This window comes from Myotis nattereri (genome assembly GCF_964212035.1).
Source record: "Myotis nattereri genome assembly, chromosome: 5".
Lineage (NCBI taxonomy): Eukaryota > Metazoa > Chordata > Mammalia > Chiroptera > Vespertilionidae > Myotis > Myotis nattereri.
Genome location: NC_138080.1, coordinates 27,717,443 through 27,780,502, shown reverse-complemented (window position 1 = coordinate 27,780,502; position 63,060 = coordinate 27,717,443). Strand labels below are relative to the sequence as shown.

Below are 63,060 nucleotides of genomic sequence, written 5' to 3'. Positions count from 1 at the left end.
GAGCCCAGCTGCCTGGACAACCTAAGTGGCCATGAGAGGATGAACTTTTACTAGCAAAATACCTGTTATTTACCTGAAACGTAAATTTAGGTGGGTGCCCTATAGTTTGCCTGACAATACTAGCTGGGATACAAGGAGAGAAGAGGAAAAAAGTGGGGAGGCCTGGGACCCCCCTCCTTGCCTGGGAGCAGTGATCTTGCTGCAGCCCACCCTTTCCCCACAGGAACTGCCAGGCCTGGAAATAGCAAGAAGCCCCTTCACTCCTGGCCCCCCATTCCCCAGAAGGGCCCTTTCTACACTGCTTTCTGAGAGTTAGTTCCGCTTTTCAACCCACACCCAGGCCTCCCCCTGTCAAACCTGCCCTCTTCTCTTTCCACACACCCTATTCATTACTCATTAACTCATAGGTAACCTTGACCTGATTGAATTAAACTGTCTGCCTTATAGCTCCCTCCCCCCATGCTTTCATGCACACTCAGCAGAGGCCTGGGCACCAGGGACCGGCACCCTGGGAGGACATGGTGGGCAGATTTTGGTTCTAGCTTTGACTTCTCTCAGTCTGCTCCTGATCTATACACTGGACATTCACAGTCATGTACCTCCCTCCAGGGCATCAGGCAAGCAGAATGCTCAGCGTGGCACCCCGCACGTAGTGACCGCTGGATGTGCTTGAAACACATATTTAATTTTGGTAATACCTCCTCCTCCTCCCTCTTGCCTGATGTCTTTGATGGTCCAACAGGCTTCCCAGCCAGAGTCCTCCCTTCCTCCTTCTTCGCCCTCTGTGTCCAGCCCTCACTGACCCCTCGGATATCTCTCTGAGCCCGTCTCCTCACTTCACCCTGTGCTCCCTGGCTTCCCTGCTGTAGACTCACCTCTTGCAGTTTATCTGCATCACATTCACTGGGGCTTTCTCCCTAGAACACACCCTTGTATTCCCTCCACAAAGTTATGATGTATAATGCATGAAGACGTGCAACTGACAGCAAATGGCTCCATGAGGTTCAGCTGGCAGCATCTTGCCTATTTCATGCATCTGGTTTATTTCACATGCCATGGGTGCTATTTCTAGCCCCACGTTAGAATGAAGAAACTGAGGGCTTTGGCACTTGCCCGAGATCCTCTATGTGGTAAGAGCTGGTATTTGAACCCAAGCAGCTGGACGCCAGAGCCTGTGTCCTAAACTCTGTGAATTTCTGACTGCTGCTGTAACAAATGACCACAGTTGAGGTGGCTTAAAACAGCATCTATTTATTACCTCCGTAGTGGCCCAGTGTGGGAAATCGCACTTAGTATGCTGCCTGTCACCTGCAGCGGGAGCCGGCAGGAGCCCCACCACCCGAGGGAGCCAGGGGGAGGAACCAGGAGTTGCCCCATGCATCTCCTGGTGACCAGTAGCGCACACAGCCCTGCCCACCCACGTGCACCTGCCACATGCTGCAGCCTCCTCCTGATTGGTCTTTACTGTGTGATGTCCATTTGCATATTAGCTCTTTATTATATAGGCTAGTTCAGGAGGCAAAAGACTGACATTGAAAGGGAGGCAGTGCTAGTTCCATCAAGAGGCTGTAGGGGAGAATCAGTTCCCTGCTCTTTCCAACTTCTGGAAGCTTCCTGCGTTCCTTGGCTAATGGCTCCTTCCTCCATGTACAAAGCACATATTCCAGGTTGTTTTCATCATCACATCTCATTCTCTGACCATCATCCTGCTGCCTCCATTTCAAGACCCTTGTGATGACATTGGGCCCACCTGAAACATCCAGAATAGGCCCCCAATCTAAGACCCTTAACTTAATCATCTGCAAAGTGTCTTCTGTCATGAAATGTAACATATTCACAGGTTCTGGGATTACGATGTGGACATCTTTGGGGAGCCATGACTGCCTACCCCAGAGTGCATGAGGATAAACATCAACCCTGTATGGCATGTCCCTTCCTGATTAATGCTCTTCCCTGACACCTATGGGTCCCAGCACAAAGTCCCAGTGTGTCTGCCTGTCGTTAGGATTCTGCCAGCGGCTCTTGACCCACTGGTGCCTGCCAAACTTTCAGCAGGACTTGCAGGCTATTCTGGGCTTCTCCACCTTGCTCACCCAACTTCCTCACTCTGCAATGCCTTCCCACTGCCTTCTTTGTCTGCCTGGGCTATTTACTCAGCTGGGCCCTGTTACACTTGATTCAGCTTACAGAAAGCCTTGACCCCAACAGGTTGCTACCCCTGTCCCATGCCTGTGGCCCCCAGAGGCCCTTTGGCAAAAAGAACTAGGTGGGGCTCTTGGGGAGAGGGTGTGAATGAGTGGGGACAGCGGCGAGTAGGGGGGCACTGAGTCAGCCCTAGCCACTATAATGCTGAGTCCTGGGCAGGAATTTTCCTCTTGGCTGCCGGCCTAGTCTAGAGGGAAAGTGGTGATTGGCCTGAGAATCCCCTGAGGCTGACAGGGGGCCAGGAAGGGAGCAGGGTGTCTGTGGTGTCTGCTGCTTCTAGGGATGCTAGGAGGAGACCTGCCTGTGGGATTTAGGGCTGGGTGAGGGCTCAGATGCTGGCCGTGGGGACTCCCCCTGAACTCTTTCCATCCCACCCATAGGGCTAGGTCCCGACCTTCAGGATGGTTTTTGTTTGGGACTTTTGGTGTTCATTGCCAAGCACATACTTGGAATCTCCTGGTTTATAGCTGCTACAACTGCCCTCTCCCTAGTTTATACCTTTGGCCCTTGATACCCCACTTCAATGAATAAATTATGTCCCCCCCCTTCCCTGCGGAAACCCCCACTGTAACCCTCTGATATTTCATGCCTTTGACTCTTCTCTGAGCTTGCCCTTGACTCCTGTGGCCCCATACCTGTATGAGACCTTGATTTCTGCATGCACCTCCCTCCATGTTGTGGACTGTGAGCCCAGAAAACTGGGGGTGGGGGGCAGACACTTGGGCTTCCCTGCACCCTCAGGGCCCATGCTAGGTTCTGGGCATGGGATGCAGGGGCTGTGGGAGACATTGGGGGAAGGACAGGTCTTGCCTTCTGGCTCACAGTCTAATGACCCCCCTGCCACCTCTCAGATTTTTGTGTTGTTCTTTGCATGCATTTTCTGTGTATGATTGTGCATTTTGAGTTGTGGTTTTCTTACCGGTTTTTTTTCCCCATTTCGTTTTTTCCTTCATTGCATCCCTCCATTGGTCCATATTGTGCTCGTTCTCTATATTCTACACCCCCTTCAGTCGTGGGGTAAGTGAGGCTTCCAAGGGAGGAGGAGGAGGGTGCCCCCAGCCTGCCCAGTGGCCGGGAGGCGGAACCCTGGGCTCCCTTCCTGCTGCAGGTTGGACCCACTCCTCCCATTGCGTGACTTGGACCTGCTTTGCTCAGTGCATGGCCTTGCCACCCAGGAACCTTGGGTGGGGCGGAAGGTGGACCTGGTGTGTCTTATGAGTGTCCTAGAGTCTGGAAGTTCACACTCCACAATCCCAAATCAGCTCTCGTTCTGCCTGCAGACAGTGGTCACTGAGGATTTTAGCCACTTGCCGCCAGAGCAGCAGAGAAAGCGGCTTCAGCAGCAGCTGGAGGAGCGTAATCGTGAACTACAGAAAGAGATTGACCAGAGGTAAGGGAGAGGGAGGCAGGCAGAGAGGAAAGTAAAACAGTGAAGACAGCCATAGCCGGTTTGTCTCAGTGGATAGAGCCGCAGCCTGCGTATCAAAGGGTCCTGGGTTGAATTCAGATCAAGGGCAGGTACCTCGGATTCTGGCTCCTCCCCAGCCCGGCCCTGGTGTTTCTCTCACATCCATGTTTCTCTGTCTTTGCCTCTCTCTTCCACTCTCCCTAAAAATCAATGGAAAAAATATCCTCGCGTGAGGATTAGCAACAACAAAATAGTGCAGACTTACAGATGTTCCTCAACTTACCATGCGGTTGCATCCAATGAACGCATCATGAATTGAAAACACCAAGTCAAATGCATTTAGTACTACAGTGCATAGTGCTGGTTGTTTACCTCATGACTGGCTGACTGGCAGTTCTGGCTCTCTGCTGCCGCCAGCGTCACCACAGAGTATCACAGGGCATATCACTGGCCCCAGCAAAGGTCAACATTCCAAGTATGGTTTCTGCTGAATGGGTATGGTTTCTGCACCATCGTCTGTACATTGAAATGGCACTCAAACCTCCCCAAAGCCCCAGTCTCTGATGGTTATACAGGTGATTCCTACCCCGCTCATCAGAAACAGTTCCTTCCCATCTCATACAGCTCATTCCAGCACAGACAGGAGTGGATGCCACCAGCACAGTTTGCAGTCTGGTGGAATCTCTATTTTAAAGTCAGTTAGCAGGAATTCAAGAAACTAGAAGTATGGACTCATTTTACTTCACTTATGATCTTAGATGCGAAATCCTAGCCAAGCAACTAAAAGGTGTATTTTAAAACTAAAACATCATGCAATGGTCATGGTTGCACAACAATGTGAATGTACTTTATGCCATGGATCTGTACATTTGGCACAAATGAACCAAAAATGGTTCACATGGGAATTTTTATGTTCTTTATATTTTATCATAATAAAACATAAAAAATCTTTTTAAATCTTTATTGTTGAGAGTAATATAGTTATCCATCTTTTCCTCCCCAGTGCCCCCCTCCACCCAGTTCCCATCCTATTGTCTCTTTCCATAGGTAATGCATATATGCATTTAAGAACTCTGGTTAATCTCTTCCCAGTCTCCCTTCCCCCCTTCCCTCTGAGGTTCATCAGTCTGTTCCATGTTTCAATGTCTCTGATTCTATTTTATTCATCAGTTTATTTTGTTCATTTGATTTCTTCATTTATTTTCATTTTTAGATGTAATTATTGATAGATATATATTTATTGCCACTTTATTGTTCATATTTTTAATATTTTTTCCTCCTCCTCCTCCTCCTCCTCCTCCTCCTCCTCCTTCTTCTTCTTAAAGAATACCTTTCAGCATTTCATGTAGTACTGCTTTGGTGGTGATAAACTCCTTTAGCTTTTTCTTGTCTGTGAAGCTCTTTATCTGACCTTCAATTCTAAATGACAGCGTTGCTGGGTAGAGTAATCTTGGTTATAGGTACTTATTATTCATCACTCTGAATATTTCTTGCCACTCTCTTCTGGCCTGCAAAGTTTCTGTTGAGAAATCAGCTGACAGTCATATGGGCGCTCCCTTATAGGTAACTAACTGCTTTTCTCTTGCTGTTTTTAAGATTCTTGCATGTCTTTTAACCTTTGGCATTTTAATTATGATGTGTCTTGGTGCAGACCTCTTTGGGACTCATCTTGTTTGGGACTCTCTGTACTTCCTTGACTTGTATGTCTACTTCCTTCACCAAATCAGGGAAGTTTTCTGTCATTTTTTTTCCCAAAGAGGTTTCCAATTTCTTTCTCTCTCTCTTCTCCTTCCAGCACCCTCATGATGAGAATGTTGGTATGCTTCAAGTTGTCCTAGAGGCTCCTTACACTATCTTCATATCTTTTGGATTCTTTTTTCTTTCTGTTGTTCTGATTGGGTGTTTTTGGCTTCCTAATATTCCAAAATACTGATATGATTCTCAGCGTCATCTCTCTACTGTTGATTTCTTTTTCATGCTGTTGAAGTTCTTATTAACTTCCTTGAGCATCCTTATAAGCATTGTTTTGAACTCTGTATCTGGTAGTTTGCTTGCCTCCATTTCACTTACTTCTTTATCTGAATATTTATCCTGTTCTTTCATTTGGAACCTGTTTTTTTGTGTCCACATCTCCACATTTTGGCTGCTTCCCTATGTTTGTTTCTATATATTAGGTAGAGCTGCTACATCTCCCAGACTTGGTAGAGTGGGGCTTGTGTAGTAGGTGTCCTGTAGGTTCCAGGGATGCAGCCTCCTCAGTCACCTGATCTGAGTGCTCCAGGTGTGCCCCTGTGTAGGCTGTGTACACTGCTGTGTGGTAGTTGAGGCTTGATTGCTGTTGGCATCACTTGTAGGGATTGAGCCTCAGGCCAATAGGCTATGAGGATGAACTGTGACTACAGCAAAGGAGCTGCTATGCAGGTGGGGCTTTGGTGCTCACTGAATTTGCCCCTTGAATGTGGTGCTTGTGGAGGAATCTGGCATTGTCTGAAGCTGTCCCCTGGGTGTACTGGCTCTGGAGCTTTCGGGAAGATGCAAAGTCAGGCTCTGCCTGTGCCCTGCCTGGGGCCACCTAGCATGAGCTACAGAGCTATCTGGAGATGGTTGCTACTTGTGTTGGACATGGAGGTACCAAGGATAAACCAACCTGTGAACCAAAGTGGGCTTCTGCTAATGCTGGACCTGGGGCCACTTATAAGAGATAGGGCAGACACAGAGGCCATATGCTGCTTGTTTGAGAGATTTTAGGAAAGTGTGAAGCATGAGGCAAGAAAGGCCAGTTGTATGGTAAAGCCACTTGAAAGAGGTTGGATTAGCCCAGAATTGGGTGAAGTAAGGTGTTAGAAAATTATCAGGGTGGGGCAAACAGTGTAAGCCAGGTTGATGGAGACTCAGATATGGGGCCTGCTTGTTAGCTGTGTGTGTGTGTGTGTGTGTGTGTGTGTGTGTGTGTGTGTGGTGTGTCTGTAAAGGAACAATGACCTCTGTCAGCACTTCTGTCTGGCTATAAGCTGCTCCCCCAGCTCTCACCCTGATGCCAGACAATTAAATTCCTCCTTCTATGTCCCTGGTTCCTTTAAAGCTGCTGCCTCAGCCTTGGTACTCAGAGAGCATGAGTCCAAGTGAGTTTGTGCATGGGCCCCTTTTAAGAGGAACTACCTCAGACTCCAGTGACCTTTGTCTCACTCAGCCACAATCCACTCTGGTTTTTACAGTTATAAGTTATGAGGATTTCTCTTCCTGGCATTTGAACCCTGGGCTGGAATGTCTGGTGCGGGGTTGAGACCCCTAACTCCTCAGGGGGAATCTCTACAGCTAAAATGTCCTTCCCAATTTTAAACTGCCACACGTGGTTGTGGGACTAGAGCATTCCTCATCTCTGCCATGCCTACCAGTCTGGATGTGGCTTCTTTAAATTCTCAGCTGTAGGACTTCCATTCAGCTGGATTTCAGGTGTTTCTGAATGATGGTTTTTCTGTAGTTTTGTTGTATTTTTTATGTGGTTGTGGGAAGATTCAAGTCCTACATTTATCACCACCATCTTGACCAGAAGTCAATGTCTGACTTGTGTATATTGAACCATCCTTGCATTATTAAAATAAATCTCATGCAGTCATGGTATATGACCCTTTAAACATGCTGTTGGGCTGGGTTTCCTGGTATTTTGCTGGCATATTTCTGCATCTATATTCATAAGTGATATTTATCTGTAGTTTGTGTTATTTTTTTTTCTTGTGATGCCATTGTCTTGCTCTGGTAACAAGGTAACACTCTCTTCAGAATGAGTTAGAAGTGTTTCTTCCTCTTTGGTATTTTTGGGGGGAAGAGTTTGAAAGAGATTGGTATTAATTCTTAACTAAATCTTTGATAGAATTCACCATTGAAGCCATCCATCCTGGGCTTTTCTTTCTTGAGAGGTTTTTGATTAGTGCTTTACTCTTCTTCCTTATTATAGATCTACTAGAGGCCTGGTGCATGAAATTTGTGCATGGAGGGGGTGTTCCCTCAGCCCATCCTGCACCCTCTCCAATTGGGAACCCCTTGGGGGATGTCCCACTGCCGGTTTAGGCCTGATTGGGCCTAAACGGGCAGTAGGACATCCCTCTCACAATCTGGGTCTGCTTGCTCCTAATTGCTGCCTGCCTGCCTGCCTGCCTGATTGCCCCTAACTGTCCTCCCCTGCCGGCCTGATCTCACCCCCATGGCCTTTCTCTGCCAGCCTGATCTCATCCTCAATTGCCTTCCCCTCCTGGTTTCCCCCAATTGCCCTGCCCTGATGACCTGATCTTAGCTCCAACTGCCCTCACCTGCAGGCCTGATCTCACCCCCAACTTCCCTCCTCTGCTAGCCAATTTGGTTCTGATTGGTCAGTTTCTATGCCAGTCAGTGTTAAAAGCTCCACCTTCTAGGCAAACTTTGGCTCCCCAGAGCACCCAGAATTGGTTCTGATTGGCCAGTTTCTATGCCAGTCAGCATCAGAAGCTCAACCTCATAGGCAGCCATTGGTTCTTCACAGCATCCAGATTTGGTTCTGATCAGTTGCTCTCTATGCCAGTCAGCATCAAAAGATCTGCCTGCTAGCCCTAACCGGTTTGACTCAGTGGCCAGAGCCTTGGCCTGCGGACTGAGGTGTCACACATTCGATTCCAGTCAAGGGCATGTACTTGGATGCTGGCACATCCCCAGTAGGGCATTGGTAGGAGGCAGCTGATCGATGTTTCTCTCATCAATGTTTCTAACTCTCTATCCCTCTCCTTTCCTCTCTGTAAAAAATCAATAAAGTATATTTAAAAAAAAAAGATCTGCCTGCTAGGCAGCCATTGGTTCCCAACAGCACCCAAATTTGGTTCTCATTGGTCAGTTCCTATGCCAATCAATGTCAAAATATCTGCCTATTAGGCAGCCATTGGCTCCCCACAGCACCCAAATTAAGTTCTCATTGATCTGTTCTAGGCCAATCGATGTCAAGAGCTCCCCCTCCTAGCCACCCATTGGCTCTTCAAAGTACCCACATTTGGTTCTGATAGGTCAGTTCCTATGCCAGTAAACGTCAAAAGCTCCACGTACATGGCAGCCATTGGATCTTGGTGGTTACTATGCCAGTCATCATCAAAAGCTCAGCCTCAATGACAGTCATTGGTTCTTCATAGCACTCACATTTGGTTCTGATTGGTCAGTTTATATGCCAGTAAGCATCAGAACCTCCACATCCTAGACAGCCATTGGTTCTTCACTGCACCCACATTTGGTTCTGATTGGTCGCTTTCTATGCCAGTCAACATCAAAATCTCTATCTCCTATACAGCCATTGGTTCCTCACAGTACCCACATTGGTTCTGATTGGTTAGTTCCTATGCCTGTCAGCATCTCTGGGCCTATTTCCCAGCCTGATCAGAGAGACAGGGCTGAGCCCCTATGGAGACAGGAAAAGAAAGAAAGGCCGACTGCTTGCTAAGCCTGGGAAGAAAGAGGGAGAGAAAGAGAGAGGCAAGTACTGATCAACAGCTGCCACTGAGGCTGCGGATCAGACTCTGCCTCTCTCACTGGGTCTCTCTGGGATGCATGCAGGAGCTTGCTTGGTGTACAGTTAGCAGCCCGGGAAACCCTGGGCCAGCCAAGGGGTGACGGTGGCTGCCATGGCGGCAGCAGCAGGCAGCTCAGCTTTGTTTTGAATAGATGAAAGAGGCCACCTACACAGTAACCCAAATTATCAGATCTCCCTCCTTCCTATCTCACCAAATCAAGAGGGGAGGGGCGATGACCATGGAGGGAAGGCGGGCAGGCAGGGGGGTGGAGGGCAGAAAAGGAAGAGGATGAGGAAGGGGGCCAGTTGCATCCGAGTTTCACAATGGGAATGTGAAACACACTAGCACACCCAGCCACTCCAGTCCTCCCTGCCTGCCTCGCTCCCCCAAACTCTTCCTCTTCACACCTCTCCAGGAGCGCCAGCACTGCATAGAGGAACTCTGTGGAGAAAGAGGGCGAGGAGGAAGCGGGGCCAGAACTGCACAGGCTGTCTTGGTGAGCCTGCTGCTTGCCAGCAGCCAGGGAAAGGAAGGCCTATTCTTGCACAAATCTTTATGCATCAGGCTTCTAGTTATAAAAACAACAACAGCCAGGTCTGCAGGCTTGGCTCAGGGGATGAGCATCGATCTAAGAATCAGGAAATCACAGTTCAATTCCTGGTCAGGGCACATGCCTGTGTTGCAGGCTTGATCACCATTTGGGGCTTGCAGGAGGCAGCCAATCAATGATTCTCACACATCATTGATGTTTATTTTTTTAAAATTAAATCATTATTGTTCAGATTATTACAGTTGTTCCTCTTTTTCCCCCCCCATTGCTCCCCTCCACCTGGTTCCCCCCCCCCTCCACCCTCACCCCCCCCCCCGCCCCCGCAATGTCCTAATCTATAGGTGCACGATTTTTGTCCAGTCTCTTCCCACATCCCCCACACCCCTTTCCCCCCTGAGAATAGTCAGTCCACTCCCTTTCTGTGCCCCGGATTCTATTATAATCACCAGTTTATTCTGTTCATCAGATTATTTTTTCACTTGATTTTTAGATTCACTTGTTGATAGATGTGTATTTGTTGTTCATAATTTGTATCTTTACCATTTTCTTCTTCTTCCTCTTCTTAAAGGATACATTTCAGCATTTCATATAATACTGGTTTGTTGGTGATGAACTCCTTTAGCTTTTCCTTATCTGTGAAGCTCTTTTTTTTTTAATTAAATCTTTATTGTTCAGATTATTACATTTGTTCCTCTTTTTTCCCCCCATAACTCCCCTCCTCCCAGTTCCCGCCCCACCATCCGCCCTCACTCCCCACCCACTGTCCTCATCCATAGGTGCACGATTTTTATCCAGTCTCTTCCACATCTCCCACACCCCTTTCCCCCCCAAGAATAGTCAGTCCATTCCCTTTCTATGTCCCTGATTCTTATATGATCACCAGATAATTTATTCACTTGATTCTTAGATTCATTTGTTGATAGATGCATGTTTGTTGTTCATAATTTGTATCTTTACCTTTTTCTTCTTCTTCCTCTTCTTAAAGGATACCTTTCAGCATTTCATATAATACTGGTTTGGTGGTGATGAACTCCTTTAACTTTTCCTTATCTGTGAAGCTCTTTATTTGACCTTCAGTTCTAAATGATAGCTTTGCTAGATAAAGTATTCTTGGTTGTAGGTTCCTGGTATTCATCACTTTGAATATTTCTTGCCATTCCCTTCTGGCCTGTAAAGTTTCTGTTGAGAAATCAGCTGACAGTCGTATGGGTATTCCCTTGTAGGTAACTGAGTTTCTTTCTCTTGCTGCTTTTAAGATTCTCTCTTTATCTTTTGCTCTTGGCATTTTAATTATGATGTGTCTTGGTGTGGTCCTCTTTGGATTCCTTTTGTTTGGGGTTCTCTGCGCTTCCTGGACCTGTAAGTCTATTTCTTTCACCAGGTAGGGGAAGTTTTCTGTCATTATTTCTTCAAATAGGTTTTCAATATCTTCCTCTCTCTCATCTTCTGGCACCCCTATAATTCGGATGTTGGTATGCTTGAAGCTGTCCCAGAGGCTCCTTACACTATCTTCGTATTTTCGGATTCTTTTTTCATTTTGCTTTTCTGGTTGGGTGTTTTTTGCTTCTTCACATTTCAAATCTTTGACTTGATTCTTGCGCTCCTCTGGTCTGCTGTTGGGAGTCTGTATAGTATTCGTTATTTCAGTCCGTGTATGCTTAATTTCTAGTTGGTTCTTTATCATAACATCGAGGGTCTCATTAGATTTCTTGAGGATCTCACTACATTTATCGACGGCTTCTAGATAGTTCTTAAGAGACCTTAAAAGTGTGGTTCTGAACTCAATATCCTCCATTGACAGTTTTGTCCTGTTTCTTTGTCTCCGCATTTTTTATGCTTTCTTGGTGCATCCCCTAGTGGTCTTTGTGTGCAGTCTTGTTGTAGTTAAGCCTTGATTGTTGTTGGCAATACCGGGGGTGATTTGACCTCCAGGCTAACTGGCTATGAGAGTCTGCTGTGTCTGCAGTGGGAGAGCTTCTGTGCTGGATCTCTAGGGCGGTGCTAATCTAGCGTTTGCCTGAGGCTATCTGGCAAATGGCTCTGCACAGGGCTTGGGCGGGGTGGGCCCCCGGGGATCTACAGGATGGGCCGGAGCGAGCAGTTATGGCTGCTCTCAGTTCTGTCCCTAGGGGCTCTGACTCACAGAGTCCCAGCAACCGCTGCAAACCTTGGAGAGAAAGCTGCCTTCGAGTTCCGACTGAAGCCAGACAGTCCCGCTTCTCCCGTTTGAGTCTGGGTCCCTAGAGACTCGCCCGGATCTGGAGCTCAGAGTCTGAAACTCCCTCCCGATTGAAAACAACAACCGCGCCCTCCGCTTCCAGCCCGCTCCGCGTGCACTCCACACCTTAGTATTTCACTTTAGCACTGCGCCTCCTCTGAGTCTGGGTATGATATTCTCTTTCCTCCTAGTTGTAGAATTTCCTCTCAGCCAGCCTTCCTGTGGTTCTGGATGATGTCCGTTCCGTCTTTTAGTTGTTTTTTGAAGTGGTTGTTCCAGGCAGCAATCCCTGGCGTTAGCCTATGCCGCCATCTTGGTTTCTCCCTATGTGAAGCTCTTTATCTGACCTTCAATTCTAAATGATAGCTTTGCTGGATAAAGTAATCTTGGCTGTAGGTTCTTGCTAGTCATCACTTTGAATATTTCTTGCCACTCCCTTTGGCCTGCAAAGTTTCTGTTGAGAAATACGCTGACAGTAGTATGGGTACTCCCTTGTAGGTAACTGAGTTTCTTTCTCTTGCTGCTTTTAAGATTCTCTCTTTGTCCTTTGCTCTTGGCATTTTAATTATGATGTGTCTTGGTGTGGTCCTCTTTGGATTCCTTTTGTTTGGGGTTCTCTGTGCTTCCTGGACTTGTAAGTCTATTTCTTTCACCAGGTAGGGGAAGTTTTCTGTCATTATTTCTTCAAATAGGTTTTCAATATCTTGCTCTCTCTCATCTTCTGACACCCCTATAATTCGGATGTTGGTACGCTTGAAGCTGTCCCAGAGGCTCCTTACACTATCTTCGTATTTTCGGATTCTTTTTTCATTTTGCTTTTCTGGTTGGGTGTTTTTTGCTTCTTCGCATTTCAAATCATTGACTTGATTCTTGCGATCCTCTACTCTGCTGTTGGAACTCTGCATAACATTCTTTATTTCAGTCAGTGTATGCTTAATTTCTAGTTGGTCCTTTTTCATATCCTCGAGGATCTCACTAGATTTTTTCAGGGTCTCACTACATTTATCGGCGGTCTCATCAGACTTCTTGAGGGTCTTACTAAATTTATCGGCGGTTTCTAGAAAATTCCTGAAAAACCTTAAAAGTGTGGTTTTGAACTCTATCTCCAGTAGTTTGCTTTCCTCCATTTCTGTCATTTGTGTCCTGTTTCCTTGCCTCCACATTTTTTATGCTTCCCTGTGTTGATAGAGTGGCTTTCTGTGCTAGGTGTCCTATAGGGCCCAGTGGCTCAGCCTCCCCAATTACCTGAGGTGGACACTCTTGGTGCACCCCCTTGTGGGCTTTGTGCACAGTCTTGTTGTAGTTAAGCCTTTATTGTTGTAGGTATCACTGGGAGGAATTGACCTCCATACCCATTGGCTGTGAGAATCAGCTGTGTCTGCAGTGGGAGAACTTCTGTACTGGAGATACCCTTCTGGGGCAAGACTTGCTTCAGTGAGGCTTTGGTGCTCACTGAGTCTGCCCCCTATGGATCCGAGGAGCTGCAATTTGGATGGTCCCACTCTGACCACCGGGCATACTGGCTTTTGGATCTCTAAGGAGGTGCTAATCTAGCCTCTGCCCAAGGCTACCCAGCAGGAGCTCAGCTGTGAAGCAATGCAAGTTGCCCTGGGGCCTTGGGCCAGCTGCAAGTTTTTTTAGGTAATTTTCAGATTGCAAAGGGCCAGGCCTTTCATATGCAAAAGCTGGCACACAAATTGGGAGGGGCGGGGGTCCCAGGGGATCAATAGGGCAGAGCAAGCAGCTATGGCTGCCCTCAGAGGCCCCCCTTCTCAGTGTCCCAGAAATAGCTGCAAGCACCTCTGAGAGAAAGCTGCCCTGGAGTTCCGACTGATGCCAGACAGCCCAGTTTCTCCCATATGAGTCTGGGTCCCCAGAGACTCACCCAGAACTGGAGCTTAGAGCTTGCAACTCCCTACCAATTGAAAAAGACAACCGTGTCCTCAGCAGCCAGCCCTCTCTGTGTGCGCCTCCGTACCTCTGTACTTTACTTCCACACTGCACCTTCTCTGAGTCTAAGTATGCTTTTTTCTTTCCTTCTAGTTGTAGAATTTCCACTCAGCCAGCCTTCCTGTGGTTCTGGATGATGTCCGTTCCGTCTTTTAGTTGTATTCTTGAAGTGGTTGTGCTAAGCAGCAATCTTCGGTGTTTACCTATGCTGCCATCTTGGTTTTCCAAGACAATTATTTTTATCCATCATTGATGTTTCTCTCTTTCTCCCTCTCCCTTCCTCTGAAATTATATATATATATATATATATATATATATATATATATATATATATATATTAAACACGAGGATAACAGGTATTGTTGAGGATGTGGAGAGGTTAAAAGTCTTGTGCACTCTTGGTGGGAATGCAAAATGATGCAGCTATGCTCTGGTTTCTCTTCAGACCGCATAAATCTTTCGCCTTTTACAAAATGATGCAGCTACAATGGAAAACAGTTTGTATATTCCTCCAACCTTACCATCAATCAAGGCTAGGGGACTGTCAAGGGCGGGTGGAAAAAAAGGACACATATGTAATACACTTTGTAATACTTTAAGCAATAAAAAAATAATAATCTTAAAAAAAAATCAATCCTTCTTCTGAGTATAAACTCAAATAATTGAAACCAGGATCTTGATGAGATACCTGTACTTCCATGTTCACTGAAGCATTATTTACAAAAGCAAAGACATGGTAACAACCTATATGCCCATCAACAAATGAGTGAACAAACAAAATGTAGTCCATCCAGACAATTGAATATCACTCAGCTATACAAAGGAAGAAAATTCTGACACAGGCTACAACATGGATGAACCTTGAGGACATTAGCTCTATGAAATAAACCAGACATGAAAACAAATACTATGTGATTCTACTTATATGACGTCCCTAGAGGAGTCAGAACCATAAACACAGAAAGTAGATGGTAGGAGACAAGGTCTGGGACAGAGGCATGGGAAGTTATTGTTTAAGGGCGACAGAGTTTCAGTTGGGAAAGAGAAATGAGTCCTAGAGATCTCCTATGCAGCATAAGGCATGTAGTTAACAAAACTGTATTAGATACTTAAATTTTTAAAAGGAGGCCAATCTTTAAAACAAAAAAAAAAAAGAAGGGTAATCTTAGATTATATGTTCTTATCACACACAAAATAGAAGGAAGGAGGAAAATTTGTAGAGGTGATGGTAAATCTGAGAGCATTGATTATGGTGACAGTTTTACAGGTGTTTGCTTATCTTCAAATTCATTGAGCTATATACATTAAATGTGTTTAGTTTTTTAATTTAAAATTACAGTTGACATTCAGTATCATTTTATACTAGAGGCCCAGTGCATGACATTCGTGCCCTGGGGGGTGGTGTGGGAGTAGCCCTCAGCCTGGCCTGAACCTTTTCCCAGTCCAGGAGCCCTCTGGCGATGTCTGACTGAGGGCTTAGGCCTGTGGTGGGACATCCTTATTGCTGCTGCAGAGGCAGCCTTCAGCCCGGCTTCTGGCTGAGCAGAGCTCCCCCTGTGGGAGCACACTGACCTCCAGGGGGCAGCTCCTGCATTGAGCATCTGCTCACTGGTTGTCAGTGCGTGTCAGAGCAACCAGGTGTTCCACCATTTAGTAGATTTGCATATTACCCTTTTATTATATAGGATTAGTTTTAGATGTACTGCATAGTTGTTAGATACTTATACAATTTATGAAGTGATCGCCCCAATAATTCTAGTAACCACTTGGTACCATAATTGTAGTACATAGCACTCGGGGATGTGGCGACACAGAGTCGCAGAGAGGCGAGGAGTGGCGGAGATGCCATTGCTGTTTGCTCTGCCCTGGTTATTCCCTGAGACCCCGCCCTACTCAATTTACATCCTCGCCTAAGCTGTGCTAGTGACACAAAAGGAACCAACTGTGCTTTTGCAGCTTAACCCAACAAACTGCAGATTTCAACTCCTCGCACTCATAAGGGACACACTCAAGAAACAGAATCAGGTTAGGGGAAGCCAGAACCAGACCTGGCTGGGCCAGCAACATGGAACCCGCTGTACCAGCAAACGCACAAACAGGTCCACCAGATCCAGTCTTACATGGGACACTGGGAGATGGAAGACAAGCAGTCTGTGCACTTAGTAAAAAACAAAATCCAAGCAAGTATACCAGATATTCAGCCAGCAAGAACGCCTGGAGATTTGGTCCAGCAAGAAGCCGCCCAACAAAATACAGAATGCAAAACTTTGTGTTGACCAGTTAAAGTATGATGTCCAGCACCTGCAGACTACTCTCATAAACTTCCAGCATTGGCGATATCCAAGGGAGCAGAAGGAGAGACAGCGAGAGGAGCTTCTGTCTCACACCTTATCCCCAATGTGGGATGTGGTGACCCCTGCAAGGCTGCGATGGTCTCTGCAAGACAGCAACAGTCCCTGAGAGGCTGTGCTGGCCCCTGTGAGGCTGCGCCGGCCCCTGCGAGGCAGAGATGGCCCCTGGGAGGCTGAGACGGCCCCTGAGAAGCTGAAACAGTCCCTGTGAGGCTGAGACGGTCCCTGTGAGGCTGAGACGGTCCCTGTGAGGCTGAGACGGTCCCAGTGAGGCTGAGATGGTCCCAGTGAGACTGAGACAGTCCCTGGGAGGCTGAGACGGTCCCTGGGAGGCTGAGATGGTCCCTGGGAGGCTGAGACGGTCCCTGTGAGGCTGAGATGATCCCTTTGAGGCTGTGATGGTCCCAGTGAGGCTGAGACGGTCCCTGGAGGCTGAGACAGTCCCTGTGAGGCTGAGACGGTCCTTGTGAGGCTGAGACAGTCCCTGTGAGGCTGAGACAGTCCCTGTGAGGCTGAGACAGTCCCTGGGAGGCTGAGACGGTCCCTGGGAGGCTGAGATGGTCCCTGTGAGTCTGAGACAGTCCCAGTGAGGCTGAGACGGCCCCTATGAGCCTGCGACGGCCCCTGTGAGGCTGAGACAGTCCCTGTGAGGCTGAGACGGCCCCTGTGAGGCTGAACACAGGAACACGTCAAGAATGGAAATAGCTACAGTTTCCATGTGTATGACCCGGCAACAAAAAGTGTACACTTATGGATGAGGACAGTGGGGGGGTAATGGCAGAGGGTGGGGTGGGAACTGGGTGGAGGGGAGGTATGGGGGGGGGAAGGGAAATAACTGTAATAATCTGAACAATAAAGATTTATTTAAAAAATAATAAAATAAAGAGAAAAGTTTAGAAGCATTGCTGGGGTGATAACTTCCTTATAGTTTATGTTTCATATTGTACACTCGGTTTCTCATTTTGTGAAATTTTCGTTGTACTTATTGCTTTTACAATTTTTTTAAAAAAAAAAACCCTTACAAAATACAACTAAAAGACAAAACAGACAACATCCAGAACGACAGGAAGGCTGGCCGAGTGGAAATTCTACAACTAGAAGGGAAGTGGAAAGCACACTGAGACTCAGAGGAGGTGTGGAAGTAAAGTGAAGAGGTAGGGAGGCACGCAGAATGGGCTGGCAGCTGAGGACACTGCGCACATGGAAATGGCTGGCAGCTGAGGACACGGTTGTCTTTTTCAATCGGGAGGGAGTCTCAAGCTCCCAACTGCTCTGAACTACTGTTCCGGGTGAGTCTCTGGGGACCCAGACTCAAACGGGGAAAAACTGGACTGTCTGGCATTGGTCAGAACTCGAAGGTGGCTTTCTCTCAGAGGTGCTTGCAGCAATTACCAGGACACTGAGAAGCTAGGCCTCTTAGGGCAGAACTGAGGAGCAGCCATAGTTGTTTGCTCCACCCTGTTGATCCTCTGAGACCCCGCCCCACCCAAACTGTGGACAGAGGCTTTTGCATATGAAAGGCCTGGACATTTGCAATCTGAAAATTATCTGAAAAACTGCAGCTGGATCATAGAAACCCAGAACAGAACATCCAAAAGAAGGCCCAAGGCCCCACAGCAGCTTGAATTGCTTCACAGCTGGGCTCCTGCTGGGTAGCCTCAGGAAGAGGCTAAATTAGCACCTCCTTAGAAATGCAAAAGCCAGTGTACCCAGTGGTCAGAGTGAGACCATCCAGATTACAACTCCTCATATCCATAAGGGACACACTCAGGGCGCAGACTCAGTGAGCACCAAAGCCCCACTAAGCAAGGCTTGCCCCGAAAGGGTGTCTCCAACACAGAAGTTCTCCAACTGCAAAAACACCGATTCTCATAGCCAATTGGCCTGGAGGTCAATTCCTCCCAGTGATACCTACAACAATAAAGGCTTAACTACAACAAGACTGTGCACAAAGCCCACAAGGGGGTGCACCAAGAGTGTCCACCTCAGGTAATTGGGGAGGCTGAGCCACTGGGCCCTATAGGACACCTAGCACAGAAAGCCACTCTATCAACACAGGGAAGCATAAAAAATGTGGAGGCAAGGAAACAGGACACAAATGACAGAAATGGAGGAAAGCAAACTACTGGAGATAGAGTTCAAAACCACACTTTTAAGGTTTTTCAGGAATTTTCTAGAAACCGCCGATAAATTTAGTAAGACCCTCAAGAAGTCTGATGAGACCACCGATAAATGTAGTGAGACCCTGAAAAAATCTAGTGAGATCCTCGAGGATATGAAAAAGGACCAACTAGAAATTAAGCATACACTGACTGAAATAAAGAATGTTATGCAGAGTTCCAACAGCAGACAAGAGGATCCCAAGAATCAAGTCAAAGATTTGAAATACGAAGAAGCAAAAAACACCCAACCAGAAAAGAAAAAAGAAAAAAGAATCCAAAAGTATGAAGATAGTGTAAGGAGCCTCTGAGACAGCTTCAAGCGTACCAACATCCGAATTATAGGGGTGTCAGAAGATGAGAGAGAGCAAGATATTGAAAACCTATTTGAAGAAATAATGACAGAAAACTTCCCCTACCTGGTGAAAGAAATAGACTTACAAGTCCAGGAAGCACAGAGAACCCCAAACAAAAGGAATCCAAAGAGGACCACACCAAGACACATCATCATTAAAATGCCAAGAGCAAAAGACAAAGAGAGAATCTTAAAAGCAGCAAGAGAAAGAAACTCAGTTACCTACAAGGGATACCCATATGACTGTCAGCTGATTTCTCAACAGAAACTTTACAGGCCAGAAGGGAGTGGCAAGAAATATTCAAAGTGATGACTAGCAAGAACCTACAACCAAGATTACTTTATCCAGCAAAGCTATCATTCAGAATTGAAGGTCAGATAAAGAGCTTCACAGATAAGGAAAAGCTAAAGGAGTTCATCACCACCAAACCAGTATTATATGAAATGCTGAAAGGTATCCTTTAAAGAAGAGGAAGAAGACGAAAACGGTAAAGATACAAATTATGAACAACAAATACACATCTATCGATAAGTGAATCTAAAAATCAAGTGAATAAATAAAATGATGAACAGAATAAACTGCTGAATATAATAGAATCAGGGGCATAGAAAGGGAGTGGACTGACTATTCTCAGGGGGGAAAGGGGTGTAGGAGTGTGGGAAGAGATTGGATAAAAATCGTGCACCTATGGATGAGGACAGTGGGGGGGGAGGTTTTAAGGGCAAAGGGTGGGGTGGGAACCATGTGGAGAGGAGCTATGGGGGGAAAAAAGAGGAACAACTGTATTAATCTGAACAATAAAGATTTAAAAAAAATTTTTTTTAAAAATCTCGCTTTGACTAGTGTGCGGAGAACCTCCTGGAGGGGGTGAGAGTGGATACAGGAAGACCATTCCAGAGGCTTTGGAACCAAAAAGGACTGAACAGCGTGAGATTTTGATAGCTTAAATTTATAAATGAAAGTATCTCCTGAAGTGTCCAAACGCATAAGAATAAGGCGGGGTCATTTCCCTATTAAGAAGAAGAAGAGACTAGGATGCTAAAAGGCATAATCGAAAACAAGGCAAGGAAGGAGGGAAAAGCAAGATGGAAAAGGAGAAATAATCAGACAGCACAAAGTAAATCCATACATATCAATGATTAGAATTAACTGGTTGTCTAAATCCACACTGTTCCATACAGTGGCCGTGAGCCTATATGGTCATGGAGTATCTGAAATGTAGATGGTCCGAACTTTGAAGAGATAACATTTTGGATATGTTGTTCAATAAAATATATTATTAAATTTAATTTCACCATTTTTAAAAACCTTGTGTCTGCTGGAAAATTTTAAATTACATTGACGGCTCACATTACAATCCTATTGGACTGGGTTGGTCTAAATACTCTAAAGACAAATATTGTCAGGCTGGATAAGAACAATTAGAATCCAGTAACATATTTACGTATATATATAAGAGCCAGGGTCCCTAATGACTTCAGGCTCAACCAATCACAAGAAGTCAGTGCTGGGTTGCTGTGGGGACCCAGCACTGACTGTCGAGGGGGCTGGGGATCAGGCCTGGAGAGAGGCCTGCAGAGAGAGAGGCAGGGTCTGATCCGCAGCCTCTATGGCAGCTGTTGATCAACCGTTGCCTCTCTCTTTCTCTCCCGGCTTAGCCAGCAGTCCCGCCTCTGTTTCTCTCTGGCCTCCATGGGCTACAGATCAGTCCCACCTCTTTGATCAGGCCCAGAGATAGGCCCAGAGATGCTGACTGGCATAGAAACCAACCAATCAGAACCAAATCTGGGTGAAGTGCCAGGAGCCAATGGCTGCCTAGGAGGCAGAGCTTTTGACACAGACTGGCATAGAATCTGACCAATAAGAACCTAATATGGGACCACTTTGGCAGTATAATGCATATGGCTGACTATCAGTCCAGATATAGGGATTATGTGTTTTTGTCTGCCAACAGCATCTCTTCCTGCTGAAAAAGCCCCCCCCCCCCATTTAAGCCACTCTATCCTATATAATCTATCTATACTAATAAATGGATAATATGCTAATTAGACTGGGTCAACCAGCCATCTTCCAGACGTCCGACTTCCTTCCGGACAAAGCCATCTTGAAGTTGCCAATTGAAGGGTCTAAGTAGCCAGAAAGAACGTTAGTTTAATGCTGTTATTATCAGACAACATAGACTTTAATGTAGAAAGCATTACTAGTGATAACTAAGTCCTTGTCATAAAAATATAACAACTCTAAATGTGTATGGGCTTAAAAACATAGTCTCACAATCAATGAAGGGAAAAAAAGACAAAACTACTCAAACATGAGATGGTAAGAGTTGAGATGTGCTATTGGTGTAAAATGCTGTGCAGAATTTGAAGACCTGGAATGGGGGGAAATAAAAAGAATAGCAAATACTACCCTGGCCAGATGGCTCAGTCATGCTATGCACCAAAAGATTTCAGGTTTGATCCCACAATGGGGCACATACAGGAGGCAACGGGTGGATGTTTCTCTCACCTCTCCTAGTCAATTAAATAAAAACACATATATTTAGGTGAGTTTTTTTTTTAAGAAAAGAATGTAAAGTGCCTTACATTAGATAATGACAGCACCAAAGAGAGATATTTTTGAAGCCTCCCTCTTGAGCTTGATAGCTTAAGCAGACAAAAAAGCAAAGACATTAATTTCAAAAATATATGAACTAGCTTGATCTCCTGGTCTCACATATGAAACATACACAGAGCCACTGCAAAATAAGCAATAAAGAAGGCTTGAGGAGCTTTTCGGAATGTAAAATGGTGCAGCCACAATGAAGCACAGCATGGTGATTCCTCAAAAATTCAAAATAGAATTATTATATGATCCAGAAATTGCACTTCTGGTTCTATATCCAGAATTATGGACAGCAGGGACTCCAAGTGATATTTGTTCAGAGCAGCGTTATTCACAACAGCCAAATAGTGGAAATCTTTCCTTCAAGAAGACAGACACTGAGGTCTTATCGCCTCCTTGATAGCACTACCACCTGAGCTAAGTGCTATGGACTGAATGTTTTGCTTCTCAAAATTCATATGTGGAGCCCTAACCCCCCAATGTGATGGTATCTGGGAGTGGAACTTGTGGAACATTATTAGGTTATGAGGGTAAAGTCCTAGTGATGGGATTAGCACCCTTATAAGATGACAATCGAGAGAGATACTCTCTCCCATGTGAGCCATCAGAGAACAGGTGGCCATCTGCAAGCCAGGAAGAGAGCTCTCTCCAGAACCCCACCGAGCAGGCACCCTCATCTTGGCTTCCAGCTCCCAGACTGTGTGAGATAAAGGTCTGTGGTTTAAACCATTCAGTCTAGGCCAGGCGTGGGCAAACTTTTTGACTCGAGGGCCACAATGGGTTCTTAAACTAGACCGGAGGGCCGGAACAAAAGCATGGATGGAGTGTTTGTGTGAACTAATATAAATTCAAAGTAAACATCATGACATAAAAGGGTACGGTCTTTTTTTTTTTTAGTTTTATTCATTTCAAACAGGCCGGATCCGGCCCTCGGGCCGTAGTTTGCCCACAGCTGGTCTAGGCCCTAGACTCTAGGGCAGTGATGGCGAACCTATGACACGCGTGTCAGAGGTGACATGCGAACTCATTTTTTGGTTGATTTTTCTTTGTTAAATGGCATTTAAATATATAAAATAAATATCAAAAATAGAACTCTTTGTTTTACTATGGTTGCAAATATCAAAAAATTTCTATATGTGACACGGCACCAGAGTTAAGTTAGGGTTTTTCAAAATGCTGACACGCCGAGCTCAAAAGGTTCACCATCACTGCTCTAGGGTATCTTCTAGTAGCCCGAAAGGACTGACACATTACGGCTCCCATCATTTCTTGCGTGGATGGTTGCAGTGGCTTACCGGCTGCATGTCCTGCTTTACCTCTTGTCACCTTACAGTTCATTCTCTATCCTCTAGTTAGTGTGACATTCCTTAGTTATTTAAATTTTCTTTTATTGAGGTGAAATGCATATATCCTAAAACTACCCGTTTCAAAGAGTTTGCTCAGTGGCATTTAATACATTGACAATGTTGTGCAACTCTATCTAGTTCCAAGACATTTTCAATGCCCCCAAAGGAAACCCCATAGCTATTAAGCAGTTACTTCCCATTCCCCAATCTTCCCAGCCCCAGGCAACCACTAGTCTTCATTCTTGCTCTAGCATATTACCTGTTCTGAATATTTCATAAATTGGAAATATGCAATGTGTGGTCTTTGTTCACTGAGTATAATGTTTTCAAGGTTCATCCACATCATAGTGAGTGTCAGTGCTTTGATCCTCTCTTATGGCTGAATAGTATCCATTGTGTGGAAGGACCACATTTGTGTATCCATTCATCTGTTGATGTGCATTAAGTTGCTTCCAACTCTTGGCTACTGTGCCTGCATGCACGTATATTTGTCAGGGTACCAGGTTTCAATTCTTTCAGGTACATAATTAGAATTGAAATGGCCTGCATTAGACGTTTTAACATTTAAGGCAGCTCTCATCTCCCCCCTGTTTAAATCTTCCAGTGACACTTCCGGCGTGGCTCAGTGGCTGAGTGTCAACCTATGAACCACGTCATGGTTTGATTCTTGGTCAAGTTCACATGTCTGGATTGCAGGCTCAATCTCCAGTGGGGGCATGCTGGTGGCAGGCGCTCAATGATGCTTTCTCATTATTGATATTTTTATCCCTCTCTCCCTCTCTCTTTCTTTCAGAAATCTATAAAAATATATTTACAAAATTAAAAAGTATATAAAATCTTTCAATGGCCTCCCATTGAGCTTATTAGCAAAAATAAGCAGGCCAATCCGGTGGACCTCCTGCTTCTGTACAGCTACAGGAGCAGTTCTCAGGGATGGGACTTTAGTGAGCTGTAGAGACACAGCTGTGTGTTCTCCTCTGCCCCTAAACCCCACTCTGCCCCCTTGACCCGCAGCCCAAACCTGAACACTGTCCTCACTCTGTGATGGTCACACTGACCACCCCAACATGTTAGAATGTCCTCTCTTGGTGACTGGAAGGCACTGAGTGGATGAATCTCATTGTGGTGGTGAGTCACTCAACATGTCGCCTTGCCTCTGGCCAGCTATCCAGATGAGAGAGCTGGGCCTTGAAGGGACAGGCTGGCTGAGATCTGGAGCAGAGAGAGAAACTGGCCTTGGGGGTCACCCCCACTCCTGCCCCTGCTTAGATTGCCAAGCCTCAGATTGATCACTCTTCATCCAGAGAATGTCTCCAGCAGTGGGCCGCAAGTCTCGCCCATCACTCCTGTGGCCTATCCCAAGCAAACAGCATGACAGGGTGGAAGTGCCTTAATAATAGCTTCCATTTTACATCTTGCCCTTTAGAGAAAAAGCTTGCCATCACCTGAGCTTAGACACTAAGTGGGTGTCACTATCTTGAAGCCCTTGTACCCTCGCTCACCCTGCAACAGGTATCTCAGGGCCTTTGCATGTGCTGTTCCCTCTGCCTGAAACAGTCTTTTCCACCTCCTCCTTGTCATCTATGTCTTGACTCAAGAACCGCCCCCCTCCCACCCCTGCCTTCACTGGAGACATCCCTGACCATCTGCATTAGGCAGGGGTTTCTGTATCTAATTTATATCTATATTTAATCTGGATCATCTATCTATTTGTATATGGGAAGACAGAGAAACAGAGATTTATTTTAAGGAGTTGGCCCATGCAATTGTGTGGCTCAGCAAGTCTGAAATCTCCAGTGGGCTAGAGATTCAGTTGAGTTGATGCAGCCTTTGGTCTGAAGGCTAGAATTTCTACACTGCTGTCTTGAATCCCTTTTTCTGCAGGAAACCCGATTTATTTTTTTCCTCTTCATCCCTTCAGTAAGTTGGATGAGACCCGCCCACATTATCAAACATAAACTGCTTTATCAAGTATATATATATATATATATATATATATATATATATATATATAGAGAGAGAGAGAGAGAGAGAGAGAGAGAGAGAGAGAGCCCAGAGCATGATTTGAAATCGCGAGGCTCCACCCACCCTCACAGAGGCCACTGTCACCCCTCCCGCAATGCTGCACATGCAATATCCCGTCCGGTCGACCCGTTACAGCATCCCAGTTAATTAGCATATTTCTCTATGTTACATATATATATATATATATCAGAGAAGAAGGCAGAGGGAAAAATCTAAACTTCAGTGATGAGAGAGAATCATTGATCAGCTACCTCCCACACGCCCTCTACTTGGAATGGAGCTGCATGTGCCCTGACTGGAATCAAGCTGTGACTTCCTGGTTTGAAGGTCAATGCCCAAGCACTGAGCCACACTGGCTGGGCTAAGGTAAACTGCTTTTAAAGTCAACTGAAAATAGATGTGAGTCCTGTTTTTAAAATACCTTCCTAGCTATATTTACCTGGTGTTTCACCAAACGGCTGGTGTCCATGGCCTGGCTAAGTTCACACAGGACATGAACCACCCCTCAGGTAAAGGACCTTTACTGGTGGCCCCATCACAGCCAGCCCTTCTCACGTTGCCCTGCTCTCCTTTCCTTGCTGTCTGAAATCAACTGTCTGCTGTCTTCAAAATATTCACAGCCTAGAGCCATAGGTGCTCAAGCCACACTCAACCCCAGTTGTTAAAGAAATGAGGACAACGGACCCAGGGCAGGAGAAAGGGGAAAACAGGCAAGAAAAGAAATGAGAAGACAGGGAGAAACTAAGATGGCGGCATAGATAAACACCGGGAAATAGTCGCCTCCCACAGCAATTGAAAATTATCCCAAAGGACGGAGCAAACATCGTCCAGAAAAACAGGAAGGCTGGCTGAGTGTAATTTCTACAACTAGAAGAAAAGAAAAGCACGCTGAGAGCCAGAGGAGCTGCGGAGGCTGAGTGCAGAGGTACGGCGGCGGCTCGCGCGTGCGGAAAGGGGGTGGCACCTGAGGACGCGGCTGTCTTTTTGAATCACAAGCTCCCGACTGCTCTGATCTCCGGTTCTGGGAAGTCTCTGGGGACCCAGGACACATACGGGGAGAGGCTGCTCTCTCAGGCGGCAGCGGGCGAACTTGAGGGCGGATTTCCCTCAGAGGTGCTTGCAGCCGTTACCGGGACACTGAGACGCGCGACTCCGGGCGCGGAGAATCAGCCATTGCTTCTTTCTCGGCCTTTTGACTCCCTGAGACCCCGCCCCACCCAGGCCGCGGCAGAGGCTTTTGCATGTGAATGCCCCGGCCCTTTGCAACCTGATAATTACCTAACTGCAGCCGGGCCAGCCAGACCCGGAACTTCCAAGAGAAGGCCCAAGGCCCCGCAACGGCTTGCATTGCTTCACAGCTGAGCCTCTCCGTGGCTCCTGCTGTGTGGCCTCAGGCAGGGGCTGAATTAGCACCTCCTTAGATCCAGGAGCCACTGTACCCAGTGGTCAGAGGGGGACCATTCTCCCACTTCAGACACAGCTGCTTCCCACAGCCAATTGGCCTGGAGGTCAATTCCTCCCAGTGATCCTACAACAACCAAGGCACCAAGAGTGCACCAAGAGTGTCCACCCCAGGTAACTGGGGAGGCTGAGCTACTGGGCCCTACAGGACACCTGGCGCGCAGGGCCACTCTATCAACACAGGGAAGCAGCCAAAATGTGGAGACAGAGAAACAGGTCACAATTGTCAGAAACGGAGGAGGACAGACGACTGGATATAGAGTTCAAGGCCACGTTTATAAGGTTTTTCAAGAATTTTATGGAAACCGCCGATAAATTTAATGAATCCCTCAAGGAGTATAGTGAGACCATGGAGGACATGAAAAAGGACCAACTAGAAATTAAGCATACACTGACTGAAATAAAGAATATTTTACAGAGATCCAACAGCAGACAAGAGGATCCCAAGAATCAAGTCAAAGATTTGAAATACAAAGAAACAAAAAATACCCAACCGAAAAAGAAAAAAGAAAAGAGATTCAAAAAGTATGAAGATAGTGTAAGGAACCTCTGGGACAACTTCAAGCGTACCAACATCAGAATTATAGGGGTACCAGAAGGAGAGAGAGGGCAAGATATTGAAAACCTTTTTGAAGAAATAATGACAGAAAACTTCCCCCACCTGGTGAAAGAAATGGACCTACAAGTCCAAGAAGCGCAGAGAACCCCAAACAAAAGGAATCCAAAGAGGACCACACCAAGACACATCATAATTAAAATGCCAAGAGCAAAAGACAAAGAGAGAATCTTAAAAGCAGCAAGAGAAAGACAGTCAGTTACCTACAAGGGAGTACCCATCCGACTGTCAGCTGATTTCTCAACAGAAACCATGCAGGCCAGAAGAGAGTGGCAAGAAATATTCAAAGTGATGAATACCAAGAACCTACAACCAAGATTACTTTATCCAGCAAAGTTATCATTCAGAATTGAAGGTCAGATAAAGAGCTTCACAGATAAGGAAAAGCTAAAGGAGTTCATCACCACCAAACCAGCATTATATGAAATGCTGAAAGGTATTCTTTAAGAAGAGGAAGAAGAAAAAGGAACTCTTACCATTTGCCACAGCATCGATGGAACTGGAGAGTGGATAAATACCACAAGATCTCACTTATTTGTGGAATATAATGAACAACATAAACTGATGAACAAGGACTGATCCAGAGACGGAGAGGCTTTGATTGGACTGGCGGGCCTTGGAGGGAAGGTAGGGGAGGGTGGGGGCAAGGGGGAAGGATCAACCAAAGGACTTATATGCAAGCATATAGGACTAACCAATGGACACGGACAACGGGGGGGTGAGGGGATGAGCGGGGGGGGGGGGTAGAGGGTACACATATGTAATATCTTAATCAATAAAAAAAAATGAGAAGACGGACATCAGGGGAGGGAACAGCAGGCAGATGTCACTTGGGACACCTAGTGAGTGATGAGGGTCCTTGAGTCTCCCCTCGATGGAAGTCTGTGGCAAGTGGGGGCTGGCGGATACAGGGGTGGGCTGTGAATGTGTTCCCACACCATCCTGGAAGTGGGAGGTGGGAGTTTATAGGACCAGGGGCTCTAGGGCCAGGGGGATGTGCTGGGGTGATTTCCAAGCTGTAGGGTTTTTTCCATGACGACCGGATCCAGAACCCTGCGCTTGGGTCCCACCCTCAACAGTCTTTAAGGATTTAGATGCTAGATGAGGCCTTTGGAGTCCCAGTTTCACTTAGCAACCAGCAGTTCCACTCAACATGGTGGCTGTCATTCCCACCCCACCACCCCACTCAGTTCTGGTGATGCTGTGACCACAAAAGCCCCAGCACTGTCTCCTCAACTGCTGACCCATGCCTTCCCCTCACTCAGTCAGGCTCCCCCACCAGAAATATCACCCTGCCTGCCCCTTACCGCCCCCTCCTGGGCATAGCCTCCCCACTGGGTCCTACACAAGCATAGAGGAGCCTGCTCAGGCCCCTCTAGAAAGAGGTAATTGGGAGGTGAGCCTAGAGGACAAAAGGGAATGCAGGTAAGAATGCCATTGGAGATAGTGAGCTGTGAATGAGGAGTATGAGAACAGGTGCGGATGCAGGTTGAAATATAAGTAAAGTTATGGTTAAGTTTACGGACAGACATGTAGGTGGGGGGCCAGGTGAGGATGCAAAAAAATGCAGGTGGATGTAGTTGAGGATGCAGGTAAGAGAGGAGGTAAAAATTCAGATGAGAATGTGGGAAAAATTCAGGTGAGGATGCAGTAAGAAGGCCAGTAAGCAAGTAGGTGAGAACTCAGGTGAGGGGGCAGTGAGCTGCAGGTGAGGATGGTGAGGGCATAAGTGTACAGGCGAGAATGCAAATGAGATTCTTGGGGATTTCAAGTAAGGACTGAGCTGAGATGCAGGTGAGGCAGCAAGGGAACAGAGCTGTTGCTTTCCATCTCACAAAGAATTCCAGATGTTGGGAGATCACATGGAATACAACTGAAGCTTTATTGGGGTGTGCTGGAGGGGGGCTCAGTTGGGACAGCCAAAGACGATCATGCTCTCTCTGAAGCTGGCCAGGTCCCTGCACAGCTTCTTGTTCTCATCATCTTGGCATTCGTCTGCTTCAGGCCACAGCTCTACCCAGGTGTCCTTCCCGATGATGTACTTGATGCTGGGGAGGAGGGACACAGGGCAGGTCAGGAGGGGCCCTGGAAGGGTGGGTGGGGCGAGCACACACATGTGCAGGGTGGGCACTCACTTGGATTTCTCTCCCCACAGGTCTGAGGAGAGGCCCCATATGAGGTAGTGTTTCCCCTCCTGCATCTTCAGGGCTGCTCTGCACTTGACGTGGCTGATGAACCTGCGCTCCTGTTCAGGCTGTACCTCGTCGGTGCCTGGAGGGGAGAGAATGATGCTGAGCTGGGGTGGAGGAGGCAGGAGGAGGGAGGGGAAGGCAGAAAGACAGAAAGCAGCCAGGGCTGACCTGATTTGATGATCAGCTTGATGACCATTATGTACTCGTCAAAATCATCGGACAGCTCCTTCCTGAGCAGAAGGGTCTTGTACACTGTGGGCAGAAGGGGGGCAAAGGAGGGCCAGCATGGGTCATGGACAGGCTTGACAGCAAGGCAGCCTACCTGTAAGGGCACCTCGGCACATGGCTTCCCAAGCAGCCACATACAGCCACACAGGGTCATACAACCACCATCTCACATAGTCACCCACAGCCATGTGCACAGTTACAGCGCCCACAACTCATCCCATACACAAGGACAGTTACTCCTGTCCACTGTCACCCACAACCACCATCTCTTACACACAGCCACATATGGTCACACTCACTCACAACACCATCTCACACATAGTCACCTACAGCCTTGCACACAATTATAGCCACTCACAACTCATGGTATACACAGGGACAGCTACGCCTATCCACTGTCACCATCTCACACAATCATGGCTGTTTACAACCACACTCTCAGACATACACAGCCACATCTACTCACAAACACCTTTGTTCACACTCTTGCACATACCCAGCCCAGTCATAATCATGGTTCCCCAGCAATCATGGCCTCTAATAACACACACACTAGTCACCCACAACCATAGCCTGAAACACATGGACCTGTGGCCACTCACAGCCAGTCACACACACAACCAAGACCATACCTGCCATCACATAGTCTCACCCACACAACCACAGCCACACACACCATCACTCACACACAATCACACTTGCACGTGTGTCTCCCCACCCGTTCCTTACCATAGTCCACTCCTGGCTCACATGCCTTGTCCAGCCGGTCATCTGGGGTGACCTGGTCATCTGACTGGTGCATGAAACAGCTCTCTGCGGGGTGGGTGGGCAGGGGACATGACCTAAACTCCACTTCTCACCCAGGGCCCACCACCCATGGGTGTGTGGTCAGCCCTAGACCCATCCCTTTTGGTGTCCCCTGGGTGTGGGCTTTTGGGGCCCCTTGCATCACCACCAAGGAAAGGGGGACTGGTGGGGGCAGGGTATCAAGTGGGCGTGGCCTTCCACTTCCTGGTTCCTGTGTACCCACCCTCAGCACAGCGGCATATTTCATTGTGGCAGATTTTGCTCAGCATTCCATCTTCCTTCTCCGGGTGGTAGAACCGGGTACAAGACTCATCTGTGCGCAGAGGGAGTAGGAGGCATCAGAGAGCTAAGGCCTCCACCCAAGACCATGCCTGTGGGGCTCAGGTTCCCAACTCCAGTCCCTCAGACCTGGGGATGCTAGGTCCTGAACCCTGCGACTCCCAGGTCCCCAATCACCAAGCCCTGGGACCCCCATCTTATAGAACTTTGGGACCCTCAGACCCCAGGGCCAAGGTTGGCTGCTCACCCAGGTTGTAATAGGAGTACACCTTGACTGCCCCCGGCTGGATAAGCCCCACATTAAAGTACTGGTGAACTTTGAAAGCTATACAGTCCTCTTGATCATGTGAGATCTGGGAAAAGGAGGAGGTGAGTCAGTGGGGTGCCATGGGAGGGAGTCCAGCATAAGGAGAAACGGAGGACCAAGGAGGAGTGATCTGTGTGGAGAGCATGGCGGTGGGGAGGGGAGGTGAGAAGTGGCAAAGATTAATGAGCAGGTCAACAAATCTATTTTCTTTTTCTCCAAGGTTCATTTCTAAATTACACTTCTCAGCCTCCCTTTCCATTTGGTGTGACCATGAAATTGAATTCTGGCCAACGGATTTCTATCTGTGCCCTTAAAAACATCCCATGGTTATCAATACTGCACTGCATATTTGAAAGCTGCTAATATAGTAAATCTTAAAAGTTCTCACCACACACACACACACACACACAATTAAAACTATGAGGTGGTACATGTGCTAACTAACCTTACTGTGGTCATCATTTTCCAATATACATATATCCAATCTTCGCATTGTATACCTTAAACTTACACAATGTTATATGCCAATTATATCTCAATAAGGCTGGGAAAATAAATGAGAAAGAAAAAAAGGAAGGAAGGAAGACAGACAGACATGTATGTATATGTGATAGACATGTATATTTGGAGGAAATTGCTAACATTTAATGAATCTGGGTAAAGGGTATATGGAACTTTTTATACTTCTCTATATTTGTTCTGTAGGGTTGGGATTCCAGACAAAATTAAAAGTACAAAAATGAAAAAAAATTAAAAACCCATCTCATGCACTATCAATCCTCTTTTCCTCTAGAAGAAATGGATCAAGAGAGGACTCTAAGACAAAGACCAATAGAGAAGGAAAAGACCAACCACGTATGGGTCAAGGTCCCGAAGGAAGCCTCACCTTGTTCAGGTAGATGATGAGGGTGTTCTTGTTGGAGAAGGCCTTGTTGTCCAACTCGAACTTTGAGATGTACCTGTCAGTGCCGCTGGTCAGCTGGAGAAGGGAAGAGCTTATGAAAATCCCTTCCTTCCCTCAGCCTCTGCCAGGCCCCAGGCTCCTTCCCACCAATTCTAGCCCCTGAGCCCAGGATTTTCACACCTGCTTGAGGTCAGCAGTGTCGGGAGCAAAGCCAGTCATCATGGATATATCCAGGATGGACATAGTGGCATCCTGGTCTCCCAGGTACCTGGATGGGCAGGGAGAGAGGGTTAGCCCTAGGGGTCAGTGCCTGGACAAGGGGGTCTGATCAGTGACTGAAGATTCTGGTTCCCACACAGCAGCATAAAGGATGTTAGATCTTAGGAAACACTCCCCCAAGGGGAATAAAGGAAAGGTGTGTAATGGTTAAGGCGACTAACTGCTCAGCCTCTGAAGCCCAACTACATGGGTTCACATCCCAGCTCTATGGGACATTTGATGAGTCACTTCACCTCCTTAAGCCTCAGTTCTTCTAGAAAATGAAGACAAGAGTACAAGCAGGTCTCACTTTGCATGATTCCATTATCACGGTCTAGCTCAATAACACCAGCCCCTCAGCAACACGGTCTAAATCCAGTACCACAATATATTAATGAGCAAACGCCTAAAGGACAAATCTAGTTGCCAGTTCTGCAGTCCAAACATCGCTGCATAAACAAGTGAGCATTACAATCAATGACTTATCATGTCACTTCTTTCAAAGTCTGTCAGTGATGGGTCACCGAGCACCCATCATTCAAGCCACGTGTGTGGTTGTGTTACTTCCTTCTCTCTCAGTAAAAAACCATGTGAGATTTTACCAAAATGGATCATTGAAAGGGAATCGCCAGCAAAGGTGAAAGCACAGCACAGAAATGAGAGTGGTAACACTGGGGGTGAAATTTCAGCAGCACCTAAACGGAGCCAGAGAAGAAACAGCAGATGGTGGAATGTGGACCTGCTGCCCTTGGAGAGACCATCATGGGGGCAGAGGCACTTGATGAAGGCAAAGGCCATCAACATAAAGGAAGAAAGTTGTTGTGGCCAAAAATGATGTCCCAGAGGAGGTGGCACTGGCAGAACACTTCCCGGTGAAGGAACTCTTAAATACCTGGTGACATCGAAAGCTCAGAGGATTACATGTGGGAAGTTGACCTAAACTTAGAAAGAACATGACACTTCACAGCGTCATAGAACAGATGCTTCCTCCATATCATTAGTGCTACAGCGAAGAAAGGAGGCACTGTTCAAACCACAGGGCTTTGGATAAGTGCTTTACAAAAAAATCAAAACCAACTTCAATCTCAATGTTCTGATGTGTTACTTTTTAATTGATTTCAGAGAGGAAAGGAGAGATATAGAATGATAGACATATCAATGATGAGAGAGAATAATTGATTGGTTGCCTCCAGCACACCCCCTACTGGGGGGATTGAGCCTGCAACCTGGGCATGTGCCCTTGGTCTGAATGGAAGTTGGGACCCTTTAGTCCTTAGGCCAGTGATGGCAAACCTATGACACGCGCATGTCAGAGGTGACACGCGAACTCATTTTTTTGGTTGATTTTTCTTTGTTAAATGGCATTTAAATATATAAAATAAATATCAAAAATATAAATCTTTGTTTTACTATGGTTGCAAATATCAAAAAAATTCTATATGTAACACGGCACCAGAGTTAAGTTAGGATATTTCAAAATGCTGACACACCGAGCTCAAAAGGTTTGCCATCACTGCCTTAGGCCAAAGCTCTATCCACTGCGCAAACCGACTAGGGCACAATATTCTGACATTTTAAATTACAATGCACTAAAAAAATACTCGTCTTAACTATACTTTTCATTACTCTACACTTTTATAACTGGAACTATGAGAGTTTTCAATGTTGTGATAAAAATAAATAATGTAAGCCCGGCCAGTGTGGCTCAACCAGGTCACAGTTCAATTCCTGGTCAGGGCACATGCCCTGGTTGAGGGCTCCATCCCTAGTAGAGAGTGTACAGGAGGCAACCAATCAATGATTCTAATCATTGATGTTCCTATCTCTCTCCTCCTCCCCCTTCCTCTCTGAAATCAATAAAAATTTAAAAAATAAAATAATGGAAAATTCCTGTAACAGTTGTAATCCCCTTTGTTGATTATCAACATCACTTTTCAGTCTCAGCTTATGTGGTCACGGCTAGTCTCACACCACCATGCCGTGCTGTCTACATTCTGGAGGGTGCTCAGCACAGTACTAAACACACAAAACATTCCCAGAGAGTAGTAGATACCTCGGATATTATTTACAGGAAGTCTTGCTAGAGACAGAGGGATGAGCGAGATGAACCCCAGTGACCCATCTCTTACCTGGTACAGATGTTGAGTAACATGGTGCTCTTGGCGTCCTCAGGCTTCTTCACTAGAAACATAGAAGGCAGAAGGATGGAGGGCTGGGTCCTGATTCAGGAGCAGGGCAGACACTAGAATGGCAGTGGGGGAAGGGGGACAGATAGGGTCTTTATTCCTTCTACCTTCAGGGGCTGGTTGTATGTTAACCCTGAGGCTGAACTTCTTGCAAGGCGCTCCACCTTTGATCTTGGCCTGGTACATTGTCACCACCTAAAGAAATGGGAGGGGAGACTAGGTGTCAGCAAACTTGACTTGCAAAGGAGATGGTCCCTCTGGGGCAGAAGGGCTGAGAGAAGGTGGTGAGCAAAGCAGGTGTGGGCTCCGGTCCTTACCGACAAGGTGCCTTGTCCTTTCCCTTTAGCTGTTAATGTGAAGTCCTCATTTTCCTTGGTCTGCGGGGAGTGGGAAGAGAAAAGAAGGTGTTAGGAGCCAAGCCTTCCCTGGCTGCAATGGTCACCTGCCCTCCCTCCTGCCTCCTGCAGACTCTGACTGGCTGGAGGATGAGAGCGAGGAGGGTTTGGCCAAGCAGCTGTACCGTTTCTGATCGCAGGAGGCTAGCGGATTCCCAGAGGATGCGGTGCGTGACTGCAGAGCTGCGGCTGGGCAGGTCAATGGACACATCCAGATTCAGATCCTCATGGTCAGGGACATCCCTCTGGTATTGGGCCAAGGCTTGGAACACCATGAAAGTGGCCTAGAACCCATGAGAAAAGAAGAGCGTGATGTGAGAGACCGAGAAAGCAGTCAGAACCTGCTGGGGGATGAAAAGTTTCAGCTTAGAGCTGGGCCACTGAGAGTGTGGCCTACAATGCACCAGAGGGGGTGAGGAAAAGAATGGGGGTTGTTATATACTGAGGACATGTTCTAGAACTCTCTCAGTGAGAGAGGCTCAGTTTAGTGCTTGGTGACACTAAGATTGTGACCTAGACGGGACCAGAGGGCACAAGGGTAAGACTGGGGGTCATTAGACACTGAGGACATCTCCTAGAATTCTCCAAGGGACAGAGGCTTACACCAGAGTGTGGAGACACTGGGCATGTCTAGATACACGAGAAAGTGCAGGCATAAGACTGAAGGTCTAATATGCCTACCGCATGGACACTGGCAATAAGGTAGTGAAGACTTGGGGATAGGTGGGTAGGGGCTGGGAGGAGGAGGGAAACATGGGGTGGGGAGAGATATGTGTATTACTATCAACAATAAGAAATATATTAAAAATAAATAAAAAATATATACAATAAAACCATGCCAACAGCAGTTACCAAAAAAAAAAAAAAAATGACTGAAGGTCTAGGAAAACTGAGAATGTGATCTAGACCCATCCAGAGAAGAGAGTCTAACACAGGGGTTTGGAGACACTGAGAATGTATCTAGAGCTCACTTGTGAGTAAATAATAAAGTTGGAGCTTGGGGCCCCTGAGCATAGAGTGTAGAATCCAAAAAGTGACACTGAGCCCTGGCCAGGTGGCCTAGTTGGTTGGATCATCGTCCCATGAACCAAAAGAATGCAGGTTCCATCCCTGGTCAAGGCACATATGGGAAGCAACACATGGATGTTTCTCTCTCACATCAATGTGTGTGTGTTTTTTTCTCTGTCTCTCCCTTCCTCTCTCTCCCAAATCAATAAACATATCCTTGGATGAGGATTTATTAAATATCTGACAATACCACCAGAGAGAAAGGGGATCAAACTGAAGCCTGAGCTTGCTAGACTTGAGGTTGCTGAAACCATGGTCTAGAACCCAGCTGGAAGACAGCAGGCTTTGATAAGACTCTAGAAAACTGAGAACATGATCTAGAACCCACAGTAAGACAAGGCAACACTGGGAGCCTCGTGGAACGGAGTGCATGGTCTAGAACCCGCCAGAGGGAGAGATGGACTTGATGATTCCTTATAATAAACAAGAATTGGTCTAGAACCCACCAGTGGAACAGGATAAGATGGGAGGCCTGGTGGAACTGGAAACATGGTCTAGAACCCATCAGAGAGAGGCTCACCCCTGAACCTGGGTCTTGAGAACGTGATCTGGACACCAGGCGGGAAAGGGGGCTCAAAACACAGCTTGAGGCATCCAGAATTTAGTCCAGAATCCATAAACAGATTTGCAACAAAAACAAAACACAACAAAAACCTGATTTCTCAACTTCATTTCAATCAACTGCTTCTCTTGGTCTCAGCATCTTATCTGGGTGGCCAGTCAGGCCGGAGCAGGTAAGGATGCATTTGCCTGGGGGATGTGGGACCACTTGCCTGGGTGGAGCCATAGCCACCTCCGTAGTATCTCTGCTCGTTGAGCCAGCGCACAACAGGAGGTACAGAGTCAAAGTCTTTGAGCAGCAGCAGAGCCAACAGGGCATAGGATGTGGCCTCCACACTGTAGAGCTTTTTTTCAGGCTCCTCCCAGCGGTTCTTATCTACAAGAGAGAACACCAGCCCCATGCTCACTGCTCTGTCCAGCCTGGAGGTAGCTCAAGAAAAGCTCAGAAACAGCCTTGTACTAGACCTCGGTGCGCAGGTGTCCTGGCCCACATTTGTGGCTTTCAGTCTGCTGGTTCCTGCCTTACTGTCTTCCCTCATCAGCCTTTACTCTTCTGTTTAAATTCTGAACTACGGCCCTTCTGATCTATGGGAGCAGATTCCCTAAGTTTGCCATGCTCATTCTCACCTCTGAGCCTTTGCATATTCTGTTCTCCCATCTTGGAGCACCTTTTCTCCACCTACCCCTGGTTAATTTTTATTCACCCCACACAATACGGCTTCAGTGGCACCCAAGACAGAGTGAGACCTTTACTTCTGTCTCTTAAAGCATCCTGTGCTTCTCCTGTCCCAGCACTATGACACTCTACAGGAATCTATTAACTCATTTCTTTCCTCAACTGGAACGTGAGGCCATGAGGGCAGGGGCAGTGCCATATTCACTGTGATTTCCCACGTGCCTAAGAAAGTACTCATGACAGAGGCTGTCACCAAGAACCATTCCCTCCTCTTCTTGGGCCCAGAGTTGGACTACATCTCCCAGAGGCCTTTGCAGGTAGGTATGGCAACATAACTGAGCTCTGGCTAATGCAATGTGCAGGGCAATTGACAGGGCCCCTTGCATGGCTGGTCTACCTCCCTTGCACAGTTTTCCTGGCTGTTTCCCCTTCTGCTTTAATAAAAGGGATTCTGAGGCCCTGAGGAGCCATAACCATGAAAAGATAGAGCCTGGATCCCTGCATCACTGTATAGAGAACAGCTGTCCACCAACTTGGGACAGCCATGCTGTGCTGATTCTTACACAGCCAGAAACCAACTTCCCTGTGTTAAACTACTTCAGTATACATTCAGATATGTTACAGAGGGGAGCATAAACCTGATAGGGTGTCATCACTTGAACCAGTGATTAAGTGCTTACAATGTGCTACTTATTGTGCTAAAATTCCTATGTCATTCTCTTATCTAATCCTAATAACCCTTGAAATAATGGTAATGTTATTAATAATACTAAAGGCAATAACATCAGTGATAGATCTCTTACTATGTGTTAGAACTTCTCCTATCCTCATCCCTCATTTAATCTTCGCACCAATCTTGTGATGTCGGTATCGTTTTATACACAATGTCCATAGAGGTTAAGTGGATTGTACAAAATCACACTGTGAGAATGTGGCTGAGGGTGATTTGATTTTGAACTTGAATCTGTCTGATGTCAGAACCCATGTCCTTGCTCCTGTGTCATAGCAAGTACTCAACAAATACTTGTTGAATCATGCAATGGACCTTTCGTATCACTAACAATGAGGACTTTTCACACCCAGACCCACTCATCTCAGCTCAGCTTGGAGCCATGCAGCCCCATTTAAGATGGCCACCCTCAATCCGCAGCCATGTATCTCTCCTTACCCCACCAGGCTGCCTCTCACCTGTGGCTGCTTTCAGAAATTTATTGAGGAGAGGGTCCTCCAGCTTGCCCAGCTGGGCCAGGGCATAGCCAGCAATGGCCACAGCATATGGTCTCTTCAAGTTCATGTAGTGTCCTTCAAGGAAGTCTCCAGCCTTATTGATGCTGCCCCCAAGGCTCTATGAGAAAAAGATTGGGTACTCTGGTCAGGTGGGCACTGCTGCCCCAGAGAGCTGACAAGGATCACACAATCACCACTTCCTGGGCATAAGCTTTCTGGCCTTGGTACATATTTGTCTTGGATCTGTCTATTTTTAAGGGTTCCCCAGACAGTTTAGCCACTGTGCACTGCTCTGTTGCTGAGTACCAATCATGTTCCTGGTGCAGTCTGTATACCAATGATGTGCTAGTAAATACTTAATAACCAGTTGTCTAGTGAGTGCAGGAGGTGGGGATTAGGAGAGCTGGTTTATTGATTGCCAATGACTGTGGTGTAAATACTTCCACCATGGCCAATTTCAAGCTACAAGTGTGACATCCCTTAACACAGAGTGGGAAAGAGATGCCCCAAATAGGGTTAGCACAACACTGGGTCCACCTATTATCTAATCATCATCGTCATTGTAGCTAACACTTATTAGGTGCTAGTCACATATCCACTCATTCAATCTCAAAATCCTCTGAGGTAGGTTTTATGTTCATCACCATCCCTACTGCACAGAGGAGAACACTGAGTCCCATGAGATGAGTGCAGAGGCAGACATGCTTTGTAGTGTTTGCTGATTTTTATAGTGTAAATACAACCATTCCTGATTTTAACCTACCAGCATGGAGTCACTGACTGTAGAATTGGGAAGAGATTATATAGTTTGTACATCCTATAGGTACAACAGACATAAATAACCTCAAGATGATGGATAATGATAAAAGGTAGCAAAATAATTAAGAAGTGATGAGTTTTGAGGGTTTACTACCTTTGTTGTTGTTTTTTTGTTTTTTCTTAATTGATTTTTTTTTTGGGGGGGGGTGAGAGAAAGAGGGATCAATTTGTTGTTCCACCTATCTATACTTTCATTGGTTGTTTCTGGTATGTGCCCAACTGGAGATCAAACTGCACCTTGGCATAAGGGGATGATGCTCCAACCAACTGAGCTACCTGGCCAGGGCTACTACCTTGGTTTTTATGTGTAGTGTTTAGACTAATTATTTAAATGTAAGTTTATATACTTCAATATTTAATAAAGATTGTGTTCAACAATCAACTTGCAATATTCCTGGAATACTAACCATGGGTTTTATGAAGGTAATTCCAGCAAGCTCTTTATCTGAACCCCCGCAATCTAGTTCCACAGCCTACGCCGCACTCCGTTATAAGGGTGCTGCGTTGTAGTGGAAAATGTCACCATGTTGTAGTAGAAACTAACCCTTTTGCCTGCCCTCTGTCTCTCCTATGTCCACCTTGACTTTTGTAGGACCTCCTCCTTCCTGTCATTCACATGGCCACAGTGGAACAGGCATATTTGCCCAGGAAGACCTACTTCCTGGTCTCAGCTCACTGATCCAGAAGTGATCACCTGACCCAGGCGGAGCCGATCAGAATCCTTTCCTAAGAATCTGGAGGATCTATCCTTGGGCTAGGAACTTCCCCAAGGAAGGCAATTCTGTTCTGCCAGGTAGGCTGGGTGGCAGGAAAGCTGAATTATTGGGCAAAAAGGGCATGAAGGACACAGGAAAGAGGAACAAAGCATCCAGGTCGAGTCCCTAAGATTCCTTTCATCCTTGCACTTGATAAATTCTTAGATTCTTAAAATAATTCCCACCATCTACAGGATAGGGCAAAAGTATGTTTATAGTTGTTTGTACATAAAATAATACAATAATTAATAAATAATAAGACAACAATAAACTCTGTGTTACCCATACTCAACTGTAAACCTACTTTTGCTCCACACTGTGTGTTTGCATAATGTAGCTCACACGTGTGTTACATCTAGAACAACTTAGAGAATCATAAAAAATACAAAAATTATTATACTTATTTTATACTTATTTTACAGATGTGCACACTGAGGTCCAGGAAGGGCAAGTGCCTAAGGGTTATGATCTAAATTTAGATATGTCTGACCCCACTGCCCTAGAGTCATCTCTTTTGTACCATAATTTCTTTCAAATCTGCAAATTTGAACCAGAAAGACCAGGGTTTCCCTTGGCCTTAACGATAACAGCCTTCCTCTCCTTCCTCTCTTTTCTGGGGTCCTGAGAAGGAGAAGCAGCTGGTGAAGTTGGGATCCTGGAGTTCCCCACTTAGAAAGCTAAAGGTCAAACAGCCCACTCTCAAAACCCCAGGACAAAGCAGATGCCGCAATTACAGAACCCCCGCGATGGCTGTGCCTGGATATGGGGCGGGGGCGGGGGGGAGGGGCGTGGAGGAGGGCAGGGCAGGGCACACTTACATTGACCTGTCCCTCGCAAATATCTTTAGCCTCCTGCAGCGCGATGAGAACGAAGGCTGTGAGGGACACATCTTTCTCCTCAGCATTCCTGTAGCCACCCTAGGGTGTGGAGGAGGAAATAAGGATGGGGTCACCTGTGTGCCCCTCATGCCAACCATCCCCCCCTGTAGGATCAGCAGGGCGGGGCAGGGGTGGGTCTCTCCCCAGTGTCTCACAGTAGGGCCATACTCTAGTATTCATTCATTCACTCACTCATTCTGTAAATGTTGCTGGTGTTGTGGGTAAGATGGCTCCAGCCCTCATGGAGCTCCCCATCTCGTAGGGAAGACAGGCATGAGCCAACCAGCTCATCAACAGATGTATCATTACAAACTGACCAGAGCTGTGTAGAAGTGGATGTGGCAGTGAGAATGGATAGTGGGGGTGTGTCATGGTCAGGGCAGTTGGAAAGGTGTCCCCAAGGGATGACAGGTGGGGCCACAATCTGAAGAGTGAGTAGGACTCAACTGTCAAAGAGGGCAGCGGTAACATGCCAGGCAGTGGGAACAGCATGTGCAAAGGCCCTGTGCCCGGGAGCAAGGCTCCAGGCAGTACAGATGGAGTGTGGAGAGGGAAGGCTGCAAGGCTGGAAGCCCGAAGGTCAGGCTGATGCCATGGTTTGCTCACTTTAGCACACGTCACCATTACCTGGAGTTGGGGGCTTACTAAAACCCCAACTCCTGGGCCCCACCCCCAAAGTTTCTGATTCAGGCATGTGGGATCCAGCACAAGAATGTCCATTTCTAACAAACTTGCAGCTGATGCTGGTGCTTTTGGCCTGGAGACCAGAGTTTGAGAACCACAATTCTAAGGACTTCTCAGATTTAATGAAAGCGATGGGGGGTCTAGGGAACTTTCATTTTGCACTAGGCCCTGAGGTCTCTGGTTTTTTCAAAGGAGAAGTGACATTCGTGGCTCCTTTATTTCTCTGTCCATCCCACGCTGGGAATTGGGCAAATGGCAGACAGAGCCTGTCTCCTGTCCATGCGGGGGCACTCAGGCACTCCTCTCCCACAGGCTGCCCTGAATTCCGCCTCTTACAATCATTTCTTGGTGTATCACGGGCCCATCCTCCTGGAAGACTCCATCAGGCCTCTGCTTCTCCAGGATCAGCCACTTGACAGCCCCACAGATGACTTCGGAGTCGATGGCAATGAGGTTGGCGGCCAGAGAGAAGACCTTGACCACATAAGCTGTCAGCCTGGGGGTGGGCACAGAGCATGAGCCAATTGGCTCTGGGATCCGGAGACTGCCATCCCAGCCAAGCAAGGAGCAGAGAGGGGCAGGGCCTGCTCAGGTGTGCCCAGTTGCCCAGGCCAGGTCTCAGGACCCAATGTTGCTTGTAGGCATTGCTTAGTGATGGTAGGTCACTCAGCTAGTGGGCACCTTGACTCTGAAGGTGGAGGGGTCCAGAGGCACAGGGCTGTGTGGGGGAGGCCAGCCTAGCTCACCCCAGGCCAGGGCCCAGGCCCTGCTCAAGGGATGCAGGGCCAAGGATGGGCAGGCTCACCAGGTGCTGGACTTCAAATGCAGGAAGGCCGCAAAGGCCTTGTTGGGTTGCCTGAAGGCCAGTTGCTGCGTGTACCCTGCAAGGAAGAAAGAAGTGTCACTGGGGGAATGAGGGATGAGTGGAGGCAGTGGCTGGTGTGGGTATGCCAGGAAGGAGAGAGGTTTAGAGAGAAAGAAAGATTCTGTGAAGGGGGGAAGGGGAGGTTCAGAGAGGATAGAGGGTGCTCAGGACCAGGAGGAATGTCTGGAGGGGAGGGGAGCTTATAGGGTGGAGGGACTCTGAAAAGGTTCAGGAAAGAGTGAGGAGGGGTAAGGGCTTCTCAGAGGAGAGGGGGTTCAGAGAGAGAAGGGCTCTCAGGCGGGTTCATTGGGAGAGGGAACTCAGAGGGACAAGGGTCTCAAAGAGGGGAGAGCAGAAGGTGTCAGAGAAGGGGCAGGGCCTCAAGAGGGGGTGGGACCACAAGAGGGGGTGGGGCCTCAGAGGAGGAAGGCGCTCAGAGAGGGGACTCAGAATGGGGGCCTCCAATAGGGGAAGGGGACATACCCTTCTTGATGAGTTCCAGGGCCTCCTGCCGCTTGTCAATGCCAAACTTGTCCCACTGCTCTGTGTGGTCCAGGTAGTGCACAGCGATGACCGTGGGAGTCACACCGATCATGTTCTGCTCTCCACAACCAGAAGGGGTCACAATGAGGTGCTTCAGCCGCTCCCCATCAATGGCCTCCTCTGCCATCTGGGCCACTGGTGTCCCTAAAGCCAGAAGGAAGGATGACGTTCAAGCAATGAGACCCTCTGTGGGGTGATGAGGGCCGGGCTGCCCCCAGCCTTCCCAGGCTCCAACCAGCCAGGGCCAAAGAGTCAGGGACAGATGGAGGCATGTGGCTGAAGGGGGCCAGGTGGGTTGTCCCTGGGTCCTCATGTGCCACAAGTGGTAAAATAATTCCAGGAGCAATGGTTATGAATATGTCTATCATGCTTAATGCCATTTGCCAAACTCTTCTAAGAGAACACTATATAGCATCTCATTTAATTTTCCCAACAGCCCTTCAAAACAGGTACCGCTATTTGCCTTCATCACAGATCAGGAAACCAAGAGTCTATCCCAAACCTAAGAGCTCAGAGGTTGCAAGGGGCTTTGCTAGCTCCTTCCTGTGCCTTCTCCTCCCAGTCCTCCATCCTGGGGAATTCGTTCCAGAATTTCTGTTCTTGAACTCTATCACTTCTCATTGAAGCATCTTTAGCAGCAGAAGCTAAGTACTGCCTGGAGCCTTCTGTGAGCACATCAAGGAGGCTGTTCTAGCACACGAGAAGGAGGGAGGCGCCATGGTTCAATATTCCCGGCAGTGACGGAACCGGGCGCCCTCTTTGGGGGTCATGGCTTCCACACCTTCCTGGGCCCCATGGGGTTGGACCAAGGCCATCTCACCCTGCAGGAGGATCCTGGTTTCCGACTCTGTGTCAGGGACTTGGTCACTGAGGTCTGCAGCCTCGACCTCCACTCGCTGCACACCGTCTGTCGGTGGAATGGGAGACACCCTTCGCACCAGCCTCCTTTCACCAGGCCCTGCACACCACCCAGGCCTCACCCCCACTCCTGCGCTGACTCACTCTGGCCCAGGTTTTGTGGATCCAGTGTCTTAACGGCCACAGTCTTGTTCATTCTGATTCCTTCAGGCTGGACAGTGTTGAGGGAAGGGGGAGGTGGGTGAATAAAAGGACAGACAGAGCCGCAGCTGGTCAGCAGGGCACTGTTCTGGGGATTACTGTAGCCTAGATGGCATCTGCCAGTCTTAGCTGTGTGACTGGGAGCCAGTTACTTAACCTCTCTGTGTCTCAGCTTCCTTCCTTATAGGGAGGCAATACAAACAAATACTTCATACTGTGGTATGATTTAATAACAACATTATCAATTAATGATAATAATACAACAAAGCCTTTAGAAATCTTCCTATGTGCCTAGAAGCTTTCTTTATTCAGGTTAACTCATTTAGGGTACCGCTATCATCATTCCCATTTTAAAGATGGGGAAACGGGTCCTGGCCAGTGTGGCTCAGTTGGTTGGGCTTGTCCCGTACACAGAAAGGTTGCCGGTTTGATTCCAGGTCAGGGCACATGCCCAGGTTCCAGGCTTGATCCCAGGTAGAGGGCATACAGGAAGCAGCCGATGTATATATCACTCTCACATTGATGTTTCTCTCTCCCTCTCCCTCTCCTTTACTCTCTCAAAATCAATAAAAAAAATCTTAAAAGAAAACAAAACACAAACTTATAAAGATGGGGAAATTGGAGAATAGAGAGCTGAAGTAACTTGCCCAGAGTCACACAGCTTTTAGGACAGAACTGGAGTATGAGCCTCATAAATGCTATCAATGTATTTTATTTTAAAATTAGATAAATAAATAAATAAAATATTAGTGATCTTGGTTATGAACTTGTTTTGCTTTAAAATATTAAAAAAATGACAACAGGAGATTCTTCAAAAAATTAAAAATGGAACTCCCATTCGACCCAGTAATCCCATTTCTGCAAATATATTCCAAGAGAAACACCAATCAGAAAGGACATAGGCACCTATATGTTCATAGCAGCACAATTTACCATAGCTAAGATTTGGAAACAGCCTAAGTGCCCATCAGCAGATGAGTGGATTAAAAAACAATGGTACATCTACACAATGGAATACTAAGCTGCTATAAAAAAGAAGGAACTTTTACTATTTGCAACAGCATGGATAGTTCTGGAGAGCATTAGTCTAAGTGAAATAAGCCAGTTGGAGAAAGATAAATGTCACAAGATCTCACCTATATGTGGGATATAATGAACAACATAAACTGATGAACAAAAATAGATCCAGAGCCTAAGTAACACTGAACAGACAGTCCAACCTCAGAGAGAAGGCAGGGGAGGGCGTGGGTTAGAGATCAACCGAATGACTTGTATGCATGCATATTAGCATAACCAATGGACACGGACACTGGGGCGGTGGGGGCTTGTCCTGGGGGGCGGGTGTGGTGGTAGTGGTAGTGGGGTCAATCGGGAAAAAGGAGACATACGTAATATCTTGAACAATAAAAACATAGTGATAAAAATATTCACAAGAGAAAAAAATAACAAAAGCCTTTTACTGATGATTCTATCTATTATTATATTTGAAAGTGTTCCAAACTGTGGGAAACAGTAATAATGTAACTGTTAATGTATATTTTAAGGCTAAAAATCACAGATAATGGAACATTTGAGATCTTGTTGCCGAATACATGTTAGTCAGTTTGGCTCAATAACCTCATAGAATTTTTAAAAATTTGAAATCACTGGTAAAAACAGAACTTTGCTGCCTGGTCGGTGTGACTCAGGGTTTGAGTGCTGACACATGGAGCAGGAGGTCAGCGTTCCATTCCAGGCTAGGATGCATGGCTGTGCTGCAGGCTGGGTCCCCAGTAGGGGGCGTGCAGGAGGCAGCCAATCAATGATTCTCATCATTGATGTTTCTCTCTTTCTCCTTCTCCCTTCCTCTCTCTGAAATCACTAAAAAACATACATTTTCACAAGTAGAACTTTCCTATATTCTAGCATCATATATTATTGCTTTATTAAATTTGGTCGGTGAAATATGTTTCTCCAAAATATTTAAAGTCAAAACAAAACTCTTATACTGAAATATTCTACAAAATATCATATTTGATATTAAACTATATTTTAAGGAAAACCATTTTTTATCTTTACTGCTGAGGTTTGGGCACCCCCTTAGAATTTTATGCGCAGAAGCATGTCTCCCCTGCCTCACATGGCCCTGCTGTCACACTGCTGGGACTCCTGACTTTCCTAAGCTGAACACGGACAGCATTAGTGTCTCAGAGCCTGGGGCTCCAAATTGAGTTGACAGCACAAGGAGAGCAAGAGTCCCTCCTGAAGGACAAGAGGCAGCAGGTTCCCCAAGGACTCACCACGACCTTCAGGGTCTTCCTTACACCGTCGGTGATGAAGTACCGATAGACAGTGGCCTTGACCTCTACCTCCTGCAGGCCAGTCTTCAGGGGCACAATGACATAAGGCACGGCCACTGAGGACTTGGGAGGGATGGTTATAGTCTGCAGGTGACGCTTCTTGGCAGTGGCCAAGCTGCAGAAGGCTGGATTGTAGAGCATTTCTACTCTCACCTGCCAGGGAGAGAGTATCAGGTCAGGGGCATGCGCCATGGGCCCCTCTCCAGGTCTCCCCTCGTGCCTCTCCAGCTCCAAGGACCCACCGTGAGTGTATCTTCTTCCCGATAGTTGTAGAGGACGGCTCGGATCTCCACCTGTTCGTTACGAACCACAGAGTAGGGCAGCCGCAGGTCGATGAAGAAATCTTGCACCACTGTCACCTCATAGGGGTCAGCCACACAGATCCCTGCCCAGGGGAACAGAACATGAGTGTCAGGGGTAGGGGATGGGCAGGGTGGTTAGGGTCCAAGTTCAGCTCCAAGTTCCTGCCTCTCAAGGCTTATACCTGAGACGGGAGCTTCCCGAGCTCAGCTGGTTTTTGTAGAAGCCCATAGACTAGAGAATGTTGATGGTGATGAATTACAAATGATAGTGGTAGCGGGGAGTTGCCAGGATTTAGTGACTTCATTTGAATTTTACTTAGAGGTGGAGGAGGAAAGCGAGTCAGCCTCACTGAAGGGTCCATCTGTGCTCCCCAAAATGGTAGCCCCCAGCCCCATGTGGTCACTGGGGACTGGAAGGTGGCTAGCTCAAAGGGGAACTGGATTTCTACTTTTACTTCATTTTAGTTAACTCAGATTTCAACTTCCAAACTAGTGCTTGTGAATATACTGAAATCATATACTGACCAAGGGTAACTTTTATGGTATGTAAATTATATCCCGATTTTAAAAATGCCATGGGGGTAGGCTGGGAGAGGACAACCGGGAAAAAGGGACAAATGTCATACTTTCAACAATAAAGAATTTTTAAAGATGCCCATGGACACAGACAATAGAGTGATAAAGGCCTGGAAGGGGCAGGTACAGGGTGGAGGGGGTCAATGGGGAAAAGACAAACAAACAAACAAAGAGGACATCTGTATGACTTTCAATAATGAAGATACATTTTTGAAAAAATGGTGGGTGGCCCCGGCCAGTGTGGCTCAGTTGGTTGGGCATCGTCCTGTGCACCAAAAGGTTGCCAGTTCAACTCTGGTCAGCACACAAGCCTATTTGAGGGCTTCCATGCCCGTGGGGGACTGCTGGAGGCTGCTAATCGATGTTTCACTCTCACATCCAACTCTCTCTCTCTCTCTCTCTCTCTCTCTCTCTCCCTTTTCTTTCCTCTCTCTCTAAAAATTGATTTAAAAATCTTAAAAACATAACAATAAAAAATGATTCTTGATTTAGTGATTGGAAGACTTTTAAAAGTATGTTTGGAACAACTTGAATATGTCAATCTGCTTTTTCAACTGCAAATTTAATGAATCCTAAAATAGAGATCAAAATGTTTCCCATGAGCCCTAGTCGGTTTGGCTCAGTGGATAGAGTGTCAGCCCACGGACTGCAAAGTCCCAGGTTCAATTCCGTTGAAGGGCACATGCCCAGGTTGGGGGCTCAATCCCCAGTGGGGGGCATGCAGGAGGCAGCTGATCAATGATTCTCTGTCATCATTGATGTTTCTATCTCACTCTCCCTTCCTCTCTGAAATCAATAAAAGTATATTTTAAAAAAAGTTTCCAATGAAAAGCTCACATCCTAATTGAGATGCACTCTAAGTATAAAAGGCATACCAGAGTCAAAGGCTTACTAATAGAAGTAAAATAAGTCATTAAAAATTTTGGTATCTTGCCCGGCCAATGCTGCTCAGTGGTTGAGTGTCAACCCATGAACCAGGAGATCATGGTTTAATTCCCGGTCAGGGCACATGCCCAGGTTGTGGGCTCGCTCTCCAGTAGGGGGCTTGCAGGAGGCAGCCAATTGATGATTCTCTCTCATAGATGTTTCTAACTCTTTCTCCCTCTCCCTTCCTGTCTCTGAAATCAATAAAAACATATTTTTAAAAAATAAGCTTTACTTAAATAATAATTAATTTATTGTTTTAATATTATTATTAATGTGATAGGGGTTTGCAAACTTTTATAAAATGTGGGAATGATAATATTTTGGATATATTTGGGTGAAATAAAATGTATTCCTGAAATCGGTTTCATCATACTCCTTTTTCATGGGGCTACCAGAAATATAAAATAACACACCAGCCCACATTACATCTTTTTGTCCCTTCCTTCCTCCCTTCCACCTTTTTTTACAGGCACTATTATTATAAGGGCTTTACATATATTCACACATAACAATCCTCTCAACAGTGCTTTGAGTACATGCTATTAATATCATGTCCATTTTATGGAGGAGCACAGAGAGGTTGAGTAACTTTTTTTTTTTAATCCTCACCCGAGGATATTTTCCCATTGATTTTTAGAGAAAGTGGAAGAGAGAGAGAAAAACAGAGAGAAACATTGATGTGAGAGAAACACATCGATCGTTTGCCTCCTGCATGCGCCCCAACCAGAGCCCTGGCTGGGGAGGCACCTGTAACCAAGGTACATGCCCCTGATCAGAATCAAACCTGGGACCCTTCAGTCCACAGGCCGATGCTCTATCCACTGAGCAATCGGCTAAGGCGAGGTTGAGTAGCTTGATTAAGGCCACACAGTGGCTCCAGGTGAGTCATATGGAGTCCCAGGCAAGAGGAAACCATGTGCGCTGTGTAAATGCCCAGGTTCTGAGCTCCCTCCCCAGTAGGGGGCGTGCAGGAGGTGGCTCAACGATGTTTTTCTCTCAGGGATCTCTCTCTCTCTCTTTCTCTCTCTCTCTCTCTCTCTCTCTCTCTCTCTCTCTCTCTCCCTCTCTCTCCCTTCCTCTCTCTCTGAAAATCAATAAAAACATATTTTTTAAAAATAAGAGAAATTGGCAGAAATTTTCAATTCCTTCAATTAAAAACGAGATAAGCAAAGAAGCAAAATTTTAAAATCTTGAAGTCAGGAAAGCAACATGATAATAAAGTTTAATTTATTATATGTTATAACTAAACAAAATGAGAATACAATATAATAAATTCTGGCTGTGGTATAAATAAAATGTTTACACCTAATATTATGAGTTTTAATACACCTGCCTTTTAATGTTTTAATATTTTTTGACAAATTTAACCTTTAAATTATACATAGAACCTGCCCTGGCTCTGGTCTCTGTTTTAAATTTGGATATTTTGTTCACCATAGATTATTTTGTACTCACTTTTACTTTAAAAACTATTGCAGTGGGATATTACTTTTTGGCACCCACTTATATTTTGCACTAAAAGTCAGGGCCTTCCTTCCCTCACCCCTCCCCGCCCTGCTGTAAACCATCCCCATTTGGCTAGAGCTCCTCTGGTCTCACTCCAGCTGTGGGTGACCAAGGACAGGTAACCTTTACGTCACGCTTCCCAATCTGACCACCGATGTTTCAATCCCCCATTTCATCCTGCTTCCTCCTTTTTCCTAATCACTTTCCCCACTATCATGTCGACAGCACCTCCTTAAAAGTTTTTGTGGTTGCAAATTATTCTGTACGATACTGCAATGGTGGACTCATGTCATGAAACATTAGACCAAACCCATAGAAAGTACAACACCAAGAGTGAATTCCTACTGTCAGCGATGAACTTGGGGTCTTCACAATTGATTATAACAAATGCACCGCTGTGGTGGGGGATGTTGACAGTGGGGGCAGCTATGCGTGGAGTGAGGAGTAGCAGAGGGTATATAGGAAATCTCTGTCTTTTTTGCTCAAATTTTTAAAATATATATTTTTTATTGATTTCAGAGAGGAAGGGTGAGGGACAGAGATCTAGAAGCATCAATGATGAGAGATAATCATTGATTGGCTACCTCCTGTACGCCCCCTACTGGGGATCAAGCCTGAAACCTGGGCATGTGCCTTGATGGGAATCCAACCAGGGACCCTTCAGTCTGCAGGCCGACGCTCTATCCATTGAGCCAAACCAGCTAGGGTTTTGCTCCAGTTTTTAATAGAATATTTTTTTGTTTTTGTTAATGGTCACCCGAGGATATTTTTTCCTACTGATTTTTAGAGAGAATGGAAGGGAGGGGGAGAGACAGAGAGAGAAGCATTGTTGTGAGAGAGACACACTGATTGGTTGCCTCCAGCACAGGCCCCAATCGCCTGAAACCTGGGTATGTGCCCTGGCCAGGAGTGAACCCCCCACCTTTTGGTGTACAGGACGACGCTCCAAACAACAAGCAAAACTCTGCAGGGCCTCTCTGCTCAATTTTGCTGTGAAACTAAAACTGCTCTAAAAATAAAATCAATTTAAAAAATAAAAAGCACTGACACCCACAATCCGGACTCTGATGCACCCGCCCCACCCAGCAACCAGGGGGTCGAGTGTCAGCCACCAAGAAGCAGGGGAGCTTTGGGATGGATGAGAAACAGGAAATGCCCGGGGCCCTGGGGCCTGCGAAGCCACCACCTCACCTTTCCTGTCAGACAAGCTCACAGCCATGATCTCCCAGGTGGTGATGGAGTCTCTCAGAAACACCTTTATGGTCTTGGAGGAGACTCTAGATGGAGGAGAAATGGAGGCCTTAGGAGAAGATGTGGTGGAGGGGAGAGCGGGTAATGAGGGGCCCCAAGGGCAGGTTGGAGGTGTGGGTGTGGGCACGTGGAGGTTTTTCTAGGTTGGGTTGTGGAGTTCCACTATGATTCCAGAAAACAGAGGAGGTTGGGGTGCATGCAAATTAAATGTTCTGGTCCTGAGTGTTGGTAGGAAGTGCCTGGGGGGGGGGGGTTGGAATGAGGGGTGCCCCAGCCTTACCCATCTTTCTCTGGATCCTTTAACTCCTCGATGTTCCACAGCCAGCTCTCAGGGAACTGGCTTCTGGAAACGATGTCTTCTTCTGGAATGATCTCATCCTCGTCACCTGTGCAGGTGGGGGGCAAGCTGGGTTTAGAGCAGACCCACTTCCCCTGCTGGCCCCGCAGATACTCATCTCTACAGCCCTGGAGGGGTTCCTGGCAGCCAAACACACCCACGGACAAATGATGAATTGTCTGTAAGTTAAAGGCCCCCTTTGAGGGCTCCTGCCTCCATAAAAAAATGTGAAAAGTCATATTTTGTACAAGGGCGTCGGTATAAAGGCAAGGATAATCCAGGCTAGGTTATATTCATTTCCCCTGATTTCCAAAGAAACAAAAGCATTTTCATAAGCTTCTAAAGCAGCCGTGGGCAAACTACGGCCCGTTTGAAATGAATAAAACTAAAAAAAAAAAAAAAAAAAAAAAAAAAGACCTTACCCTTTTATGTAATGATGTTTACTTTGAATTTATATTAGTTCACACAAACACTCCATCCATGCTTTTGTTCCAGCCCTCCGGTCCAGTTTAAGAACCCATTGTGGCCCTCGAGTCAAAAAGTTTGCCCACCCCTGCAGGTATCCTGACCCCTGGCACGGTGCCTGCTGCGTCAGAAGTGACCTTGGTCCTGAGAGCAACCAGGTGAGCAGACAGTCTGGACTGAGGGAGACCCTGGAGGCCTCTACAGCCAGCTGGGCACCATCAGCAAGTGAACACAGCTGGGCTGGGCTAGGGCTCACCCCTGGCTGGGCTCTCCTCAAAAAATGGTGGACAGGCTTTCACTTGGCTCTGGGTGTCCAACAACAAAGGAGGTGGAATTGCGCAGATGCCTAAATCCATTCATGCTCTGGGATAATCCACCAAAGGCACTAGTGTTTCAGTGATGGCGAGCCTATGACATGCGTATCAGAGGTGACACGTGAACTCACTTTTTTTGGTTGATTTTTCTTTGTTAAATGGCATTTAAATATATAAAATGAATATCAAAAATATAAATCTATGTTTTACTATGGTTGCAAATATCAAAAAATTTCTATATGTGATACGGCACCAGAGTTAAGTTAGGGCTTTTCAAAAAGCTGATACGCCGAGCTCAAAAGGTTCCCCATCACTGGTTTAAGCCATCCTCTGTCTCACCGCCACTTGACTAAAAAACATACACAATACTGAGAAATAAATCTCCCTGTCCTGTAAACCATAGCCCGGCAGATCAAAGTTTGGTCTAACTTCCTCTTTGCAGAAGAAAGTCTCTGTCAGGAGTAGAAAGCGGCCTGCCTAGATGTCATCATTTGCAAAGAGATTGAAGGTAGAGAGTCTTTTGCTCACGTGTGTTGGGAATCTTTGTGTCTTTTGTGGGTGGAGGGGTGATAGGGATGCGAGCTTTCTAGCTAAAAAAAATGTAGAAATATTTCTCCACTGTGGCAACAGCTGCCTAAGCCCCACCCCCTCAAAGTACACATGCTCACAAAAATCACATGTTACCACTGGGGGTTGGGCAGATAGGAGGAGGCTAAAGGGACACATCCAGACACACCAATGCAATGTGTGATTCTGAACTGGGTCCTTTTCCTAGAGAGAACTAAAATAATTTAAAAAGTGGCAAAGTTTGAGTGGATCCTGTATATTACATGGTGAAAAGGAATCCACGTTAATGTTCTGATGCTGAACATTGTGCTGGGGTGTTTAGGAGAATATCTTTGCTGCCCAAAAATCCTCACTAAACTATTCAGAACTCTGGGGGCATCAAACAGCTCAAGCGGGGCAGGTGTTAAACCCCACAAGTTTGTAAGTTAAAGGCTGTTTAAAGAAAAAAAGATCATTATTTTTGCGTTGGTCACCAGCGGAGCCACTGGGCAAGTTCCCCAATCTTCCTTAGGTTTTAAGCAGAAGCATTCTTTTTTGTTACTTTTCATCCTGTAATTGATAACGTAATTTCCCTTAATTTCACAAGCCGCTCACACTTGCCTTTGCTCTTGGAAGCAAATTTGAACCACACAATTTCCAGTCCCCAGTGATGGGCACCTCCCCCTCCCACCACCACCAGCCCTCAGGCAGGGCCCCCCAGGCCACAGGACTCACTCCTGGCCAGGGTCAGGCCGCTGTTCCGGCTGTGCTCCAGCCGCTGCTGGGTGATGTATTTGCAGCAGTCCAGGAAGGCGTCCACGCAGGCCTTGCCCTGGAGGATGAACTGTGCCCTGCGCTGGCACGGGTACTTCATGGGGTTCTCCCGCATACCGTCCTCACAGCACTTGCGCAGCTCCTTGCTGGGGTACTGACCCGCTGTGGGAACAGCCCCCAGTCAAGTCCCCACGGGGCATCCCAGGGAGGACCTGCCCAGGTCCAGGCCATCCCTTCCTCCCACTTTGCTGGGATCTCAATGGACAGGGTGGAAGGGTGGGGGAGGTGGATGAGGGCTCCCACCTTTGCCCTTCCTCTTCTCCATGAGCTGCACTGAGCGGCGGCGCCGGGTGGCTGGTTTCGGGCACGCCAAATCTGAGGGGCAGGTGGAAGGAACAAGATGGGTTAAGCACTGACTGCCTGTCCTTGGTTTACTCCTCACAGTAGCTGCGAGGTGGGAGTGTTACTGCTCCCATTTAACAGATGTAGACACTGAGGCTCAGAGAGGAGAGCGATTTGCTAGTTGGTGGTAGAGGCAGGACTGACACCAGGGCCCCGGATCCCATCTGGGAGGTGGAAGTGCTGGCCCTCCCTGGGTGTCCACTGGTTGACTCCTCACCTGACCGCTGCTCGGTCTGCAGGGTTTTGCTGGTCTGGAAGGCCAGCCCGGCATCCGTAAAGACACCTGCATAGTTCTTTCCACTGCCCGACGTGCAGCCAATGTCTGCCTTCTCCACTGTGTCCCAGATCTGCAGGGTGGGGAGGGGTCAAGGGCAGGCTAAGGCCAGGCCAGCACCAACGCATCGACCCAACCTCACTTCCATCCTCATCCCGGGCCCAGACACTCCACAGTGGATGATCGGAGTGTGCTGCTGTGGGACTCAGAGCTGTGCCCTTTACCATGACTGTCCCCAACTTAGACCCTGTCCATCCACATTTCCATCTGCAACTTGAAGTTCAACCCATCCCCATGTCTGTGTCCATTTTGACCTCTGCACTCGACCCACACACAACCTCACATCACTGGTTGTCCCCAGCGCCATTCCCACCTCAACCCAATGCCATCTCTTTGCCTCTGCCATGTTTACCCAAACTCAGTGACATGGGGACATACCTTTTTCTGAGTCAACCTGTTCTTCTTATTCAGCACAAACACGCCCTTGTCCACGGCCACCAGCCCCACTCGAGCCCCCTGGTTACCCTCGATCTTGAGCAATATCTGTTGTCCAGGTAGATGCTGGTGCTTTTCCTCCTTCATGGCACTTTTCACCACCAGCTGTGAGGAGGTGGGAGGGGCAGGAGGGAGAAATCAGCCCAGCAGGGCCCCAGCCTTGGTCGGGAGAGGACAGAAGGGGACCTGGTCTGGTCTGGAAGGAGAGAAAGGTGGAGACAGAGAGAGAAGAAGGAAGACGCACAAAACCAGCATCAGGTAGAAAGTCAAGGAAAGAGAAAATTGAAAGCAAGAGAAATATTGAGACTAATACAGGGAAGAAAACAAGATGGAAAAGGAGAAGAGAGAGGCAGGAAGTCTACAAGCAGGGGAGAGAAATGGGTTCAGAAGGACATAGAGAGGCAGAGACAGAGAAAGCCATGGCCGGGCTGAGAGTCACAAATGGGCACAGAGACTCAGCAATGCTTACCGTGCCCACACACGAATCCTTGACATCCATCCACACGGAATCAGCCACCACCTCCCTCTGGCTTCCTTTGTCCAGTGTGTAATAGGCCACCAGGCGGAAGGAAGGAATAAACTCTGTCGTGACGGTCAGAGGCAGCACCACCAGGACCTGGCCGGGCTCTCGCACCTGGCGTCCCACTTTCAACAGCTTCCCCTTGTTCATGACCTTGGGAGACAGGTTGGCATAAGGATCAGGAAGGCAAGAGGGAGGATGGGGGGATCTGGAATGGGGTAGGGCTCCGAGGGCTGGAGAAGTGAGGAGGAGGGAGAGCTGGGGGTTGCAGGAAGCCACGCACCAGGTAGGTGAAGTATCGGACATTGGCATCCTGGCCAGGGTCCAATTGCAGATTAAAGTTGACATTGAGTGTGTCCCCTGGCTTGAGCTCCGTAGCGGGCACTGACAGGTGCAGGTAGTTGTTGGAATTATACATCGTACTGTAGGGTAGGGCCTGCATTTGATTGGAAGCCTGTCGCCCCTCCGGGAGGCCGTCCTTCATTGTGCGTACCTGAGCAGGGAAACAGGGATGTATGTTGCCGACCTGAGACATTGCCATGTCCTAACCCCCGGCACCTGGCAATATGGCACCTTGTGTGACAAGAGGGACTTTGCAGATGAGATGGAGTTAAGGATCTGGACATGGGAAGACTATATTAGGTTACCTAGGCCCACTAATGTCATCACAAGGGTCCTTATAAGACATCCATGCAAATGACAGGAGGCCCTGTGTAAATGGCAGGAGAACCCTCTATCCAGATGGCAGGACCCCCATGTGCAGGCAACACTCCTCTATGCAAATGAAACATCTCTATGTGAATGGCAAAACCCATTTATGCAAATGAAATGACCCCCACTATGCACATGACAAGATCCCTTTGTACAATCATTAGAAGCTGCTGTACAAATAAAGTCCTCTGTTTCCCTGGGGTGGGGACCTGCTGGTGCAGACTCACAGTGATCAACAGGGGCTTCAGGCTCTTGTGTGTGTTGATGGTGAGCTTAGCCAGGCCATCATCCCGGGTCACAGAATGCACTTGATTGGAGCCCTGAGTGGCCACAGGGACGCGGCCGGCCGGGGAGCCATCGGGGTTCGTCACATACACCTGTGGGTGCAGGGAAAGGTGGAGGGGGTTCAGCAGACTCAGAGATGTGGCCAGTGCTCAGGAGTGGGGTGCAACCTTGCCCTGGGTCTCACCATGAGGTCAAAGGGCATGGCGGGTTTGAAGAACCTGGGCGTCTTGGTGAAGTGGATCTGGTAGGGGGAGGTCACGATGGGGATCCCGCTGCGCTCTGCCTCCACCATGTCGCTGCCTGAGGGGGTCAGCTGTGAGGGTGTGCTCCTGGGCCACCCTTCAGGCCAGGCTTCCCTCCACATTGGACCCTGATGCCTTCATATCGGACCTCCCTCTCAGAGGGGGCCTCTATCATAAGACTGACCCCACCTTCATTCGGGGCCTCCTCCCTCAGTTGGACCTCCCCTCTCAGACTGGATTGCATGGTGGAACTGAGCCTCCACCTTCCGCCCAGGCCTCACCTGAGTGTAGGATGACGGTGACAGACACATACAATGACTTTCCCACGAGGGCAGCTTCTCGAGGGGGCTGTGGAGCCGCACTCAGCAGAACATCTCGCTTCAGTACAGTTTCTCCAGTGCCATCCTCGATCTGGCATAGGAAATGAGGGCTCAGAGTGGGTGGGACTCAGGGGGGAGGGGATTCAGAGAGTGAGAGGGAAGGGTTCAGAGTGGGGGAAGTTCTGGGGGCCTCTAGTAGGTACCTGAACACGGGTGAGTGACTGGGACAGTGAAATCCTCTGGTCACCATCCTGGACCCCAAAGATGACGAAGGCTGTTCCTTCCACATTCTTCCCATACAAGAACCTGCGCAGAGAGGAAAGTCGCAGATTCTCCCTCCTGACCAGCTGATTCGACCCTCAAACTTCCACTGGCCATGGAGAGGACCCAGAATTCCCAGCCCCTCACCTCACCCTCACCAGCCCCTAACCCGGCCCCTCATCTGGTCCCATCCGATTCCTCACATAGTCCTCACCTGACCCCTCTCCTGGCCCCTCACCTGGCTGTGATGGTGACCTCCAGGCCCTTAGGGTCATCAATGTAGTAGAATTTCTCTGCAGGCTCTATTTGGACCTCAAAACTAGGCAGCACTGGGGGCGGGGGCGGGGGCGGAGAGAGACAGCACTGTGAGGGGCCGGCACTGAGCCAGCATTATGGGGCCCACACCCTGGCTCCCTCCTTCTCTTACCATATTCCTTCACCTCAAACTCAGCCGAGAAGACCTGCTGTGGCGAATCTTCATAGTGGGCTTTTATCTTCCACTGCCCCATGCTGTGGGGAAGGCAGGTGAGTGATCTGGTCAGACCTGGCAGCCCCCCACTAATTCATTCTCCTGGGATAGGGGAGCCCCAAACCCACTCCTGGAGGGCCTGACGTACTTGACCAGCTCCGGGATGTTCCAAGACAAGGGCAAGATGCCAAAGTGGTTTTGAGAAGAGAGGGGGTCCCGCTTGATGGGAATGCCTTCGGGCGTCTGTAGATAGACAAGAAGGGGTGTGGTTCTTCAGAGCAGGCTTAACCCCTTGGCCCTGCTCTCCCGCTCTGTGTCTGGACACTCTCTCTGTCATGTCTACAGCAGCAGCGGCTAAGAACGTGGACCTGAGTTGGACAGCCCGGGTTCAAATCCCACTGTGCCACCTACAAGCTGTGTGACTTGGGCAAGTTACTTAACTTCTCTGTGCTCAATGTGCATATCTAAAAACTGGAGATAAATACAGCCCCTCTGCCTTGGGACAGTGTTCATGTAAGCAGGAGCTTGTTATTATAAGTTTCTTTCTAATATTAAGAATCACTAGAATGTATTGCCTACTTTCGTGCAAAGCCCTGGGCTGAGCATTTGATTCATGCTAAGCCATACATAATTGCTCTGTTCAACCTTTTATCCTGTAAGAATAGCAAGCTGGTGTACACTTATCATTTCATTTCTTGTCAACAGTTAAACATCGGGAGACACCACATAGACATCTGGTTCTCTGGCTTCTCTTGGAAACTAGGGTAACCGGATACCGCCCCGCTGTCGGCCCAGGTGACATTTCGCTTCTTCCTGTCTCCCTCCCTGACTCCTTTCTCCCATCACTTTGTGTTAAGCCCCTCCATATGCCAAGCACTTTCTTGAATTCAGGAATAAGGCCCTGAACAAACAGATAAAAACTCTTTCCTGTAGCCAGTTTCCCGGGCCAGTTTGGCTCAGTGGATAGAGCGTCGGCCTCTGGACTGAAGGGTCTTGGGTTCGATTCTGGTCAACGGCACATGCCCGGGTTGCGGGCTCGGTCCCCAGTAGGGGCCATGCAGTAGGCAGTTGATCAATGATTCTCTCTCATCATTGATGTTTCTATCTTTCTCCCCTTCCCTTCCTCTCTGAAATCAATAAAAAAATATTTAAAACCAAAAAAAACCTCTTTCCTGTAGGGAATTGAGGTTCCACAGAGGTTGGTGGAGGGGGCAATTAATAAATGAATAAATCCAATTTACAGGATGCCAAAAGGATGGCAGGAAGAGAGAGTGGAGTGCATGTGTGAATGGGAGGGGGCTGAAAATTTACAGGAGCTCAGAAAGGCCTCACTGTAAAATTGGGGCATTGGTGACATCTGAGCAAAGACTTGAAGGAGTTAAGGGGCCAGTAGTGTGCATATTTGGAGAAAGATTGTTTTCTGGGCCGAAAAAACAACCGGTGCAAAGGCCCTGGGGCAGGAGAGTCTGCCTCGTGTGTCAGAGGAACAGGGAAGAGCCTGTATGGCTGGAATAGAGTGAGTGAGAGGGAGAGTGGGAGGAGGTAATGGCAGGAAAGGGACAAGGGAGGTCATCAGGGCCTTGTAGGTCAGGGGGAGGACTTGAGTTTTTTTTTTGTTTTGGTGTTTGTTTTTTTTAAATATGGAACGCTTCACAAATTTGTGTGTCATCTTTGCCCAGGGGCCATGCTAATCTTCTCTGTATCGTTCCAATTTTAGTACATGTGCTGCTGAAACAAGCACAGGGCTTGAGTTTTGTTTTGTTTTTAATATATATATATATATACATATATATGTATATATGTATATATATATATATGTATATATATATTATTGATATCAGAGAAGAAGGGAGAGTGAGAGAGAGAGAGAAACATCAATGATGAGAGAGAATCACTGATTGGTTGCCTCCTGCATGTCCCACACAGGGGATCTAGCCTGCAACCTGGCCATGTTGCCCTGACTGGAATCGAACCTTGACCTGTTGTTCATAGGTAGACACTCAACCACTGAGCCAGGCCTTGAGCTTTTATCTGGAGGGAGGGAGGAGTCCTGGAGGGCTGTGAGCAGAGGAGGGGCTGGACCAGATTCAGGGGCTCACAGGCGCCTCCTGGCTCAGTAGGCGGAACAGACTCCTACCCAGCATTATGTAACTACTCCAATCTTCAGATGAGAAAACTCAGGCTCAGGAAGGTGAGTGACCTGGCCAGAGTCGCAGGGACCAGGGGTTTATCTGGAGGTGGAATTCACAGGGGCAAGCATTGCCCCATGCTGGCTCCCTGGGTCCCCGCCCATCCCTAGGCCCCTGTGTTTGTGCCTCTATATAATTTTTTGCTTTAGGGCAAGCAAGCATGTCAAACTCGGGGCCTGCAGGCCACGTGCAGCCCACTAAGAATATTTTTGTGGCCCAGCCAATATAACAGTATGTAAGAAACGTTCTAATAAAAATTTCGTAACTTAATTTTTATAATATCCTGCTATACATAATTATTAATAATGAACTACAACATTTGCTAATGACTGATTACTATAATCCTGTTGCATTCACGTGCAGGCGCACCATTTCGCTCTACTAACAGCGAATATTTTAGCAGCCCATTGCCACATCAATGGTCTTGGACTGACTTGTTTGGTGTGCCCAACAGGAAATATTTTGCTTTCGGAGAACAAGAAAAATAGGTTTATTTGCATTATGCTTATTAACCTGTGCAGTTATTCAGTGTCTGGTAAGTTAATGTTCAAAAAATATTAATTTTTATTAAAATGTTTCCTTATTTTATGTTAATGATGACTCATTTATTTCAGCCCTTTGTATTCAGCATGTGTCTATCGAAATAAACCTACATTTCTATGAAAATTGAAGCTTTTGTTTTTTTGTGACCCACATACACTTACACCTCGTTTATTTGGGCCATGTTAGCCTTTTGAGTTTGACATGCTTGCCTTATATGTGTTTTCTGATGGTCTTAGGAGACCCTTGGGAAAGGGTCGTTCGACCCCCAAAGGGGTCTCGACCCACAGGTTGAGAACCGCTGCCTTAGAGTCTTTCCTAGGGCCTCTTTCTCTGTCTCAGACTCTCTCTTAGTCTCTCCTTGAGTCTCTGCCCCGTGTGTCTGGGGGCCCGGCTGCCTGGTACCTCAATGCTGACGATAACCGTCCGGCCCACGGGCAGCAGCTCATTGTCCACAGTGAAGATCCGATACAGGACTAGGAGGTGGCAGGAGAGAAAGGGACAGCTCAGTGAGGCCCTGGCCCTCCCAATGACCCAGCCCCAGCCCTCTGAGCCACCCACCAGCCTCTTACCTGTGGAGCCTGGGGTGTAGATGGTCTTGTCCGTCTGGATGAAGAGATACCCGCTCTGGAAGCTGACTAGCACCACCTTCTCCAGTGGCGGGGCATTCCCAAAGGCCGCCTGGACACTCACAAACTTGTTCCCCTTCTGTGATTTTAACTCCTTGCTGGCCGGGATCTAGGCATGGAGGGGGGAGGGCGTGAGGAGGGGTCTGGTCCAGGGCCCCTTGCCCACCGTCCAACCTCTGGGCCTTCGGCTGGGCCCACATCTGCCCCTCCTCACAACAGAGCCTGCCCCTCACTGCTGCCTGGTCTCTCTGGTTAGCCCGGGTTTGGGGGGAGGAGGGTACTCAGAGAGGGGCAAGGGCAAGAGACGGGCTAGGGGTCAGAAAGAGGAATGGAAAGGGGATCAGAGAGGGGCTCAGAGGATGGAGGGCTCAGTAGTGGAAGGGAGCCCAGAAAGGGGAGGAGACTCAGAGAGGGGGCAAGGGCAAGAGACAGGCTAGGAGTCAGAGAGAGGAATGGAAAGGGGATCAGAGAGGGGCTCAGAGGATGGAGGGCTCAGTAGTGGAAGGGGGCCCAGAAAGGGGAGGGGACTCAGAGAGGAGAGGGGCTTGATGGAAGAGAGGGCTTGGAGGGGAAAGGGCTCTGAAGAAGGGGCACAGAGATTGTTGGCTTGGAAGCGGAAGGGGCTCAGGAGGGGGCTCATTAGGGGGCGGGGCCAATAAAAGGAGGGGCCCAAATGGGGAGGAGAATGGAAGAGGGGAAGGGCTGCCCTGGCTGTTGTTGCTCAGTTGGTTGGAGCTTGGATCTGTGCACCAAGAGTTCCCCAGGTTTAACTCCTGATCAGAGAACATACCCGGGTTTCAGGTTTGATTCCCCAGCCAGGGTGTCTACTGGAGGCAAGTGATCATGTTTCTCTCTCGCATCGATGTTTCTCTCTCGCATCAATGTTTCTCTCTCTCCCTCTCTCTCTTTCTCTTTTCCTCTCGGAAAGGGCAGGGCCCATAGGTGAGGCATCTAACGGGGAGAAGACCCATAGGGGGCGGGGCACCTGTGGGGCGACTCTAGTGTGCACGCACCTTGATGGTGACGGTGCTCAGGTAGCCATTGGCGCTGTTCAGAATGGTGTCCTCGCTAGACAGCACCTGCTTCTTGGCTGGGAAGTCATGTACTGTAACCTTGACAGGAATGTTACCTGTCCCACCATGGGCCTCCAGCACCACCGTTTCCTCATTCTCCAGCCGCAGGATGTTGGGGGTGATTATGGAGAACCTGTGGGAGGAGTCCAAAGGGTCATCCCAGGGACCCGACATTCCAGCCCACATGGGGGTCTCCCCAGTCCCTGGTCCTGCAGGTCCCATCAACCCCTGAACCTCAAAACCAGAACCAGCAAGTCCCCCAATTATTTAGACTTCCAAACCCACAGTTGGGGAACCCACTTACATACTCCTGAAACCCTGATCCCTAAATCTTTAAACACCTTAAGTCTCTAAACATCCAGACCCTCAGGCACCCCAACTATACATACCCAAACTCACATATACCAAATCTTTGAACCCCAAATCCTTGAATTCCCCAAGCCTCTACCTAAACCTTTATCACCCAGGCCTATAAGCACAACTAAATCCACCCCGACCCCCAGCCAACCTAACCGTATGCCACAGCTCTACACACGTTGAAACCATAAATCTGGAAACTGCAAACTCCCAAATTATGTACAGTCAAACCACCACATCCACAGAATCCCCAAACACCACCTGCACTCTAAACCTACAGACCACCAGTTCCATAAACATCCACACACCCCTCTACACAATACCTGGATTTCACAAACACCCAACCCACAGACTCTCAAAGTCACAGGTAGCCCCATCTATTAGCATTCCACCCCACTAACTCCTCCTCCACAGGCATAATGCACCCTGAATTCTACAAGGACCTGAACCCACAAATGACCACTTCACCTCAGAAGTTGCCTTGCTTGGGGCAGGGTCATGACTACTCACATAGGGTCCCCCAGGACCAGGGGGAGACTGCTCAGCAGCAGCAGCAGCAGGCTGGGACCTGAGGCAGGCCTCATGGTACAGGGACAGTGGAGGGACAGAGGGACAGAGGGACTGAGGGTCGGAGGGAGAGGACAGGGAGGACTGAGCAGAGGCTGCTGGAGGCGTCCTTTTATCTGGCTCCCGCCTTTCCCCCACTCAGCCCAGCCCTCTACTCCCCATGGCCTCTCCCCTCCCTGGGGCTGCCCCAGATTTCTCAATAACGTTTCCTAAGTTTTTTAATCCCCTGGGCCAGCAAGTCCTGTGTAAATAACCTGAGGGCATGTCCTCCAACAGGAGCACAAGTGCCCCCTGCCCTGGCCTTCCTCAGGGGCAAGGCCAGGGGGTGAACAGGGACCTTTCCCTGTTACACCCACATTGTAGTGGAGGAACCTTGAGGGAAAGGGACCCCCTCCCCTCAGAAATCTGGGCCTGGCCCAGTCCAGTTTTTCCATGCACTTATTAACCAAACCCTTCCTAGGAGTCTACTTCCAGAGTCTTCCATGCTGAGGTAGAGTGGGGAACAGACTCCAGCACAGACACTCCTAGCCCTCTGGAATGTGTTCTGAAGTGAAGAAGAACTCTTCTCCTTGGAGGGTCAGAGAAGGTTTCAGCGGGGCTTTTAAGTATGTATAGGAGTTCACTGTCCAGGTGAGCACTTTTTATAGGGCAATGGGAGCCTGGCGCTCCCTTCACCTACTCTTGTCAGGATGCCTGAATAGCTATGATGATTTAAAAAGTAATTTTTGTGGACCATTGCTAGCTTTTGCATTTGTCTTATATCAGCATCCTCTTAGGATATTATTATTTAAAATTATATTTAATTTTTTTGTGTAAATAAGTAATATAGTCATAGGATTTAATATCTAAAAGGTACAAGTATAGCCTGACTGGCATGGCTCAGTGGTTGAGCATCAATCTATAAACTGGGAGGTCATGATTCAA

At 47.6% G+C, this 63,060-nt stretch overlaps 1 protein-coding gene across 1 annotated transcript; it reads right to left on the bottom strand.

Moving 5' to 3' along the window:
• Positions 1-28,637: 28,637 nt before the first annotated feature.
• Positions 28,638-62,202, bottom strand: LOC308519571 (complement C3-like). The gene is made up of 41 exons (XM_081091599.1): positions 62,080-62,202; positions 61,153-61,345; positions 60,083-60,248; positions 59,916-59,986; positions 56,930-57,024; positions 56,740-56,822; positions 56,551-56,641; positions 56,255-56,357; positions 56,013-56,142; positions 55,674-55,789; positions 55,432-55,581; positions 54,777-54,986; positions 54,443-54,646; positions 53,917-54,078; positions 53,422-53,551; positions 53,106-53,177; positions 52,764-52,964; positions 50,647-50,752; positions 50,307-50,392; positions 46,047-46,189; positions 45,745-45,957; positions 43,409-43,475; positions 43,227-43,313; positions 42,347-42,550; positions 41,804-41,879; positions 41,335-41,494; positions 40,255-40,353; positions 37,824-37,980; positions 36,172-36,335; positions 34,456-34,614; positions 34,253-34,312; positions 34,043-34,130; positions 33,879-33,930; positions 31,672-31,759; positions 31,474-31,566; positions 30,528-30,633; positions 30,225-30,314; positions 29,924-30,007; positions 29,135-29,218; positions 28,910-29,045; positions 28,638-28,822 (listed from the first exon to the last, which is right to left on the bottom strand). Exons 1-41 carry the CDS (start codon positions 62,151-62,153, stop codon positions 28,681-28,683), a joined length of 4,995 nt encoding a protein of 1,664 aa, XP_080947725.1. The 5' UTR covers positions 62,154-62,202; the 3' UTR covers positions 28,638-28,680.
• Positions 62,203-63,060: the final 858 nt, after the last annotated feature.

Coding starts and splice junctions, on each gene's coding strand:
- LOC308519571 (XM_081091599.1), bottom strand. CDS start 62,153: ATGAGGCCTGCCTCAGGTCCCAGCCTGCTGCTGCTGCTGCTGAGCAGT. Junction 59,987..60,082: donor CTACACCCCAGGCTCCACAG/GTAAGAGGCTGG, acceptor GCCACCTCCTAG/TCCTGTATCGGATCTTCACT. Junction 28,823..28,909: donor CTGTGGGGAGAGAAATCCAA/GTGAGTGCCCAC, acceptor CCTCCTCCCCAG/CATCAAGTACATCATCGGGA.